At 44.5% G+C, this 63,166-nt stretch overlaps 1 protein-coding gene across 2 annotated transcripts; it reads right to left on the bottom strand.

The window, feature by feature from the left end:
• Positions 1 to 13,151: 13,151 nt before the first annotated feature.
• LOC137346103 (butyrophilin subfamily 1 member A1-like) lies at positions 13,152 to 62,031 on the bottom strand. 2 transcript variants are annotated; one of them, XM_068009399.1, is made up of 10 exons: positions 61,776 to 62,030; positions 52,446 to 52,548; positions 43,514 to 43,597; positions 39,459 to 39,806; positions 37,650 to 37,934; positions 32,837 to 32,956; positions 32,257 to 32,289; positions 28,022 to 28,048; positions 24,784 to 24,810; positions 13,152 to 15,390 (listed from the first exon to the last, which is right to left on the bottom strand). In XM_068009399.1, the coding sequence occupies exons 3-10, from the start codon at positions 43,569 to 43,571 to the stop codon at positions 14,867 to 14,869; spliced, it is 1,422 nt and encodes a 473-aa protein (XP_067865500.1). In that variant the 5' UTR covers positions 43,572 to 43,597; positions 52,446 to 52,548; positions 61,776 to 62,030; the 3' UTR covers positions 13,152 to 14,866. The 2 variants fall into 2 exon arrangements, with proteins under 2 accessions (XP_067865500.1, XP_067865501.1); XM_068009400.1 differs by lacking the exon at positions 52,446 to 52,548 and having other exon boundaries at positions 61,776 to 62,031.
• Positions 62,032 to 63,166: the final 1,135 nt, after the last annotated feature.

Genomic DNA, 63,166 nt, shown 5'->3' with positions numbered 1-63,166 from the left:
CTGCGTTCTGCCTGTTCACCAATCCTTAATCCATGCCAGTATGTTACTTTAATTTGTGCTTTAATTTTGCTAGCCAACTTCCTGTGGGGGAATTTTATCAAAAGCCTTCTGAAAATCCAAGTATAACATGTCCACTGACTCCCCTTTATCAATTATGTTGGTAACATCCTCAAAAAAACTCCAACGGGATCATCAAACATGATTTCCCATTCATAAATCCATGTTAACTATGCCAAATCAAATCATTATTGTCCGAGTGTCCATTTATCACATCCTTTAGAATAGTTTCTAGCATTTTCCCAATGACTGATGTAAGGCTAACAGGTCTGTAATTCCCTGTTTTCTCACTCCCTCCCTTCTTAAATAGTGGGGTGTCATTTGCTACCTTCCAATCTGCAGGAACTGTTCCAGAATTCTACAGATTCTTGGAAGATGATTACCAATGCATCCATTTTCTCCATAGGCACCTCTTTTAACACTCTGGGATGCAGAATATCAGGTCCTGGGGACTTATCAACCCTCAACCCCATTAATTTCTCCAATACAACCTTCTTACTAATACTAATTTCCTTCAATCCCTCATTCTCCCTAATTCCTTGGGTCTCTAATTCTGGGAGATTTCATGTATCTTCCTCAGTGAAGACAGACACAAAGTAATCATTTAACTTCTCTGCCATTTCTCTATTCCCCATTATAAATTCTCCTGACTCTGCCTGTAATGGACCCACATTTGTCTTAACCAAACATTTCCTTTTTATATACCTATAGAAGCTTTTACAGTCCGTTTTTATGTTTTTTACTAGCTTCCATTGATATTCTGTTCTCCCTTTCTTTATCAGTTTCTTTGGACTCCTTTGCTGTATTCTAAAATCCTCCCAATCCTCAGGTTTACTACTATTTCTGGTAACTTTATAGGCCTTTTAATTTAATCATATACAATCCTTAACTTCCTTTGTTATCCACAGTTGACTGCCTTTACTTTTGACATTTTTGTGCCTGGAAGCAATGTATAGTTGCTCTAAATTATGTAATATTTCTTTATAGACTATCCATTGCCTATGTATTGTCAGAGCTTTTAATGCATTTTCTCAATCCACCTCAGCCAATTTGCCCCTCATACCTTCATAATTTCCTTTGTTCAAATTTAACACCCTGGCTTCAGATTGAACTACCTTACTTTCAAACATAGTGTAAAATTCTAACATATTATGGTCACTCATCCGAAAGGTTCTTTTACAACAAGATTATTAATTAGCCCTTTCTCATTACATAATACTACATCGAAAATAGCCTGTTCTCTTGCAGTTCCTCAACATACTGCTCTAGAAAATCATCCCTAACACACTCCAGAAACTCGTCCTCCACAGCATTAGTGCTCATTAGGTTTACCAGTCTATATGTAGATTGAAGTCACCCATGATTACTGTATTATCCATACTACATGCTGCTCTAATGTCCTGATTAATACCATGCCCCACACTACCACTACTGTTTGGTGGCCTATAAACAACTCCTGCCAATGTTTGCTGCCCCTTGCTGTTTCTTAGCTCTACCCAGACAGATTCTACATTTTGTTTTTCGGATCTGAGATCCTCCCTTACTAATGTACTGATCCCATACCTTATTATCAGCACAACTCCACCTCCTTTTCCTTTTTGCCTCTCCTTCCTAAATGTCAAATAGCCTTGAATATTTCATTCCCAGTCTTGGTCACCCTGTAGCCACGTTTCCATAATGGTAATTAATCATACCTATTTACCTCTGTTTGGGCCTTTAAATCATCTACCTTGTTGCGAATGCTGCATGCATTCAGGTATAGTGCCCTTAATCTTGTCTTCTTGACATTATTCTGCATTGCACAATGTTCAGCACCATTCACAACTCCTCGGATACCGAAGCAGTCTGTGTAGAAATGCAGCAAGACCTGGACAATATCCAGGCTTGGGCTGATAAGTGGCAAGTAACATTTTTGCCACACAAGTGCCAGGCAATGACCATCTCCAACAAGAGAGAATCTAATCATCTCCCCTTGACATTCAATGGCATGGCGATCGCTGAATCCCCCACTATCAACATCCTGGGGGGTTACCATTCAGAAACTGAACTGAGTACCCATATAAATACCATGGTTACAAGAGCAGGTCAGAGGCTAGGAATCCTGTGGGGAGTAACTCATCTCCTGATTCCCCAAAGCCTGTCCACCATCTACAAGGCACAAGTCAGGAGTGTGATGGAATACTCTCCACTTGCCTGGATGGGTGCAGCTCGAACAACACTCAAGAAGCTCGACACCATCCAAGACAAAGCAGCTCGCTTGACTGGCACCCCATTCATAACATTCACTCCCTCCACCACCGACGCACAGTGGCAGCAGTGTGTACTATCTGCAATATGCACTGCAGCACGTACCAAGCTCCTTAGACAGCACCTTCCGAACCCGCTACCTCTACCACCTAGAAGGACAAGGGCAGCAAATGCATAGGAACACCACCACCTGTAAGTTCTCCTCCAAACCACACATCATCCTGACTTGGAACTATTTCGCTGTTCCTTCACTGTCACTGAGTCAAAATCCTGGAACTCCCTTCATAACAACTCACCACCACCTTCTCAAGGTCATTTAGGGATGGGCAATAAATGCTGGCCTAACTAGCGATGCCCATATCCCATGAATGAATAAAAATATTCTCAGCCTAGCTGATGCTTGTCTTTGTTTAACCTGCCTTCCAATGTCATTTGCTACTTTTCTACTTCCTGTTACCAACTTTACTTCCTTCCAATTTGAGCTACCTCTCAGGTTCCCATCCCCCTCGCAAGCTAATTTAAACCCTCCCCAACAGCACGAGCAAATCTCCCTGCGAGGATGTTAGTTCTGGTCCTGTTAAGGTGCAGCCAGTCCTGCCTCAGAACCAGTCCCAATGCCTCAGAAATCTGATGCCCTCCCTCTGACAACAATTCTCCAGCCATGTGTTCAATCCATCAATTCTCCTATTCCTCTTTAGAAGATGGCACTAGGAGTCAGATTACCGCTTTGGAAGTCCTACTTTTTAATTTCCTTCCTAACTCCCTCAAATCTGCTTACAGGGCCTCATCCCTCTTCCTAGCTATGTGGGCCATGACCTCTGGTATTTCACCCTCCCCCAGAAGGATGTCCTGCAACCACTCCCTGACATCCTTGACCCTGGCGCTGGGGAGGCAACACATCATCCCAGAGTCACGTTTACTACTGCAGAAATGCCTGTCTGATCCTTTGACTATTGAATTCCATATCACTATTGCTCTTCCACTCTTCTTCCTCCCCTCCTGTGCAGCTGACCCACTCGTGGTACCACAGACTTTGCTCTGGCTGCACTGCCCCAAGAAACTATTGCTCTCACCAGTATCCAAAATGGAAAACCAATCAGCAAGATAGACTCAGGAGACTCCTGCATTGCCTGCCTGGATCTCTTAGACTGCCTGGCAGTCACCTATTCCCTGTCTGCCTGTATGCTGCTAATCTACAATGTGACAACCTCCCTGAACATGCTATCCACATGGTCCTCTGCTTTGAGGATGCACAACAGTGATTCCAGCCAACGCTCGAGTTCCAAAACCTGGAGCTCAAGCTTCTGCAGCCCATGACACTTCCTGCAGATGTGTTCATCTCGGACACGTGGTCTCCGACTAGCGATCCAGGACTGACTCCTTGTCAGTTTGTAGCATCTTGTGATCAATGCACCTCAGAGGTTTTGGGTTTGATATTCTGGTCCAAAGACAGATTTTCATACATCATAGAAGCTTCTTATGTCGCCAGTATCAATGTACAGTTGATTTTTTTCCCTGCATGTTTCCCCATCCACCGGGATCTTAATAACATCCCTCACCACCACTTGAAGTCACACAAGCCCTTCTGGACTCACATACTTAACCTTTGACAATATGACTTCAATCCTGATGATGCCTGTAAAGTCGAATGGAGTTAACATGTCACAAACACCTCATGAAAGACTTGACACTTCAATCTTCAGCAAAGCTTATGGGTCACGCTAAACTGCATCTGCACAATCCTGGGCAGATGCAGATACTTGATACACAAGTATCTGTGACCATGTGACCAAGTTCACAGACCTGAAAGTTAATTCTGCTTCTCTCTCCACAGATGCTGCCTGACCTGCTGAGCTTCCCCAGCACTTTCTGCTTTGCTGTCACATACTTACTCAGTATCCTGTGAAGTCGTGATTCTCTTCTTCCACTCAAGTGTAACATTCCTTCTTGTAAGTGTGCCGCACCTAAGTGAATAATCTTAATTTCTCACTTTCCAGGATGTGATACTTAAATGTACCATAAAAGACAAAAACACAACAGAAATAAAACCAAAATGAAGAATATCTACATACTATGGGCTTCTAATCATGTGACCGAAATGCTGCAGACAAATATGCATTTGGAATCTGTATTCATTTCCCTGCTAACTGCTATGTGAAAATACATGAAACTTCAATTAAATGATCTTTGTGAAAAAAAGGAAAATTTGTTCATATTCCAGCTGCATTACCAACTAGAAATATTACACCAATGATTATGATCAGCTGCTGCAGAAGCAATGTGTTTGTGCAAATTTGTCAATGTGTAATAGATGAAAAACTGTGACAACAGCACAGATTTTCCTCACTAGTCCTGCACTGGTTTGCAAACACGTGCAAGATAAACCTTGCAGCCAGAAGTTAAAGCAGTTACACAGTGGAGTCACCTTTGCATTTAAAGGACCACACCAAAAACCAAGGATGGCAGAGGGGTACTCTAAGGCAGCCCCACAGTTCAGGGAAGACTCCCTGCTCACTCTCCTACAGGCTGTGTAGGGGAAGCGTGAGGTCATAGAGTCATAGAGTTATATAGCACAGAAACAGGTCAATTAGAAATGTAAGTTGCACTTAATGGTTTTACAGGGATTACAGGAACAAAGTATGTCATTTTTGAAGTATGCCACTTTAAATCTTCATCATCAGATGAAGTGAGACCAAATATGTAATCTGTGGTCCATTGTGATCGTGCCGGCCATCAAGCACCTATCTATTCTAATCCCATTTTCCAGCAATTGGCTCATAGCCTTGTATGCTATGGCATTTCAAGAGCGCATCTAGATACTTCTTAAATGTTGTGAGGGTTCCTGCCTCCATAACCCCTTTAGGCAGTATGTTCCAGATTCCAACCATCCTCTGGGTGAAAAGATATTTTCTCAAATCCCCTCTAAACCCCCTGCCCCTTACATAAAATCTATGCCCCCTGGTTATTGATGCCTCCGCTAAGGGAAAACGTTTCTTCCTATCTACCCTATCTACGCCCCTCATAATTTTGTATACCTAAATCAGGTCCCCCTTCAGCCTTCTCTGCTCTAAGGAAAACATCCCTAGACTATCCAGTCTCTCTTCATAGCTGAAATGCTTCAGCCCAGGCAACATCCTGATGAATCTCCCCTCTCCAGTGCCATCACACCCTTCCTATGGTGTGGTGTGGCCTAATTAGCATTTTATACAGCTCCATCATAACCTCCCTGCTTTTATAATCTATGCCTCAGCAAATAAAGGCAAGTATCCCATATGCTTTCCTAACCACCTTATCTACTTGTGCTGATGCCTTCAGTGATCTATGGACAAGTAAACCAAGGTCCTCTGACCCTCTGTACATCCTGTGGTCCTACCATCCATTGTATATTCCCTTACCTTGTTAATCCTCCCAAAATGCATCACCTCACACTTCTCAGGAGTAAATTCCATTTGCCACTGCTCTGCCCATCTTACCAGCCCATCTGTATCATCCTGTAATCAAAGGCTTTCCTCCTCACTATTTACGACACCACCAATTTTTGTGTCATCTGCGAACTTACTGATCATACCTCCCGTATTCACGTCTAAATCATTAATGTACGCTACAAACAGCAAGGGTCCCAGCACTGATTCCTGTGGTACACCACTGGTCACAGGCTTCCAATCACAAAAACAACACTTGACCATTACCCTCTGCCTCCTGCCACTAAGCCAATTTTGGATCCAATTTGCCAAATTGCCCTGGATCCCATGGGTTCTTACCTTCTTAACCAATCTCCCATGCGGGACCTTATCAAAAGCCTTACTGCTTTACCCTCATCTACACATCTAGTCATCTCCTCGAAAAATTCAATCAGGTTTGTTGGACATGAGCTCCCCCTGACAAAGCCATGCTGACTACCCTTGATTAATCCCTGCCTCTCCAAGTGGAGATTAATCCTGTCCCTCAGAATTTTTTCCAATAGTTTCTCTACCACTGATGTTCGACTCACTGGCCTGCAATCACTTGATTTATCCCTGTTACCCTTCTTGAATAATGGTACCACATTTGCTATCTTCCAGTTCTCTGGTACCTCTCCTGTGGCCAGAGAGGATTTGAAAATTTGTGTCAGAGGCCCTGCTATCTCCTCCCTTGCCTCACATAACAGCCTGGGATACATCTCATCTGGGCCTGAGGATTTATCCTCTTTTAAGCTCACTAAAAGCACTAATACCTCCTCCGTTTCAATGCTAATTTGTTTGCGTATATCACAATCCCCCTCCTTGATCTCTGCACCTATCTCTCCCTGACTGTTTGGAGGCCTGTAGGACACTCCCAGCCAAGAGATTGCCCCCTTTTTGTTTTTAATTTCTACCCATACGGCCTCATTTGAGAAACCTTTTAAGATATCATTCATACTTAATGCAGTAACTGATTCCTTGATCAATAGTGGGTTCTTTTACCCAACAATGGTAAGAAGAGGCCCTCCTGCCTGAACAAGGCAGCCTGGCTGGAGATGACAGAGGAGGTGAGTAGCCGTGGGACCATCCAGCATCAAAGGGTCCAATGCCAGAAGGGGATGAACGAGCACTCCCCCAGCCAGCCGGGGTCCACTAGGCCGTGTGCACACAGGGTACGAGCACCAAAGTCATCCACAGCCAAAGGGCAATCAGGTCAGCAGCCTTCCTCCAGTCAGGCTGCGAGCGCAGTGGTTGCACAGAGAAGGAACACTAACAAGCATTTACAGAGAACACACTGACACAAATGGGAATGCATGGGTTTCACAGCAATGTAAATGCATCTCTCACTAAATGTTCCTCACCAACATGTGTGTCCTTTTCTCTGTGTGAATGATGTGTGACAGCATGTTGCACCAATGTCACATCTCTTTTCACCGTTGACCCTTCAGGAGAGCCAACGTATGCAATAACCATCATTGCCCAGTCACCATTACTCATGAGCGTCTCCACGGATGCAGTGACATGGACATTGGCTCAGTCAGCTGCTGCCTTTAATGGTTTACACAGGGATGCTGCAGATGTGGACTGGTGCACAGCAGGTGAACAAGGGTGATGTGTGGCTTGCAGAGCTCATGTCGGTTCCTATGGAGCAGATAGCCATTGTCTGATAAGCCACTGGTGTGCATCCCTAGCTCACTGCTTCCCCTGCATGCGGAGCCTGGGTGCCATCTGCCCTCCCATGCGCCCTTCCTGTTGTAGGTCCTCAGTGTCCTCATAGTCCGAGAAGGAATCCTGGTGACGTCTCTGCTCATTATGCCAGGCCTGCAAGCTATTGGGTGTGTAGTTGTGGACAACAAAGAAAGGGGCTGGCCTTTTCGGCCTGTAGTATAGGGCATCACCCCATCTATCATGACTTTTTCAGCATGCCAATCACCTGCCCAATGGTGGCTCTTGTAACTCAGTGGCTGGCATTATATCTCTCCTCTGCAGCAATGGTGGGGTCTCTCACTGGTGTCGGGAGCCATATCTATAAGGGATAGCCTTTGTCTCCAAGAAGCCACCCCTCTATCTGAGCCAGTTTAGTGAACAGCGATGGCAGCTGGGACTGACACAGGGTCCATGTGTCATGGCAGCTGCCTGAGAAGCAGACACAGATTTGCATGAAGCATCTTCGGTGATTGAGGATAACTTTACTGGTAATGTCTACAGATGGTAGCCTGGCAGGAGGCCTGATGGCCACCTGGTTGCAGTCTATGAACCCTAAAACCTATGGTTCTCCGGCAATGGTGCCGAAACCGATGGCACTCTGGGCCTGGCTGTGAGAGACCATCCTGAAGCGGGCATACTCACTGGCCCTCTGGTGCAGGGCATCGGTGACCTCCCTGATGCAGCGGTGCACTGCTGGCTGTGTGACCCCATAAAGGTCTCTGGTGGGCCCCTGAAATACTGCATAGGCGTCAAGCTTATGAACCACTGCCAATGTGAGGACCACAGGCATAGGATGTCCACCAATGCCCATGAGCTGTAGGTCATCGTTGTGCAGGACACAGGGACGTGTCATCACTCTCTCTACCTGCACAATCTCCTCTGACTCTGGTGTTCTGACATCCGATGTCATGTCATGTGGGGCCGGTAGATGCGCGGCGACCTGTAATGGTGAGCTGCCCTTGGGGGCTGCTGCTCACATCCGGGGGCCTCTATGTGGACTGCACCTGCCTGTAGATTTTGCCTCCAGTGCAGACGGATCCTCAGGAGAAGCGGATCACACAATGTAGGATGAGCCAAACCCATTTCCATGTGATAAATAAAATTGTATCCTTCATTTATTTGAAGGTTCCAAACAGGGCAGGGATTGGTGTTGACGGGCACATCAGGTGCGAACATGGAGGGACTGTTTACGGAGGGAGAGTACACAATACCTCCCTTCATACCTGCAGAGCTTTCCTTCCAGTAATCCCAGACCCCATCCCTCCTCACTTTAAGAATGCAGAGCTGAGATACCGGTAATCCCCTCCTCCCTTCAAGAATACAGAGCTGAGACCCCTGTAATCCCCTCCTCCCTTCCAGAATGCAGAACTGAGACCCCTGTAATCCCCTCCTCCCTTCCAGAATGCAGAGCTGAGACCCCTGTAATCCCCTCCTCCCTTCCAGAATGCAGAGCAGAGACCCCTGTAATCCGCTCCTCCCTTCCGGAATGCAGAGCTGAGACCCCTGTAATCCCCTCCTCCCTTCCAGAATGCAGAGTTGAGACCCCTGTAATCCCCTCCTCCCTTCCGGAATACAGAGCAGAGACCCCTGTAATCCCCTCCTCCCTTCCAGAATACAGAACTGAGACCCCTGTAATCCCCTCCCCCCTTCCAGAATACAGAGCAGAGAGCCCTGTAATCCCCCCTCCCTTCCAGAATGCAGAGCTGAGACCCCTGTAATCCCCCCTCCCTTCCAAAATGCAGAGCTGAGGCCCCTGTAATCCCCCCTCCCTTCCAGAATGCAGAGCTGAGACCCCTGTAATCCCCCCTCCCTTCCAGAATACAGAGCTGAGACCCCTGTAATCCCCTCCTCCCTTCCAGAATGCAGAACTGAGACCCCTGTAATCCCCCCTCCCTTCCAGAATACAGAGCTGAGACCCCTGTAATCCCCCCTCTCTTCCAGAATACAGAGCTGAGACCCCTGTAATCCCCTCCTCCTTTCCAGAATACAGAGCTGAGACCCCTGTAATCCCCTCCTCCCTTCCAGAATACAGAACTAAGACACCTGTAATCCCCTCCTTCCTTCCAGAATGCAGAGCTGAGACCCCTGTAATCGCCCCTCCCTTCCAGAATACAGAGCTGAGACCCCTGTAATCCCCCCTCCCTTCCAGAATGCAGAGCTGAGACCGCTGTAATCCCCTCCACCCTTCCGGAATGCAGAGCTGAGACCCCAGTATTCCCCTCCTCCCTTCCGGAATGCAGAGCTGAGACCCCTGTAATTCCCTCCTCCCTTCCAGAATGCAGAGCTGAGACCCCTGTAATCCCCTCCTCCCTTCCAGAATGCAGAGCAGAGACCCCTGTAATCCCCTCCTCCCTTCCAGAATGCAGAGTTGAGACCCCTGTAATCCCTTCACCCTTCCAGAATACAGAGCAGAGACCCCTGCAATCCCCTCCTCCCTTCCAGAATACAGAACTGAGACCCCTGTAATCCCCTCCTCCCTTCCAGAATACAGAGCAGAGACCCCTGTAATCCCCTCCTCCCTTCCGGAATGCAGAGCTGAGACCCCTGTAATGCCCTCCTCCCTTCCGGAATTCAGATCTGAGACCCCTGTAATCCTCTCCTCCCTTCCAGAATACAGAGCAGAGACCCCTGTAATCCCCTCCTCCCTTCCAGAATACAGAACTAAGACACCTGTAATCCCCTCCTCCCTTCCAGAATACAGAACTGAGACCCCTGTAATCCCCTCCTCCCTTCCAGAATGCAGAGCTGAGACCCCTGCAATCGCCCCTCCCTTCCAGAATGCAGAGCTGAGACCCCTGTAATGCCCTCCTCCCTTTCAGAATGCAGAGCTGAGACCCCTGTAATTCCCTCCTCCCTTCCGGAATGCAGAGCTGAGACCCCTGTAATCCCCTCCTCCCTTCCAGAATGCAGAGCTGAGACCGCTGTAATCCCCTCCTCCCTTCCGGAATACAGAGCAGAGACCCCTGTAATCCCCCCTCCCTTCCGGAATACAGAGCAGAGACCCCTGTAATCCCCTCCTCCCTTCCAGAATGCAGAGCAGAGACCCCTGTAATCCCCTCCTCCCTTCCAGAATACAGAGCTGAGACCCTTGTAATCCCTTCACCCTTCCAGAAGACAGAACTGAGACCCCTGTAATCTCCTCCTCCCTTCCAGAATACAGAGCAGAGACCCCTGTAATCCCCTCCTCCCTTCCGGAATGCAGATCTGAGACCCTTGTAATTCCCTCCTCCCTTCCGGAATGCAGAGCTGAGACCCCTGTAATTCCCTCCCCCCTTCCAGAATACAGAACTGAGACCCCCGTAATCCCCCCTCCCTTCCAGAATACAGAGCTGAGACCCCTGTAATCCCCCCTCCCTTCCAGAATACAGAGCTGAGACCCCTGTAATCCCCTCCTCCCTTCCAGAATGCAGAGCTGAGACACCGGTAATCCCCTCCTCCCTTCCGGAATACAGAGCAGAGACCCCTGTAATCCCCCCTCCCTTCCGGAATACAGAGCAGAGACCCCTGTAATCCTCCCTCCCTTCCAGAATACAGAGCAGAGACCCCTGTAATCCCCCCTCCCTTCCGGAATACAGAGCAGAGACCCCTGTAATCCCCCCTCCCTTCCAGAATGCAGAGCTGAGACCCCTGTAATCCCTCCTCCCTTCCAGAATGCAGAGCTGTGACCCCTGTAATTCCCTCCTCCCTCCAGAATGCAGAGCTAAAACCCCTGTAATCCCCTCCTCCCTTCCAGAATGCAGATCTGAGACCCCTGTGTATCTGGACTTACCTTCACTGTCCAAACTGGTTTTCTGTTTGTGAACAGGACAGCAAGTGATGACCGCCCGTTTTGTGGAAAATGCAGAAGTGTGGAGCGATAGGCGGCCGGATGCATACTCTGGAGAGGTAACGTTTTACATATTCTAATTGGAGTGCTGCTGCCGAGCAGCGGAGGAGCTGCACCGAGTACCGCACCGCCCCGCCGAGACCCACAGCGAGGGGCTCGTAAAATTCAGCCCTTTAATGTGTAAAATATCCCAAGGTCCTTCACAGAAGAGATCATCAAACAAAATTAGACACCAAATCATATAAGGAGGTACAAGGTCAGGTGAACAAAAGGATTGTCAGAGAGTTGGGTTTTAATAACAACTTGTATTTATTCATTTAGAGAGACAGCACTGAAACAGGCCCTTCGGCCCACCAAGTCTGTGCCGACCAACAACCACCCATTTATAGTAACCCTACAGTAATCCCATATTCCCTATCACCTACCTACACTAGGGGAAATTTACAACAGCCAATTTACCTATCACCTGCAAGTCTTTGGCTGTGGGAGGAAACCAGAGCACACGGCGAAAACCCATGCGGTCACAGGGAGAAATTGCAAACTCCGCACAGGCAGTAACCAGAATCGAACCCGGGTCCCTGGAGTTGTGAGGCTGCGGTGCTAACCACTGCACCAACCTTATAGCACACCTTTATCATAAAATATCCCATGGTGTTTCACAGGAGCATTATAAAACAAAGAGGACAACCAGTCACATGAGGAGATATTAGGACAGGTGAGGTAGGTTTTCGGGAGCGCCTTAAAGGAAGAAAGTGAGTTAGAGAGTCGGAGAGGTTTAGGGAGGGAATTCCAGAGCTTATGGCCGAGACAGCTGAGGTCACAGACACTAGTAGGGAGCAATTAAAATCAGGAATGCTCTAGAGGCCAGAATTAGAGGAGCTCAGATATCTCGGAGCTTTGTAGGACTGGAGGAGATTACAGAGAAAGGGAGGGGTGATGCCATGGAACGGAAGGATAATAAAGGGTTTTATTGGACAGTCTGGGAAAAGGCCGTATTAAGCAGAACTTTGGGCTAATTAGATAGAATGGTCCAAGTATATGGATTTACAACATGGGAACATAATGAGGGAAATTGCATCTCCCCTTTATAATTAAACGTTTGCTGTTCATTTCAGTCTAAAGAAATACCAAACTCATTTTATATACGTACCTTATCCTGTCCCCAAATGAATCCAAAGACATTTCACAACCAATGGATCACTTCTGAAGTGCAGTCACTGTTGTTGTGTCGGCAAATAAAATCCCCAGTTTGCTCACAGTAAGATCCGACAAACAGCAAATGAGGTGAATGACCAGTTAATATGGGTTTGTTTGGGAGCAGGTGCTTGGTTGGTTGAGGGATAAATATTGGTCAGGACAGCAGGAGATCACCCTGCTTGATCTCGAATAGTGCCTTGGGATCTTTTACATCCTCCTGAACCACCAGAACAGGAAGACGGGAAATAATTCCAACATCTGATCAGAGTGGCATCATCTTTTAGCAATATACCACTTGTAGAGAACTACACTGAAATGTCAACCTAGGCTATGTGATTAAATTATCAAGTGGGGCTTCCACTATTTCCATATGATTCTGATGTAAGACATGACAGAAAGCGTAATTTCAATGTATATTTTTCTGTAATTCTGTCTCACTTGCATTTTACATACTCCACAGCACTTTTAAAAAAGTTACTTGCCTTTTCTTCATGTGCATCATTGCTCAATGCATTGGAAAATACAATGCATAATTTAAACATTAAACTGAGGTTTTAATATATTTTAAAATACAATCCTGATTCACAATGTTGAACTGCAGCTGACCACATGTTAATAAAGATCAGTTTAACCAGGTATTTGCACTTGGATGTTACAATTCCACAGAGGGTAGCAAGCATGTTGTAAAACAGACCTTTATTTCAGGCAATAAAAAGTACATTTATAGTTTTGACACAGTCAGTAATAAAGAACTGTAAAAAAAAAATCCAACACAGGAAGAGTAAAAAGAAAATTATAAAAAGAGTTAAACAATTTCATTTGGCACTAAGCTGTCAATATTATTCAGAGATTAAAGGGACAATCTTTAGAAATATAAAATCGCTCTCTGGTGTAGTTGTACAGGTTTTTCCTCAATGATAGTCAGCATATTAGTGCAACAACAAGAAAGGAGCTTTATTCCAACTCCTGCAGTACTACAAATCTGCTATTAACTGATCTCAGTGTTGGGAGTGTGTGGGTCACCCCTTCCCCTCCCCCTCCCTCCCAGAACAGCAACAGGGATCCCCTTGTCCTCGCTTTCCAGCCCACCAACCTCCACATCCAAAGGGTCATCCTCCTCCATTTCCACCACCTCCAAACACATCTTCCCTTCCCCTCCCATCAGTATTTTGAAGGGTTTGTTCCCTCCGTGACACCCTGGTCCACCCCTGCATCACCCCTGACACCTCGTCCCCTTCCCACAGTACCTTCCCGTGCAATTGCAGGAGGTGTAATATCTGCCCTTTTACCTCCTCTCTCCTCACCATCCAAGGCCCCAAACACTCCTTCCATGTGAAACAGCGATTTACTTCTTTCAATTTAGTATACTGTATTCGCTGCTCACAATGCAGTCACTTCTACATTGGGGAGACCAAACGCAGATTGGGTAACCGCTTTGTGGAACACCTCCACTCAGTCTGAAAGCATGACCCCGAGCTTCCAGTTGCTTGTCATTTTAACACACCCCGCCCCTTTCATTCCCACATCTCTGTGTCCTTGGCCTGCTGCAGTATTCCAGTGAACATGAACACAACCTCGAGAAGCAGAACCTGATCTTTCGATTAGGAACCCTACAGCCTTGCGGACTCAATATGAATTTAATCATTTCAGAGCATGACTGGCCTTTTTTATATTTTTTTATTATTTTATTTTTTAATCGTGTGCCTGTTTTTCATGTAGACAGAGCTGCTCATTATTCTGTCATTAACGCTCTCTTGGACTAATGCTTTGTCTTCACCACAAACATCAACATGCTCTTTGCCTTTGTCCCATGACAGTTTTATTTAATCTCTCCTGCCCTCTCACCTTTAGTTCCCTTCCCCACCAAAATGCACACCCTCCCCCCCAACTTCACTTGCTTAAAACCTAATTCTAACCTTTGCCAGTTCTGATGATAGAAGTGAAGTTTCAGGTTAGAAGGACACTTTTATAATCTGGTAGCAGACGGATGGCAAATCCAACAGTTACCAGAGCCCAAGATTCTCCTGGATTCTCAGTGGTTTATATGGGGTGAAAACCTCTACTCCTCACTGTGAAAAATTAGATCTTGAATTTGTTCCTAACTTTTAGTTTGCATGAGATACAAACATGCAGTGGGCTGACTTGTGGAAGCTGAATTTACATTATTTAAAGCTCGTACAAGCAGACTGTATTTTATTAAAGGGGTGATTCCAGCAAACTCCAACAATAATTATCACTGTAATCCAGCAGGATTTTAGCTATTTTATGCAAAGCTTATCTTAAAATGAAAGATTAAATTCAATATTTACATATTTGATAGGTTCCTTTGACTGATTGTGTTAAACTAGAAAGTATTTTGGAGAAACCTTGAGTTCAGAGACCTTTTAAAGAACTACTGTTGAACTGGGCAGATTTTCAGCCATTTGTTACAATGCTCCATACTGAAGAAGGGATAAAGTTTGTCTGTGAATTCACTCCCAGTGAAACTGTAGAGGTAACTCTTGGTGCTTGCACTATAAAATGAAACTATCCTGGACTCATAACAGAGATAAACACCAATCTTCCTGGGAATCTCATGGGCAGGGATATTGGATTTATTGGCAGAGTTTGCCTGAAATTTATCCTCATCCCTCCCAATGGTCCAAAATCCTTTCTCTGGGATCAGTTGGATATCCCCCTTCCTGACTACAGACTCTTTGGCTACTCCCAGAGTCCAGTGCTGATTCCCCACCACCTCCACCTCCCAGTAATGTCTCCCTGATGTGAATCCCTCCGATCCCAGCACAGATTCAGAGGCTGTAAACCTCTCTTCATTTTCAGGGACACTCATCACTGTCCGGGTCAATCTCACATTCTTCCGATCCTTCGATACCTCAAGCCTTGGATTTGCTGTTTCTGTATCCAGGGTTACAGTGACTGGGAGGAAAAGGGCAGAATTAGTGAGAGCTGAAGTACAGGTTCTGAGGCTCAATTAAACCAATCAACAGTAATGTTTGAAAGACCAAAAGAAGCAAGAGATATTGTAGCAAGAATCACAACTAGAAGAACAACCACTTACATCTCTTTCGCACTCCTGGCTAACACAAAGATGCCTGAAAGCACTTTACAGGGGAGGCAGTGGTGTAGTGGTATTGTCACTGGACTAGTAACCCAGAGACCCAGGGTATTGTTCTGGGACATGGGTTCAAATCCCACCACAGCAGAAGGTGGAATTTGAATTCAATTAATAAAAGATCTGGAATTAAAAAGCTAGTCTAATGATGGCCATGAAACTATTGTCAATTGTTGTAAAAGCCCATCTTGTTCACTAATGTCCTTTAGGGAAGGAAATCTGCTGTCCTTACCTGGTCTGGTCTACATGTGACTCCAGACCCACAGCAATGTGGTTGACTCTTGCATGCCCTCTGAAATGGCCTAGCAAGCCACTGTGTATATAACCGCTACAAAGTCAATAAAAAGGAATAAAACCGGACGGAACACCCGGCATCGACATAAGCACCGGAAACGACAATGGTAAACCCAGCCCTGTCGACCCTGCAAAGTCCTCCTTACTAACATCTGGGGGCTTGTGCCAAAGTTGCGAGAGCTGTCCCACAGACTAGTCAAGCAACAGCCTGACATAGTCACACTCACAGAATCATACCTGACAGACAATGTCCCAGACACTGCCATCACTATCCCCGGGTATGCTCTGTCACACTGGCAGGACAGACCCAGCAGAGGTGGTGGCACTATGGTATACAGTAGGGAGGGAGTTGCCCTGGGAGTCCTCAACATCAACTACAGACCCCATGATGTCTCATGGCATCGGGCAAAACATGGGCAAGGAAACCTCGTACTGATTAACACCTACCACCCTCCCTCAGCTGATGAGTCAGTACTCCTCCATGTCGAACACCACTTGGAGGAAGCATTGAGAGTGGCAAGGGGACAGAATGTACTCTGTGTGGGGCACTTCAATGTCCATCACCAAGAATGGCTCGGTAGTACCACTACTGACCGAGCTGGCCGAGTCCGAAAGCACATAGCTGCTAGACTGAGTCTGCGGCAGGTGGTGAGAGAACCAACAAGAGGGAAAAACATACTTGACCTCGTCCTCACCAATCTGCTTGCTGCAGATGCTTCTGTCCAAGACAGTATTGGTAGGAGTGACCTTGTGGACAGTCCTTGTGGAGACGAAGTCCCGCCTTCACATTGAGGATACCGTCCATCGTGTTGTGTGGCACTATCACAGTGCTAAATGGGATAGATTTCAAACAGATCTAGCAATGCAAAAGTGGGCATCCATGAGGCGCTGTGGGCCATCAGCAGCAGCAGAATTGTACTCAACCACAATCTGTAACCTCATGGCCCGGTATGACTCCCACTCTACCATTACCATCAAGACAGGAGACCAACCCGGGTTCAATGAAGAGTGCAGGAGGGCATGCCAGGAGCAGCACCAGGCATACCTCAAAATGTGGCCCCACAAATATGGAGCCCAGCACATCAGTGCGAAAGATAAAGCTGAAGCATTAGCAACAATCTTCAGCCAGAAGTGCAGAGTTCATGATCCATCTTGGCCTCCTCCTGAAGTCACAGATGCCAGACTTCAGCAATTCGATTCACTCCGCGTGATATCAAGAAACGACTGAAGGCACTGGATACTGCAAAGGCTATGGGCCCTGACAATATTCCAGCAATAGTACTGAAGACCTGGGCTCCAGAACTGGCTGCACCCCGAGCCAAGCTGTTCCAGTACAGCTACAACACAGGCATCTACCCAGCAATGTGGAAAATTGCCCAGGTATGTCCTGCACACAAAAAACAGGACAAGTCCAACCCGGCCAATTACTGCCCCATCAGTCTACTCTCAATCATCAGTAAAGTGATGGAAGGTGTCATCAACAGTGCCATCAAGAAGCACTTGCTTAGCAATAACCTGCTCAGTGACACTCAGTTTGGATTCCGCCAGGGCCACTCAGCTCCTGACCTCATTACAGCCTTGGTTCAAACATGGACAAAAGAGCTGAATTCAAGAGGAGAGGTGAGAGTAACTGCCCTTGACATCAAGGCAGCATTTAACTGAGTATGACATCAAAGAATGCTAGCAAAACTGAAGTCAATGGGAATCAGGGGAAAACTTTCCCCTGGTTGGAGTCATACCGAGCGCAAAGGAAGATGGCTGTGGTTGTTGGAGGTCAATCATCTCAGCTCCAGGACATCACTGAAGGAGTTACTCAGAATAGTGTCCTAGGCCCAATCATCTTCGGATGCTTCATCAATGACTCTCCTTCAATCATCAGGTCAGAAATGGGAATGTTGGCTGATGATTGCACAATGTTCAGCAACATTCGCAACTTCTCAGATCCTGAAGCAGTCCGTGTAGAAATGCAGCAAGACCTGGAAAATATCCAGGCTTGGGCTGATAAGTGGCAAGTAACATTCACGCCACACAAATGCCAAGCAATGACCATCTCCAATGAGAGAGAATCTAACCATCTCCCCTTGACATTCAGTGGCATTACCATCGCTGAATCCCCCACTATCAACATCCTAGGGGCTACCATTGACCAGAAACTGAACTGGACCAGCCATATAAATAACAAGAGCAGGTCAGAGGCTAGGAATCCTGTGGTGAGTAACTCACCTCCTGACTCCCCAAAGCCTGTCCACCATCTACAAGGCACAAGTCAGGAATGTGATGGAATACTCTCTACTTGCCTGCATGGGTGCAGCTCCAAAAACACTCAAGAAGCTCGACACCATCCAGGACAAAGCAGTCCACTTGAGTGGCACCCCATCTACAAACATTCACTCCCTCCACCACTGACGCACAGTGCACTGCAGCAATGCACCAAGGCTCCTTTGACAGCACCTTCCAAACCCGCGACCTCTACCAACTAGAAGGACAACGGCAGCTAATGCATGAGAACACTACCACCTACAAGTTTCCCTCCAAGTCACACATCATCCTGACTTGGAACTATATCACCGTTCCTTCATTGTCACTGGGCCAAAATCCTGGAACTCCCTTCCTTACAGCACTGTGGGTGAACCTACCTCACATAGTGGTTCAAGAAGGCAGCTCACCACCACTTTCTCAAGGGCAATTAGGGATGGGCAATAAATGCTGGCCCAGCCAGCGACGCCCACGTCCCATCAATGAATTAAAAAAAACAAAAGAAAATAGGGAACAACAGAGTTTCAACAGGAAGCCTTTTAGGAGGGATTTTAAAAGTCAGGAGTAAAGTGTCAGAGTGGACAGATTTAGGAGAGTGTTCCAAAGGGAAGGGTTGTGGTGGATAAAAGAGTTGCCACTACATTTTAATCTGTGAAGTGTGGAGAATGCAAGGCTCAAATGCAAATTAGGGTTTCAGCAGCGGTGATGGGGATGTAGCAATATAACAGGTCAATGTAACAGAGATTGAAAAATAATAGACAACAAAAATATCGAGTGAAAATTCATCCACCTGGAATGTGAAGCCTACCTTTCTTTCTCTACAGTTTTGCCTGATCTGCAGAGTATTTCAGCAGTTTTTTGCTTTTATTTATGGTAAAAAATGTTGATTTCACAATCCAAATTTAAACATATGAAGTACTGTTGTCCACCATCAGCAGAATTACACATCATCACCCTCTAACCTCATGGCCTGACATATCCATCATTCCACCATCAAGATCAAAGACCAACCCTGATTCAAAATCCAATCCAAGCAGTTATCACTCCTTCAGTCTACTCTCAATCATCAGTAAAGTGATGGAAGGTGTTGTCTACAGTGTAATCAAATGGCACTAACTCATCAATGACCTGCTCATCAATGCACAGTTTGGATTCTGCCAGGACCACTCGGTTCCAGACCTCATTACAGCTTTGATCCAACACCACAAAAGAGCTGAATGACATCAAGGCAGCATTTGACAGAGTGTGGCATCAAGCAGTCTTAGTAAAATTCAATGTCAGGAGAAAACTCCACTGGCTAGAGTCATACTGAGCAGAAAGGAAGATGGTAGTGGTTGTTGGAGGCCAGTCATCACTGCAGGATTCCTCAGGGCAATTTCCTATTTCTAACTATCTTCAACTGCTTGATCAATGACCATCCTCCATCTTAAGGTCAGAAGTGGGGATTTTCACTGATGATTGCACAGTGTTCAGTCCATTCGCAAGTGCTGAGGTAATAACGCAGGCCCACATACAGCAAGACCTGGAGAACATTCAGGCTTGGGCTGCTAAGTGGCAAGTAACGTTCGTACCACACAATTACCTGGAAATGACAATCTCCAAGAAGAAAGAAACTAACTGAATCCCCCACGGTCAAAATCCAGGGCATCACCCATTGGCCAGAAAATTAACTGGACGAGCTACATAAATACTGTGGGTACAAGAATAGGTCACAGGTTGGGAATTTTGAGAGAGTAACCTATCTCCTGACTCTCCATCTTCAAGGCATAAGATAGGAATGTGATGGAATACTCTCCACTTGCCTGGATAAGCTCCAACAACACTCAAGAAGCTCGACACCATCCAGGACAAAACAGCCCAGTTGATCGGCACCCCATCCACCACCTTAAAAATTTACTCCTCCCACCACCAGCACACCATGGCAGCAGTGTGTACCATCTACAAGATGCATTGCAGCATCTCACCAAGGCAGATGGAATTTAGTACAGAGAAATGGGAGGTCATGCATTTTTACAGAAGGGATAGGGAAGAGGCGGTACAAACTAAATGGCACAGTTCTGAAGTGTGTACAGGGACAGAGGGACCAGGGGATTCATGTGCACAGAAGTTGGCAGGACATATTGAGAGAGTAGTTCGGAAGGCATATAGGAGTTTGGGGTTCATAAATTGAGACATTAAGTACAAAAGCAGGGAACTAATAGTGAACCTATGTAAAGCTCTGCTGAGGAAACAGATGATGTGGAATCTCTATGGGTGGAGCTAAGAAAGACCAAGGGGCAAAAAACGTTCAGTTGTATATAGACCCCCAAACAGCAGTGGTAATGTGCAGGATGGCATTAAACAGGAAATTAGAGATGTATACACTAAGGGTGCAACTGTAATTATGGGTGACTTTCATCTACATATAGATTGGGCAAACCAAATTAACAATAATACTGTAGAACAGGAATTCCTGGAGTGCGTATGTGATGGTTTTTAGGACCAATAAGTTGAGAAACCAACTAGAGAACAGGCCATCCTAGACTGGGTATTGTGTAATGAGAAAGGATTAGTTAACAATCTTGTTGTGCGGGGTCCCTTGGGGAAGAGCGACCATAACATGATAGAATTCTTCATTGAGATGGAGAGTGAGAGAGTTGATTCCGAGACTAGGGTCCTGAATCTAAATAAAGGAAACAATGAAGGTAGGAGGCGCAAGTTGGCTATGATAAATTGGGAAACGTTACTTAAAGGGTTGACAGTGAATAAGCAATAGCTAGTGTTTAAAGAGCGCATGGATGAATTAAAACAATTGTTTATTGCTGTCTGGCGCAAAAATAAAACAGGAAGGGTGGCTCAACCTTGGGTTACAAAAAAAAATAGGGATAGTATTAGATCCAAGGAGGAGAAATATAAAATGGCCAGAACAAGCAGCAAACCTGAGGATTGGGAGCAGTTTAGAATTCAGCAAAGGAGTACAAAGGGATTGTTAAGAAGGGGAAAATAGAGTATGAGAGTAAGCTTGCAGAGAACATAAAAACTGACTAAAAGCTTCGATGGGGTATGTGAAGAGAAAAAGATTAGTGAAGACAAATGTGGGTCCCAGAAATGGGGGTATTTAGAATGGGGAACAAAGAAATGGCAGACAAATTAAATATACTTGGGTTCGGTCTTCACAAAGGAGGACACAAATTACCTCCCAGAAACGTTGGGGAACATAGGCTCTAATGAGAAGGAGGAACTGTATGAAATCAGTATTAGTAGGAAAATGGTGTTAGGGAAACTGATGGGATTGAAGGCCGCTAAATTCCCAGGGCCTGATAATCTACATCCTAGAGTACTTAACGAAGTGGCCCTCGAAATAGTAGATGCATTGTTGGTCATTTTTCAAAAATCTATAGACTCTGGAACAGTTCCAATGGATTGGAGGGTAGCGAATGTAACCCCACTATTTAAAAAAGGTAGAGAGAAAACAGGAAATTATAGGTTGGTTAGCCTGACATCAGTAGTGAGGAAAATGATAGAGTCCATTAGAAAAGATATAATAACAGAGTACTTGGAAAACAATGACAGGACCAGACAAAGTCAACATAGATTTACGAAAGGGAAATCATGCTTGACAAATCTACTAGAATTTTTTTGAGGATGTAACTAGTAGAATAGATAAGGGAGAACCAGTGGATGTGGTGTATTTGGACTTTCAGAAGTCTTTCAATAAGGTCCCACATAAGAGATTAGCATGCAAAATTAAAGCAATGGGATTGGGAGTAAGGTACTGACATGGATAGAGAACTGGTTGGCAGACAGGAAACAGAGTGGCAGGCAGTGACGAGTGGGGTACCACAGGGATCAGTGCTAAGACCCCAGCTATTCACAAGTTTGCAAACGACATAAAGCTGGGTGGGAATGTGAGCTGTGAGGAGGATGCAGAGAAGCTCCAGTGTGATTTGGACAGGTTGAGTGAGTAGGCAAATACATGGCAGATGCAGTATAATGTAGATAAATGTGAGCTTATCTACTTTGGTAGCAAAAACAGAAAGGCAGATTATCTGAATGGCGATAGATTGGGAAAGGGGAAGGTGCAGCGAGACCTGGGTGTCCTTGTGCACCAGTCGCTGAAAGTAAGGATGCAAGTGCAGCAAGCAGTTAAGAAGGCAAATGGTATGTTGGCCTTCATAGCGAGAGGTTTCGAGTACAGGAGCAAGGATGTCTCGCTGCAATTATACAAGGCCTTGGTGAAACCACATCTGGAGTATCGTGTGCAGTTTTGGTCTCCTTATCTGACGAAGGATGTTCTTGCTATGGAGGGAGTGCAGCGAAGGTTCACCAGACAGATTCCTGGGATGGCAGGACTGACGTATGAAGAGTGATTGGGTCGATTAGGCTCGTATTCGCTGGAGTTTAGAAGAATGAGAGGGGATCTCATAGAAACCTACAAAATTCTAACAGGACTTGACAGGGTAGATACAGGAAGGATGTTTCTGACGGCGGGGGAGTCCGGGACCAGAGGTCACAGTCTAAGGATAAGGGGTAAGCCATTTTGGACTGAGATGAGGAGACATTTCTTCACCCAGAGAGTGGTGACCCTGTGGAATTCTCTACCACGGAAAGCAGTTGAGGCCAAATCATTAAATATATTCAAGAAAGAGTTAGATATAGTTCTTAGGGCTAATGGGATCAAGGGATATGGGGATATACCGTTCTCTCTACACCTCCATCCCCCACCAGGACGGTTTGAGGGCTCTCCGCTTCTTCCTTGAACAGAGGCCCAACCAGGCCCCATCCACCACCACCCTCCTCTGCCTGGCTGAACTTGTTCTCACATTGAACAACTTCTCCTTCACCTCCACTCACTTCCTTCAAGTAAAAGGTGTTGCTATGGGCACCCACATGGGTCCTAGTTATGCCTGTCTTTTTGTGGGATATGTCGAGCATTCTTTGTTCCAGTCCTACTCAGGCCCCCTCCCCCAACTCTTTTTCCGGTACATTGATGACTGTATCGGTGCCGTTTCCTGCTCCCACCCCGAACTGGAAAACTTCATAAACTTTGCTTCCAATTTCCACCCTTCTCTCACCTTTACATGGTCCATCTCTGACATTTCCCTTCCTCGACTTCTCTGTCTCCATCTCTGGAGATAGGTTGTCTACTAATATCCATTATAAGCCCACCGACTCCCACAGCTACCTCGACTACACTTCTTCACACCCTGCCTCCTGTAAGGACTCCATTCCATTCTCCCAGTTTCTCCATCTCCGACGCATCTGCTCTGATGATGCGACCTTCCACGACAGCGCTTCTGATATGTCTTCCTTTTTCCTCAACCAAGAATTCCCCTCCCCCCCCCGCCCCCCCCCCACTGTTGTTGACAGGGCCCTCAACCGTGTCCGGCCCGTTTCCCGCACCTCTACCCTCACCCTCCCTCCCAGAACCGTGACAGGGTTCCCCTTCTCCTCACTTTCCACCCCATCAGCCTCCATATCCAAAGGATCATCCTCTGCCATTTCTGCCACATCCAGCGTGATTCCACTACCAAATGCATCTCCCTCTCCCTTCCCCTATCAGCATTCCGAAGGGATCGTTCCCTCCGCGACACTCTGGTCCATTCCTCCATTACCCCCACCACCTCGTCCCCCACCCATGGCACCTTCCCCTGCAATCGCAGGAGGTGTAATACCTGTCCATTTAGCTCCTCTCTCCTCACTATCCCAGGCCCCAAACACTCCTTTCAGGTGAAGCAGCGATTTTATTCGTACTTCTTTCAATGTAGTATACTGTATTCGCTACTCACAATGTGGTCTCCTCTACATTGGGGAGACCAAATGCAGACTGGGCGACCGCTTTGCGGAACACCTCCGCTCAGATCGCAAGCGGGACCCTGAGCTTCCGGTTGCTTGCCATTTCAACACTCCTCCCTGCTCACATCTCTGTCCTGGGCTTGCTGCAGTGTTCCAGTGAACATCAACGCAAGCTCGAGGAACAGCATCTCATTTACCGATTAGGCACACTACAGCCTGCCGGACTGAACATTGAGTTCAATAATTTCAGAGCGTGACAGGCCCCCCCATTTTACTTTTATTTTTAGTTATTTTTTCTTTTTTCTTTTTTTTTGTATGTTTATTTTATTTCATCTTAGTTTGTTCAGTTTGCTTACCCACTGTTTTTTTCATGTTTGTACTTGCTGCTGTTCAATCTTCAGTCCGTTAACACCCTATCTGTACTAATGCTTTGTCTTTCAAAACATCATGAACATATTGTTTGCCTTTGTTCCACAACCTTCTGGTCAGCTATTCTGTGGCCTTGTCCAATCTACGCCTTCTCCTTTGTTATCTCTTGCCCCACCCCCTCTTGACTTGCTTATAACCTTTGACATTTCTAATATTTGCCAGTTCCGAAGAAGGGTCACTGCCCCGAAACATTAACTCTGCTTCTCTCTCCACAGATGCTGCCAGACCTGCTGAGTGTTTCCAGCATTTCTTGTTTTTATTACTGAGTTTGGATGATCTGCTATGATTGTCTGAATGGCGGAGCAGGCTCGAAGGGCCAAATTACCTACTCCTGCTCCTATTTTTCTATGTTTCTATGTGCTATAGTGATTATGATCAAGGAATAAGATCAGTTTCAATCAAATTTACATGAAGTGTTCATTACAATAACTTGAGGATCTTACCTTGACACTCAGAAATCTTCTTCCAATCTGAAAACAGAAGTAATAAACTAATAAAACTGGAGAAATCAGCACGCAAATAATTCCAGAGAAAAATGTCACTTGCATTTTTAACTGCTAACTGTAAATTGGACGACATAAACCCCAAAATTACTGGGACCCTGGTACTGGAAAGCTGCCATTGTCTGTGTGGACAAGGGAGGAACTTGGATTATAATCTCATTAAACCAGATCGCTGCCCCTTTTCAAGGCCGTTCCAAAATCTCATGGTAATTGGGGCAGATGCTTTTTGTGTCTGACTCCTGTGTGGGGACACAAAAAGAGATGAGACATGTGGACTGACATCATCAGCCAGAGATCCTGGCAGTTTCTCCCAACATTATATACCAGTGCAAACCAGCCTGACAGGACTTGGTCCCAGGGGAAGTGGGTCAGTGTGGTTTTAAATTTCTGTCACTAAACAATAGTCCATGAATTTCAGTGCCTGTGGTAATAAGTTCCAGCTGGTGAGATTTGATTTGGGCAGCCTCAGCAGAATTGAGAGAAATTTGACAGGTCTTATGTTTCACATGTTTCAAACATAATGGGCTGAATTTTACAGCCCCACGATGTCGGGGGTCATAGTGGGGGAGGCTGGAAAATGCCTCTGGCAGAGGCCCAATATGGGTCTCAACTTCGGGAAGGCCCGGCCCGATGTTGCCCAGCGAAGGAGCAAAATTTGCATATGTTAATTCATTAAAATAAACGGATAGATTATTTTCCCGCTCCCACCATCTGTCCTGGTGCAATATTGGTGCCGGTAGCCGGCACTCCCGCACTTCTGGATCCCCGTCGGGGAATCAGAGGTGGAATACTGGCAGGGAGGGGGAAGCAGGTAACATTTCAGTGCTGGCGGGGGGAAGTGGGGTTAAACTAATCTGATTGGTATAGGGGATGGTGGGAATGGGGTAAAGTTTAAAGTTTATGAACTTGGGGGGGGGGGGAAGGTCAGGAGCACAAGGTTTTGGGTGGGGGTGGAAGAGGGCAAGTAATGACTTTTATGGTTATGGGGAGGTGGTTGGGAGAGGGATCACTTTATTTAAATTTTTAAAGTCAGTATTTCTTTAAATATTGTAATTGCAATGTAGGGCTCGAAGCCCTTTCAAACTGGCGTCAGTGCCTGTGTAAAGGCTGTAATGCATTTTGGAAGGTCTAATGCAGGTGGGAGGTATACAGTAAATGGCAGAACCCTTAGGAGTATTGACAGGCAGAGAGATCTGGGCGTACAGGTCCACAGGTCACTGAAAGTGGCAATGCAGGTGCATAAGGTAGTCAAGAAGGCATACGGCATGCTTGCCTTCATCGGTCGGGGCACAGAGTATAAAAATTGGCAAGTCATGCTACAGTTGCACAGAACTTTAGTTAGGCCACACTTAGAATATTGCATGCAATTCTGGTCGCCACACTTCCAGAAGGACATGGAGGCTTTGGAGAGGGTACAGAGGAGGTTTACCAGGATGTTGCCTGGTCTGGAGGGCATTAGCTATGAGGAGAGGTTGGAAAAACTCGGATTGTTTTCACTGGAACGACGGAGGTGGAGGGGCGACATGATAGAGATTTACAAAGTTATGAGCGGCATGGACAGAGTGGATAGTCAGAAGCTTTTTCCCAGGGTGGAAGAGTCAGTTACGAGGGGACATAGGTTTAAGGTGCAAGGGGCAAAGTTCAGAGGGGATGTGCAAGGCAAGTTTTTTTTACACAGAGGGTGGTGAGTGCCTGGAACTTGCTGCCAGGGGAGGTGGTGGAAGCAGATAAGATAGCGACGTTTAAGAGACATCTTGACAAATATATGAATAGGAAGGGAATAGAGGGATATGGGCCCCGGAAGTGCAGAAGGTGTTAGTTTCGGCAGGCATCAAGATCGGCGCAGGCTTGGAGGGCCGAATGGTCTGTTCCTGTGCTGTACTGTTCTTTGTTCTTTGACACCATTGCCGTGGACAGACTGCCCGCACCCTCCATATCATCTGGTGGGGGGGTGGGGAGGGGCGGTGTCGGTCGCCCCGGCCATTTAAATCAGCTGCTGCGTTTAATATTGCGGTGGCTCCACAAAGTAGGGCCTGCGTGTACAGGCTGCCATTGTAAAATCCAGGCCAATGATTCCAATCATACTGACATGTGTACAATCACACACATACAAAATACAGGTTATAGAAAAGAGCTAAACTGATTACACTAATTGTGAATGTCTTCATTGCAAAACCTTTAATATCGTCAGAATATAATCTGTGAGAAGGAAACATAGAATGTGAGAGCACAGAAAGAGGCCATTCGGCCTATCTTGCCTGCGTTGGCTCTTTGAAAGAGCTATCCCATGTCCCATAGCCCCCACTCTTTCCCTATAGCCTTTCAAATTTTCCAATTACAAGTATACTGAAGTAGACAATGTTAATATTGAATCTGCTTCCACTACCCTTTCAGGCAATACAAACCAGATCATAACTCACGGTGTTAAAAAAAGTCTCCTCTCCCCTCTTGTTCTTTTGCTAATTACCTTCACTCTGTTTCCTTTGGTTACCGACCCTCCTGCTGCTGGAAACAGTTTCTCCTGATTTACTCGATCAAAGCTCATGGTAATTTTGAACATCTCCATTAAATCTCCCCTTAACCTTCTCTGCATATTTACCCATTAAACTTGTCACAGAAAGATATGTCTTGTCATCATCAGTGCAAGTACTCTTTAACAGTGTGATAATTGTTAATGACTACAATCACCCTTTTACCAGTGAAAATTAACTATTACAAGTATGGAGTATCATTCCTTCAGGTTTTTCGGGAGATTATATTTTATTTTATTTTCTCGCAGTTAATTCAATCTTTCTTCCCCTCTCTTTTCTGTACAATTTCACCCTCTTTAATTTACCCTCCTTCTCAGTCTTTCCTGAGTTTATTTTCCAATCCTACAATCTCATTGGTTAAGGAGATTGACTGTTTGTCCAATAGTTCACTCAGGTCCCAGATACCGTTTTCTTCGCTTTGCCGTTTTCATCTGGCACCTTCTGTAACTTTGTGAGCAAAAGATCTTTGTGTTGAAGGGTGCAGGGGAATTCTAACAATGCCCTGCTACAGTAAATTCTGACCCTCAAATTCCCATCAGATTAAATGTATTGTTACTGCAGCAGATACATTAGTGAATACAACTGATGCTGCAACTTACCTGGTGCATTAATATATAACAACAGTTTAGGAAAAGAGAATGTCATACCTGAATCAATCAGAGATTTCCACTGGTCTAAAAAAATAAATAAAAAGTTATAAATACACTTCATTAATCTGATAGTCATAAACATTAAAATATTGTCATGCTCTCTATATTTGAAATGGTTTGAACATTGAAATGTTAGCTTTGTAGGTATTTGCCTTGGTCCAGTGGTAGAATTCTCACCTCTGAGTCAGAAGGTCGTGGGTCCCACTCCAAAGACTTGAGCACATAACCCAGGCTGACACTCCCATTCCAGTCCACAGCAAGTGCTGCACTGTCGGAGGTGCCGTCTTTCGGATGGGATGATAAACAGAGGCCCTATCTGCTCTTCTCGGCATTATTTTGAATAAGAGCAGGACTGTTGTCCTGGACAATATTTATCATTCAACCAACAGCACAATGACATTTAACTGTTTATTAATCTCATTGCTGTTGGTGGGATCTTGCTGTGCACAAACTGACTGCTGCATTTCCCACATTACAATAGTGACTACACTTCAGAAACACCTTGTTTGTAAAGTGCTTTGAGACATCATGAAGTCATGAAAGGTGCTTGATAAATAAAAGTTTGTGCATTAGTAACCCTCATTTTCAAACAGTTGAAAATAAATCACTGTTATTGCGTACTTTCAAGCTATTATAAAACCCATCATCGAGATGGTTTACTTTTCCAATTTTATCCCTGTGTTTCTCCACTGTGTATGCTGGATGTCGCTGGGCAGCCCTGTAGTGTTTTACTCATGTGGTCACACTTCGTATATGAGCTGAGACAATCAGCATTTGCTGGTGATTCAATCACAGAGAACATCAGGGTTCACTGGATAACACTCACAGCAGGAACCCTGGTTTGTTTTCCCTTCCCGAATGCAAGTTCAGCTGATTCAGCACAGATTAGGGATCTAACACAGATCATGGGCTCTAAATGGCTCACGACCATATTGGACAATGTCTTTACACACGGACCTATCAAGGACAATTTGTTGTCACTAATATGATATTCCCATCGTAAATTGACAAGATTAGTTGGTGTGAGAAATGGAGTTGCCACACCAGTGCATCATCTTTTGAGAGTGACAGTGATGATGTGTTATTGGGAAAGTGTGGAAAGAGTTTTCATCAGCACAATCTAATCGACCTGACCTTAGTGTCCTTCAAGCAGAGGATGGTCAACTTGCTCCAGTCCTTGTACCTCTCATCTTAATTACAATCAATCAATCACCCCAAACTATTTATAAAATTTACAAAAGTTCACCAGTTTATTTCTTTAAGTGTTTACATTGATGAAAATGTGAGGAGAGTAAATAACGTGTCTGAATCTGTTTATATTATTGGAACATGAAATGTCTGCAGAATTCTGAATGCTGATTTAAATACGATAATTATTGTCACAATCTGTAATTTTCTGCAGTTCGGTTTTCAATATTTTTCATATACGTAAAGTAAGAACTGGAACTGTCAGTAATTTATCTGTTCATCCTACACTTTTTATCCAACTATTTAATATTGTTGATTTGATACCATTCTGTATTTTCACTTCACTGATTCCTATCCCTATTGATGTGGTATATTCCTGACCCACAGTGATAATGACGGACATCTTTTAGCTACTGGCTGCATTGAGATGTTTGTTTCAGTCATTCACAACACTTCAATACACAATTCCCACATTTCTTCAGAGTTTCCAATGGAAAAACAGCAGGAATCCAGTTGTGCTGGAGGACGGGAGGCTGATACACCGAGTGAGATCATACATAGCTGCCTCCAGATGAGCTGAAGTGAAAACCACCCAGGGGCTGGGGTACAGGCAAGAGGAGTGGCTGAACCCCTGAAGAAGTGGTTACATTTTAAATATATTGGGTTGGTACCTTGACAAGGACCAAAGGAGAAATGGTCAGAGTTTTGAGCAGTGGGGAGGGGAGGGTGGCAGCAGGACTGAAAGGAAATACTGAGTAGCTTCTTAAAAGTTACATGGAGTAAAGTAAAATGACCGGTGCTGACATCTATGATGGTGAAGACCTGGGTGAAATGCCGAGTAGGATCATCCACTTGGTACTTTTTGAATGATTGAACAAGGCTGAATTGTATGTAAATCATTCAGTCACTTGCTGGTTCCACTATGGTTAAGGATGGGTATTTTCATGGAGCCTCCTCCTCATTTATCACATGAATGCCCAGCACTACCATTCCTGTCTGAATGTTGTAGGGTGACAGAACATTGTTCTAATCTGTTAATTACGGGAAAGTTTAGTTCTGTCTATAACCTGCTGCTTTTGGTGTTTAGCATGCATGTAGCCCTATGTTGTAGCTTCATAAGAAATCGGAGCAGGAGAAGGCCATTTGGCCCCTCGAGCCTGCTCTACTGTTCAGTAAGATCATGGCTGATCTGATTATGGCCTTAACTCCACTTTCCTGCCTGTTCCCCATTACCCTTTACTCCCTTGTAGATAAAAAATCTGACGAACTCAGCCTTGAATATATTCAATGACCCAGCCTCCACAGTCCTCCAGGGTAGAGTATTCCAAAGATTAACGGCCCTCAGAGAAGAAATTCCTTCTCATCTCCCGTGAAAGAGCCCTTATGTTGAAACTGTGGCTGCTAGTTCTAGTTTCCCCCACAAGATAAAACATCCTCTCAGCATCTACCCTGTCAACCCCCTCAGAATCTTATATGTTTCAATAAGGTCATCATCATGTACAAGGACACTCAGATCACTAGGTTATTGCCTCATTACATGGGATGCCTGCTGCTGTGTCTGGTCTGCCTTCTCCAATCCCTATTAAAATAATGTTAGTCACCCAGCTTGATGGTGATGGAGGAGTGAGGATATACCACACCATAAGGTTACAGATTGTGATGGTCAACAGTCAAGCTGCTACTGACGGCCCACAGCACCTCAGTTTTAATCTGCTAGATCTTTCTTAGCCTGTCCCATATTGCACAGTGGTAGTCTCACACTACAGGATGGAGGGTGTGTAGATGAGACTTTGTCTTCCTAAGGTCTATGAGACGATTATGCTTACTAATGTTATTATAAAGGATGTGTCACAACAGGTAGGTTGGTGAGGACCAAGTTGAGTTGATTTTTTCCTCATACTGGTTCCCTCACCAGCTGACTCAGGTCCAGTCTGGCAGCTGTGTCCTTCATGATTCATCCAGCTCGGTCAGTGTTACAAATACCAAGCCATTCTCTGTGCTTCTCTCTGTGCTTCTTGTGAGAAATGTTCCAACATGGATGGGTGCTGATTTGTGAGTTGAGGGGAGTGGCAGGTAGCGATCAGCAGGAAGTTTCCTTGGCCTTGTTTGATCTAAAGTCATAAAACTTCATGACGTCCAGAGTCTATAGTCAGAACTCTCAGGGACTCACCTCAACTGTACATAACTATGTCCCACTTCAGTGGGCCCACATCTTGTCAATGGTACAAGACTTACCCAGATATGGTGATGAAGGAGTCTAGTTTGTTGACTGTCAATTCTTTTACTTGACTAGCCTATTGGACAGGTCTGCCAACTTAGGTACCAGACTGAAATGTTGGCAGGACGGGTCAACTGGCCATCTTTAGCTTCTAGCTAATTATCAAAAAAGATTTTGAGAAAACCAGTGAATAGTGCTCACAGCTTTAAGGTAATATTAATCAAAAGGCATACTATAAATAAATGGTTTGTCAAACAATTTGTTGAGTTGGGAACTCGAGTGGTACAGTGAGGTTTCCCGATCCTTTTACCAGGCTTGATGGAATGAAATTCTCTTCTCCTTGTACCGATTGTGGTTTTACATGAAATGAGCTTGTGTCAGTCAATCCAGTTTCCAATGGATGTAACTTACAGTAGTATGTTCCCATGTTCTGGACAAATTATATTATAAATTAGAATGGTCAAAGCATTAGTTGTGTGAGAAATAGAACTGGACAGCAGTTGAATATGGAAATAAGGTGCATTGTTGTAATAGTGTGTGTTCCTATTCAGATATGTGAGAGGTAAATGTTGAAATATTTCAGCTAACTAGAAGTTATCTGTCTATTTTTAAAATTTATTGGTAAGGTTTTTTGTAGTTAAACATTTATAAATATTGGAAGATTATGTAAAAGTACAGCTCATATGGTGAAATATGCACAAAATAATACTTTAAAGAGTTAGTTGAATAGCCATTTTTGGCAGTACAGCTGTGCCACCTGTACATCTAAATACCCAAACCCAACATTCTTTACCATATTCCAGACATTTCAAGGTTAAATCCTTACCAAATTGTTTGATAGACTTGTCAACTTCAAGTTCTGGAAAAATCCAATAAATATAAATTGCAGTTAATATCAAACAATGGTTTATTTAATCAGATTTGCTTTCACTTTCTAACATAAATAAATAATATTCATTTCCATCTGAGTAAAACCATTATCAGCCCTTTCTCCAGAACACCATGGATCCACTTCTATCACCTTTAGGTGTTTAAATGATAACCCGTATTATAGTTCATGTATGTGAAACTGTGTAATTGGTCTATTTCTAGGGAAGATTAAATGGGAGGTAAAGAATAAATTAAACAAAATATTTTCAAAGATATTGAAGAAAAATAAGACTCAAGATATACCCATGAAGAAAAGAATTAAAATATCATCACTTAAACATGCCTTTGGTTTCAGTTAGAACAGCAGCCTCTCCCTCTCCCCTTCCCCGAGACTAAAACTACAATGGCTGAATTATTAAAGATACAAGGGAACACAAACTTCTTCCAAATTTATCAAAAAACCTGGTTCTGTTTCCACATTTCTGTTCAATCCTGAATCTGTATTCTCCATTGTCACTGTTAGACTGAGACCGTACCTTTGAAGTATCTGTGTTGTTTCACAGTCCAAAAGATCCCAGCGGCAAGAGCTACTATTACAAGACAGAGGATCACAGATAAAAACACCAGCCAGCCTGAGATAGCTGGGAAGAAATCACCTGTAAAGTAAACATCAGTGTATTAGATTAGATTATCTTTAACATGCTTAGATGACTAGCGTGTGGCTTGGAATAGCATCAACAGTGTGGGTTCAATTCCCGTTCTGGTCTGAGGAAGGCAATGGGAAACCACCTCATCTACCCATTTCCCTAGTCATGCTCATCTCTCCTGTGTGGAGAAAAAGAGCAGAGGAGCTGCTCTTGGGCAGACCGGCTCCTCTAACATATTCCACATGAATCATTCTTTTTGTCTGCCTGATATTAGACAAGTTAAAAGTTTATGTCCCCTGAGTTATGTGACCTTGATGGCCACATCGATGATGCCCTGCACCTGGGGGAATCCAGCGATGGAGCCGAGACCCAATGCTCTCTGGGCATGCACAGGCCCATCTGTGTCAAAGTGGATGTAGTTACCCCGTCTTCCAGATAATGGCAACCATGACCTGCCTGATGCCACGATGAGCTGCCAACTGCGAGATGCTACCTCGATCCACAGAAGATCCCTGGAATGACCCAGTTGCATAGAAATTCAGGGTTGATGGTGACCTTGATGGCTGTAGGTAAGGGATTGCCATGGGAGACATGAAGCCTCAGGTCACTATGGATCAGAGCACAAAGGTCTGAGACTATCTGCTTGGTCTGGCAGTCTGTCATTTGCAGGTAGCTGACTGGGCAGTAGACCCGATGCCTTGGGTAGCGCCTTATTCCTCTTGCAGTCCCACTGTGCTCCTCTGGCCTCCTGCTGTCCACGAGGTTACATCTGCTGAAGCTCATCCTGGCTGCTCTGTCCAATGTCAGAGTAACCTGTTCCCATCTGAACTCACTCAGCTGGGGTCTGTTCATTCACCAGGCCTTCCCCTGCCAACCCCAGATGTCCAGTGATGCCAGTGGGCTCATGCCCCTCTCCAGATTCCTGCCACTCCCAACTAAGAAAAACAAGTCTCATAGCTCCAACAGTGGCTACTCTTTGGCACTTTTGAAGCAGCTGAGCTTAATTTTGTGCCTCAGCATTATTTTAATCACCTTTCCCAGAGCCCTCATGGTCCCGCACAGTGTTCACGTCTTGTACACTCTGCCGTGTTCCCCACATGGCGTTCCCTTGTTCACTCTCTTTAAAAATCGCAAACTGCTGTTAACAAGCCTGCTAATGAGCTCCATAATTAGCTCAACAAGTAATTAATTGGAGGCGTGTGGACTTTCTGTTCCCTGCCTCCCAGCGTTCCATTAAAAATGGCTTCTCATTCCAGAGGCGGTGAGTCCCAGTGCCGACCTCTGAGAATGTGAACTTGAAATTGCACTCGCCTCCTGCACCCGCTCTCAATGGGCTTTAAAAATCTATCCCTAATTCCTCAAATTCCCTCTGCATTATCTCTGTAATGTTCTTTGTTCCAGTACTGGCTCCAACATGAACCATGAGTTCAGGATACTGAGTTTACTTTTCCAGAATCTTATCCCCCTGCTTTGATTGGCTCCTTACACCAGGACCTCGGGATCACCGGACCATTTGGACTCCAGGTTGTGGTTGCAGAAAACGTTACCTATCCCTCTAATGATAGAACCACCTGTAGCCTCAAGAAAAAGGAAATCCAATATGGAGACAAAACAGATTTGATGGACAAGTGCTGGAGCGATGCAGCACCCAACTCCCCTATTTGATTGATGGCAAATGAATGTGGGTGTAAGGGTAGGGGAGGGGAGGATATTTGACACTCCAGCGCATCCTCCCCACAGCACCACTCCTGACAGCTGGTGGTAACCAGGAGCAACACTGTCTACACCACCTGAAGGAACTGATAGACACAAAAGATGGCAGCACATGTAAAGGAGCCCATGTCACGTTCTCATATAATATTATATTTCCTTTCATTGTATATCCATTCCTCAGGAGGGCCCATCTTCAAGATATGAAGTATGATGGAAAAACTTGTTACATTCATATCTTTCAAGGCCATAGCATCTCAATTTCTTTTTGTTAAACAGTTTAACTGCATGATGGACATAGAAACGTATAAATAGGAGCAGGAGTAGGCCATTCGGCCCTTCAAGCCTGCTCCACCATTCATTATGATCATGGCTGATCATCCAACTCAGTAACCTGTTCCCGCTTTCACCCCATATCCTTTGATCCCTTTAATCCCAAGAGCTATATCTAACTCCTTCTTGAAAACATACAATGTTTTGGCCTCAACTGCTTTCTGTGGTAGCTAATTCCACAGGTTCACCACTCTCTGGGTGAAGAAATTTCTCCTCATCTCAGTCCTGAAAGGTTTACCCCGTATCCTTAGACTCTGACCCCTGGTTCTGGACTCCCCCACCATAGGGAACATCTTTCCTGCATCGACCCTGTCAAGTCCTGTTCGAATTTTATAGGTTTCGATGAGATCACCCATCACTCTTCTCAACTCCAGCGAATATAATCCCAACTGACTCAATCTCTCCTCATACGTCAGTCCCGCCATCCCAGGAATCACTCTGGTAAACCTTCTCTCCACTCCCTCGAGAGCAAGAACATCATCCTTCAGATAAAGAGACCAAAACTGTACACAATATTCCAGGTTTGGCCTCACCAAGGCCCTGTATAATTGCAGCAAGACATCCCTGCTCCTGTACTCGAATCCTCTCGCTATGAAGGCTAACATGCCATTTGCCTTTTTTACCACCTGTTGCACCTGCATGCTTACCTTCAGTGACTGCTGTACAAGAACACGCAGGTTTTGCTGAGTATTCCCCTCTATGAGTTTATAGCTGTTCAAATAATAATCTGCCTTCTTTGCCACCAAAGTGGATAACCTCACATTTATCCACATTATACTGCATCTGTCTTGCATTTGCCCACTCACCATTTGTCCAAATCACCCTGAAGCCTCTCTGCATCCTCCTCAGAACTCACCTTCCCACCCAGTTTTGTGTCATCTGCAAATTTGGAGACATTACATTTAGTTCCCTCATCTAAATCATTAATATATATTGTGAATAGCGGGGGTCCCAGCACTGATCTCTGCAGTACCCCACTAGTTACTGCCTGCCATTCAGAATAAGACCAGTTATCACTACTCTATATTTCCTGTCTGCCAACCAATTCTCTATCCATCGCAATACTCTACCCCCCAATCCCATGCACTTCAATTTTACACACTAATCTCTGATGTGGGGTTGTCGAAAGCCTTCTGAAAGTCCAAATAAACCACAGTCGTGTATTGATGAAGACTGTGCACATTAGTCATTGGGCACATGCTCCTTCAACACTCAGCAGCTCAAGATTACTTTCCTGATTGTACAGGGTGGAATCACAAGGTTACATCCTGAACCTGGAGCAACACAACTTGCTCAAGAGAAGGTAGGAAAGGCACAAATCCTGTGACATGTCCCAGCAACTCTGGCAGGGCCTGTGGATCCACCTTCTTGATTAAGAGCAGGACTGTGGAAACTGCTCCAAATACAGGCAGCTCATTCCTCCACAATTCCTCCGTGTCCTCAAGATACTGGAAGGCAAGAGGAATTCCAATAGGAATGTCCATTGTATCAGTCGGAGCTGCTGCAAATCAGAGAAACCGCCTTGAATGGTAGGTGGTGGAAAAGAAAAAGATAAAAGGTAAAATATCAAAATAAATCTTCTAAATATATGCAAGAAAAGCAACCCACAAAAAAATTATTGAAACCAAGAGGAAACAGATTTGAGACAATTAGGAAGTCCCTTCTCCTGGCTGTCAGCAGGTGTGTGTGTTTATTGAGAAAAGTGAAAAGAAATGATGTTATGAAGGGGGATTAAACCACTGGGAGCTGTGGGACAGTGAAGCTCCAATGCAGATTGTACACTCCAGTGACGAGAGCCTCCCAGTCCCCCAGCATCAGGCTGCTGCTCACAGTACATTACAAGCACTTGGTCCATGGACCTGATTTTTCACCCTACACTTGCTCAGCACATGTTTATGATCAGAAGCAGAAAATTTCCCCGAGTGTTCTTAACCCTGCAGTGTAATGAAGAACACAGCATCTTAACAGAGCAAGAAAGGAATGAAGAACATTTTCAGATACAGACTGACAGAAACAAATGCAACACAAACACTAAGGAGGAGAATTTTGCAAATAAAACCCATAAAATGAGGAATAATTAAGAATAAAAAAAGGCGAAAAGTGGACTAAGCCCTTGGGAAGAAACAATCAATATTTAATCTGTTGCAAATAACCAACACCTGCTTTAAGCAGCAACATGTCGCAGTAGGTTAAGATTATAATCTCCAGAAGACGGAGGTACTCGGGAAGAACTCACAATAAAGTTAACAACATTACTTTCATTGGGGCAAAGTTCTTCAACAATATTTCTATCTTTGGCTGTAACAGTCCATCCCACTTGGATATTCCTGGCCCTGATGGGATAAACATCCAGGAACCACTGCAAATGGAACAAATGCCCAACCACTTTATGTAAATAATCCCAGTCCTGGGATTTGGACTAGTCTACATCAGGAAATCACATTTTTGAGAATGGACGAATATCCAGGAACCTGAGGGTTACCCTGTTTACACAAATATACTGAGGTAAATGAATCATCCAGTTTAACTCATCCCAAAAACCATTCCCACAATAACTCGAACATGAGAATATCTTAGTCCCAGTTTGTTTTATGACAGTGTTGAAATTGTAAGTCAATCACTATTCCCTTTAATTAACTATATTTTATCATTTACAGACCTGCTATCTGGATAGTTGCTTCTTGTTCTTTTTTCAATAGATTGTTCCGTATGAGACACTTGAACCTGTTTGTTGAATCTCTTGTTACTGCAACATTGCTCTGGACATTTACAAGACCTTTCGAGTCACGGTGGTAATTTATTTTAGACTGTGTTGTTAAGTTCTGTCCATCTCCACCAGTCCACAGCACCTGTGGCTGAGGGAACCATCCATTAGATTCACACACAAGCTGAATTCCATTTTGATGGTATCCCTCTATCTGGATCCAGTGCTCACGTCCCAAACCTACAATGATCAATAAATATAACAACTTTTATTTATAGAACATAATGAAAATAACATTTGTTGTGAACAATCTTTAACCCATGGGAATGATTAATTTACTGTTATTGAATGATATAATCAGAATATTTCAGCGCCATGAATGGGTTCATCCCAGAAGGCAGCATGCAGGAAGCAAACACTCAAGAAATGCAAAAAAGCAATTGATTCTCAACTGACTGCTCCAACTGGCTCCAGCCCTCATTTACATGAAAGAGCAGCAGTCAGGATGGTGATACCATCAGATGTCCAGCAATGTGAAAAACTTAACCAGGTCCCTCAACCTTTCCACCAATGATCCATGTTTATCAAGACCAGGATATGTGTAGTTGAAATCCCTACTGAGGAGAACACATTTTCTAGTATCAATGGTATTGAATTAGGTGAACACCTGGTAAAGAAGTGAACTCCCTCTGTGACATCACATGGGGGACACAAGTTCAACAGGTACAGCAGCATGTCATTGTGAAGAAAGTCAAGATAAAAGAAGAGACTTTTCACTATCTCTGTCATGACCAGTATCTGTAAAAATGGGGACCAAGTAGTTCGTCATCACACTACAACTTGTGATCAGGTGACTCTAGTAGACTCACTGCAGGATCCAGTTGATTTCTCTCTTCAGGCAGTGTGACTTTACTGTAGGAAGCAGACTAAGCACTTCCTTCAGGACTGAGAGGCTCTGAAAAGTGGTGTTTCCTGCTGCCATGGATATTCAACCTGGTGATGATCATGGTCCTGTCAAATGTTTAAATGTCATCAACATCACCAGTGACTGAATGGATAAAAGCATTTTGTAACCACCACTCATGTAGGTGTCTGATGAGGACCCTTTCCAACCAGTAATGTGCAAAGTTGTTTTAATAAGAGTTATCACTTTTTAAAAATTTAATGTTGGTTTACAAAGTACCTTAAAACATCTCAAAAGAAGGAACTTACTCCCTAATTATTTCATTAGTCAGCCTGGAGGGCAGACCAAACTTACACAGTGTAACAAATACTGTTTATAAAAATTAAGAACAGGTGAAACATTAATGAGCAGAATATAAAGATTAGGTAAATGGAGGATAAATCACATTCGAAGACAGCACTGAAAGCAACTAATCAAACTTACTTTCTACGTCTTCATTTTCCACACAGTCTGGGATAAAACCAGTAATGATGTCATGAATTCTTGTGTAATGGAATTACTTTAACTTAATGAAATCTCTTAAATCTAAAATTTGACTGTCATTAGTATTCCGATTTAATTAAAGAATTATAAATCAAATGCCCTGAATTTGAACATCCCTTAGTTTCTTTTTGAATACTCTTGATGACCAATCTGTGCTGGAAGCATTTTCTTTATCAAATGCACCAGTGAACAAATATTATAACAGGGAGTGAAGAATTATTTTTTTCAAAAAGACTTGGATTTTGACCAAAAGATTAGATTAAAAAACATTATTTTTTCTTAATGTTATTAGTTTGTAAATAGATGTGTTCACTAACCTCCAACTTTCAACTCAATCACAGTTTCTTCAAAATCTGTTTCATCATCAACTGAACAAATGTATTTCCCTTCATCAAACACCCTCGTATTCTTTATTCGAAGAGAAACATTTCCTTTGCTCAGTTCATCTTTAAACAGTTCAGTCCTTCCTCTGTAATCATGATCCTGAGCAGCAGTGTCATCTTCCCCGTTTCTGTACGCGTGGACTGCTGAACCAAGGTCTGATTTGAGCCATCGCACCACCATGTTACTGGCAGATAGATCTGGCACAAGCCGACATTCCAATACAGCATCTTCACCCACAATGGCTACAACAGGATGAGTTGGTCCAGTCACGGTGAATTTACCTGTGGAATTATTGTCTGATGAAATGATTTCAACTTCAGGAAATGTCTTGATTATTAAACTTAAAAATGAGTTTTGTTGTTAGAATCCCATCTTAATTAAACAATTATGAAGAAATCTGCTTAATTTGAACAGAAGACAAAATCTATTATTCTATGAAGCTGTTGGAAAAAAGACATATTTTAAAATCATGCTTTTACAAAGGACATTATGAACTCAGTTAATCAATATTTCTATTTTAATACCAAGCAGAAATTAGTAATTTGGGAGATTCTCGTTTTTTAATTCAAAGTTTCTGTGCATATCTAAGTATATGAGAGAGAAAGGAAGAAAGGATGAGAAAAAAAGTTGTATTTATATAGTTATTGATCACATCCTCAGGATGTTGTAAATAACTTTCTAACCACTGAATTACTTTTGAAGTGTACAATAGCTGGAACATGTGTAGCAGCCTATTGATAGAAAACAAGATTCCAACAACAGGAAAATGAACTAATGGCCAAGTAAACTGTTTTTGGTGATGTTAGTTGAAAGTGACGTGTTAGCCAGAAAACCAGGAAAATGCCCAGCTCTTCTTTGAATAATGCCATGAGGTCTGAGGCAGACAGGATCTCAGTTAATATCTGATCTGAAAGACAGCGTCCCTGACACTGTGTCAACCTAGCTTATATGCCCATGTACAGTTAAAGGGAAAGCACACCTATTAAATTATTCTATAATCCTTTATGTTACAGAGAGAGATATTCTGCACACTTCTATCAGTTAGTTTATTTATTTATTTAGAGATACAGCACTGAAACAGGCCCTTCGGCCCACCGAGTCTGTGCCGACCAACAACCACCCATTTATACTAACCCTACAGTAATCCCATATTCCCTATCATCTCCCTACACTGGGGGCAATTTACAACGGCCAATTTACCTACCAACCTGCAAGTCTTTGGTGGTGGGAGGAAACCGGAGCACCCGGCGAAAACCCACACAGACACAGAGAGAACTTGTAAACTTCACACAGGCAGCACCCAGAATTGAACCAGGGTCGATGCTGCTGTGAGGCTGTGGTGCTAACCACTGCGCCGCCCATGTTGTGTGTTATGTTCAGCTATTGATTAGCAGGAAAGGGAGAGAGCAGAATTCATGAGAGAGAAGAAGTCGAGGGAGAGAAAGGAACTTGGCGACTGTAGAACAGGAACATGATTAACAACAAATGTGGGCAGAAGGAGAGACTTTCAGAAGAGTGGAGCAAATATGTCAACATCAGCTCTCCAGTGGCATTGCTCAGAGTGAAAATACTGTTTTATCCCATGTAACATCAAGTATATCATCAGGGTCAGTGATTTACAGTGATTGAATAAATCAAATTGCATTTGTATTGTGGGAGCAGCGTCATTTTTTAGCTGAATTTCCATGACTATGTCTATAATTGCAGTGAAACTGTAAATCAGTAGCCTTGCTGATGATGAAGAATCCTTAAATGAACCTTACCCAATGATGACTAACAGCAATTAGACTTAAAGGGTCGGATCTTCTTCTCAGCCCAACGTCGGGTTCCATGGTGGGGGTTCATTAATTTCAGGGTCAAATATAACATCAGGGTTCTGAACAGTCTGGTTTAGTCTCAGACAGTTGCCAGGGTGAGGGATGGAGTCGGTAGCTGGGGAACAGTTTGGAGTGGGGAGTGGGAACGGAGAACAATGGCTTCAGTCTTCCAAATATTTAATTGGAGGAAATTTCTGCTCATCCATTATTGGATGTCAGATAAGCAGTCTGATAATTTACCAACAGTGAAGGAGAGCAGTTGAGAGAGGTGGTGGTGAAGTACAGCTGGGTATCATTAGCATAAATGTGAAAACTAATGCTGTGCTTTTGGATGATGTCACCAAGGGGCAGCATGTAGATGAGAAACAGGAAAAGGCCAAGGACAGATTCTTGGAGACACCAGAGGTAACGGTGCAAAAGTGGGAAGATAAGCCATTGTAAGTGATACTCTGGCTACGATTAAACAGATAAGAATGGAAGCAGGTGAGTGCAGTCCCATCCAGCTGGACAACAGTACAGAGGTGTTGGAGGAGGATGATGTGGTCAACTGTGTCAGAGGGAAAGTTTACCTTTGTTACAGTCACACAGGATGTCATTTGTGACTTGGATAAGTGCTATTTGGAATCTGTGGCAGGAGCGGAAACCTGATTGGAGGGATTCAAACATGGAGTTCCGGGAATGATGGGCATGGATTTGGGAGGTGACAACACGATCAAGAGCTTTAGAGAGGAAAGGGAGGTTGGAGATGGGATGGTAGTTTGCAAGGACAGAGGGGGCGAGAGTTGTTTTTTTGAGAGGGGTGATGACAGCAGATTTAAAGGAGAGCGAGGGACAGCACCTGAAGATAGAGAACCGGTAACAATATCAGCTAACATAGGAGGGGAAGTTGGGTGGTCATCAGTTTAGTGGGAATAGGGTCGAGGGAGCAGCAGGTGGGTCTCATGGAGAAGATGAGCTCAGAAAGGGCACGAGGGGAGACAGGAGAGAAACTAGAGAAAGATGGGAGTTCGGAGCTAAGGAAGGGGGGAATTTCAGAGAAGTCTGGGCTGGTGGGTGAGTGAAAGGGACGGAAGCAGCAGAGGCAGCTGATTGGATGGTCTCAGTCTTGGTGACAGAAAGGTCCATGAGCTCCTTGTACTTATTGTTGGAGACAGGGCGGAGGAGACAGGGGAGAGGGGTTTAAGAAGATGGTTTGCAGTAAAGAAAAGCCAGGCAGGGGCTAGCTTTACATTCCAGGATGATCCTGGAATAGTGAGCAGTTTTAGCAGACAACAGCAAGACCTGATAGTGTTTCATGTGCTCCAGTCAGATCTGTTGGTGAATGGCAAAACCAGTTGTCCACCGTTTCCATTCAAGTCTGAATCTCTTGGACTTAAGGGAGTGGAGATGAGGGCTGTGTAGGGGAAATGGCCAGGGTGAGAGAGAGTAATGGTTTTACTGGGGACTAGGGCATCAAGGATGGGAGGTGAATGTGTGTTTGAACAAATCAGTAGCTATAGAAATGTTGTGACGAATGGAGGCCAAAGGCTGAACAGGTAGGATTTTAAAAATACAGTTGTAAGTGAATTGGGAGGAGTTTTATCCAGGGATGGATACAGAGGAGGAATAGTTGGGACATGGAAGGGGGTGGGTGGAGAGTGATACAAGGAAGTGATCAGAGACCGTGATTGTTACGATGGGAGTAGCTATCTATATGAAACGTAATAAACACCCGGCAGCCCTGCTAACCTGTAATTTTAAACCCTGTCAGCTAGGTTTACCTCAATAGTAACATTTCAACACATGGTACACGAATGTTCTCATCGTCTCCCCTTCCAACTCCTCCCCTCTCCTTCCAGGTAGAGTCTGAAATCTTAAAACAGGATAGTTCCTGGAATATTACTACTTCATTGCAAGCAGATGTCAGACTCTGTGCATTTGTTACACCTGCAGAAGAATCTTAAGATGCAGTTTCTCCTGAACGGCCTTTCTAACCTCCAGTCTGAAACTGAGGAGCATTTTACCAAAACAAGTCTACTGATCAAACCACAGTTAAATTCTGAAACAGCCTATGTTTACTTCATTTGTAATCTGAAGAGAGACAGTTCCACCTTCACAGCAGATACTATGTTGTACATTGCATATTATTATCTATAAATGTAATTAAATGAATAAATGTTAATATTCCTTACCACACATGGAGCACGGAACCTCAAAGAGTAAAAGCACAATGAGGTAAATTCCTTCCATCTTTGTGAGATCTTAGCAGAACATCCCTGAATACACAGAAAATCAATTCATCCCTCATTATATTATAAATATTATGTTCTATTAACATTGTGTTGTATTAACATATCATTATTAAACAGGCTGTGTGTCACTTCTACCAATTTTCTGGTGAAATATAAAAGTCTCACATCATAGGTTTAACTACATTCTGGCCAAATACTATGAATTTATTCAATAACTCTGAAAATATTCTACTTTACAGATTAACAGAATTCAGCTTTCACATTCCTGATCTTACAGATTATTACATTTACTGTGTCACACAAGAGAAAATATGCTTTAAAAAAACAGGGCGAGTGTCCTTTTAATGGAGAAACCAAGGTGAAGGGTCACATAAAGAGATATTAGGACAACTGAGCAAAAGCTTGGTCAAAGTGATGGGATTTAAGGAAGATGAGAAAGGAGGAGAGGAGGAGAGGTGGAGAGGTTTAGGGAGGGAATTCCAGAGTGAATTTCAGTGCCAGGCAGCTGAAGTCACTACTGCCAAAGGTGGAGCTCAGAAAATTGGGAATGTGAAAGAGTGGAATCGGAGTCTGCTTTTAGCACAGGAGAAGCTCTTCAATTAAAGCTTTATTTAAGAAAGGAGACGCCGCAATTAACTCTCAGGTTGAATGATTTGATTTTAAATATAAACCCCAGCGGGTGAGGTTTTATTTAATGGCTGTCACAAGACTATGTTCCTCCTTTTTACTTCTGTCTCTCTTCCTGGTTGCTGTGTTTGACCTCTGACAGTTTAATGTCTAAAATGTTCTCTCCCTCCCGTTCCCTTATCCCGATCGGAACAGTGTCTGGAACTGGGTTCTGTGATTAGAGACTTTTAGAAAGTTTTCACTGTTTCACTGGACAATCTCCAGCAGCTCCCTGTTCAACTCCTTGTATTTGATCAGGACCTTTCACCATTAACAAAAACAGTCCAATCTCACTGGGAATAAAACCTACCACCGAAAATAAGGAATATTCCGCGCTCATCTCTTACTTTCAGACAATCTGCTGGAAGATTTTCCGCCTTTTCCCCACAGATCTGTAAGGAATCAGCCTGTTCACAACAGCTACTCCATGAAAACTTTCACTTTTCAGTGAATTAACACATTGATGATGGTTACTCGATTCCAACAAGTAGTGTTTGGCTGCTCTTGTGTGGAATCGCACAGAAGTTGCTCTTTAAATGATCATCCCCATTAATTGAGTTAATAAAGTGAAGACTGTATGAATATATTTCAAAGCTGTATCATCGTTATTCTCTGAGCTCCGATCAACTCTTGAATTCCAGCCCTTTGACTGCACTGAACCTGTCTTGGGTCAGAGCAGGAGAACCACTTATCACTCTGTACCTCAAGCACTAATCCTGGAAGAGAATTCCACAGCCTCACAGCTCCAAATGTAAACAAATTTATCTTGCTTGGTTCTACATCTCTTACATTTATCTTACATCTATCACCCATGTTCTTGATCCTTCAGCCATTGGAAATAGTCTGCAACAGACCCAGAAACTTCACTTAGTTGGAGTATTACAAAAGGCAGAAAGTTAGAATGGGTGTGACACTGAGCCACCTACCATTCTAATCAGGAATGAACCTGACTGGTTTGATTTCCTGTACTCCTGACTTGTCAGACAACTGTTCTATTTGTACTTTATTCCTGGGACATGGGATCACAGGCAAGTGAATTATTGTCCATCCCTCGTTGTCCTGGGAAGATGGCGATAGGCTGGCTTGAAACACTGGTCATGATTTGATAAAACTGAGTGGATGGTGAGACCAGTCATTCTCAAACCTTTCTGGCTGAAGGATCCCTTTTCAAATGAATTAGCAACCCCCCACACCACACTCACCTAAATGATAATACTCATAATATGAAAGTGCTGCATGTAAAGCCCGTTTTAATAATGATTTTAAGAAAACAGGAATTTACTTAGAGATCAGTGCAGGGTTTGTCTACCCTTTGCATGAGCAGAGAGATCAGGAGCACTGAAAGGAGCAAGAGCACTGAAGGGGCAGGAACCCAGAGACTGCAGAACATAGAGAGCAGGGAGAGAGCAGGACCAGTGGGAAAGCACAGCAGAGAGAGAGAGAGAGAGAGAGCAAGTGCATAGAGGGAAATTAAGAGCCTGAAGCAAGCAGGAGCACGGAAAAAGGAGCACATGGAGAGCAGGAGTACCAGGGGAGCAGCGCTCGGAGACAGCACCAGAGGAGCAGGCAGAGAGTAGGAGCCTGAGTGGAACAGAGCACGCCTCAGACCCCCGTTCATTTACTTTCTCTTGACCATGGCGCCCTGAGCAGTCGCCCACATCATCTACTTGTAAGGCTGGACTTGCATCACAGACCACCTGGAAGGTCTCTGCGGCCCTCCCACTCCGCAGACCCCAGCTTGAGAACCACTGAACCAGACCACTTCAGAGGGTAGTTAGGAGTGAACCACACTGGTGTGAGATTAGAGTCATATCTGGGCCATAACCAATAAGGATGAAAGTTTTTACCCAAAAAAGATAGGATTAAACCAGTTGGGTTTTGAGTGCTCGAAAAGACTTGCATTTATATAACGCTTTCATGACCACTGGATGTCCCAAAGCACTTTATACCCACTAAGGTACTTTTGAAGTCACTGTTGTAATGCAGGAAATGCGACAGCCAATTTGGACACAGCAAGCTTCCACAAGCAGCTGGTGCAATAATAACCAGATGATCTGTTTTGGTGATATTAGTTGACTCGGACACAAGGATAACTCTCCTGCCCTTCTTTGCTATAGCATCTTTTACATCCACCTGAGAGGGTAGACAGGGCCTCAATGTAACGTCTCACCCAAAAGACAGCACCTCCAATAGGAGATGCTCCCCCCCAACTCCAGGCTCCTGCTCTCTCCACCTCCAACAGTGCAGTATTCCCTTAGTACTGACCCTCTGACAGTGCGGCCCTCCCTCAGTACTGACCCTCCGACAGTGCAGCACTCCCTCAGTACTGACCCTCCGACAGTGCAGCACTCCCTCAGTACGGACCCTTCGACAGTGCAACACTCCCTCAGTACGGACCCTCCGACAGTGCAGCACTCCCTCAGTACTGCACTGGAGTGTCAGCCTTGATTTTTGTGCTCAATTCTCTGGAATGGGACTTGAACCCAAAACATTGTAACTCTGAGGTGAGAGTGTTACTAACTGAGCCACAGCCTTAGTGAATATTAACAATAAATCACAATTGCACAACACTCACTGCTGCACCCACCTTGTAAACATTCTCTCTGGGTCCTCAAGATTGAGGAGGAAACTGAAAGGAGGGAAGAGAGGAGTACCTCCTTCCCATGGCAATCTTCTTGCTGCATTCTGTTCAAACAAAGTATTTGGCTTCTGGCTTCTTTCAAGGTTTCTTTTGATGACATTGTGCCTTTTTGCATTGTATGTTTTTGTTGCATGCAGAAAATTCACAGAACATATTCATGAATTGTTCATTCAAGGAATCTTCTTCTGGTGCGAGTCCAATTTCCTCCCTTCTTCCACATCACTAGATTTCTCACAGGAAAAAGCAGGAGTGATATTGCACTTTGGGATTTTGGCCCAAGAATAAGCAGATCCGGGTGTTACACCGATTCCATCCAATCATTGTGCAGGTCCCGCCAGTCACCATCTGATTCCACCGTGATATCTTCACCCATTACCCAGCTTTCTCCTTCACTAGAGATGGTTTCACCACCATGACAATCGCCCAGACTGAGGCACTCAGATTCTGATTTTATACTCTAGGTATTAGTGGGTCCCTAGATTTGATCTCTCAGCACAAGTGATGCCTGGATTTAGTCTCTCTCTCTCTCTCTCTCTCTCTTTAGCACTCTCACCTCTGAATCAGAGGTTGTGGGTTCAAACCCTACTCCAGGACTTAGGCACAACAATCTTGACTGACATCCGGTGCAGTACTGAAGCAGTGCTATAATGTCAGAGGTGCCATCTTTCAGATATGACATTAAACTGAGGCCCCTAGCTGCACTCTCAGGTGGGTATAAAAGTTCTGATGACACTATTCGGAACAGGAGTGCCCAATTTTTTTACGTGGGGGGCCACATTACAATATTTGTCGTACATAAGGGGCCAGTGAGACAATTTTGGTAAGATTAAAGTATCAAAAATTTAGATTAATCAAAACAACAATAAATGTGCATTTTTGTGAAGAACCTTTAAATATGATTAATCTATTGACCTATTTTCTCATCACTATGTGAGCACCTGGTAGTTTTTTTGCTTGCACAAGTAGTCAATATTGGTCCGCGCACTTGTTGTAGCAATGTGGAGTATCCCGGATAGATGTCCATCTGTCAGGAATGATCTTGATCACTGTCGCTCTCTCCCTCCTCTCTCTCTCTCCCCCCCCCCCCACCCATGTTCCCCCATCTCTCTGTCCACCTCCCCTCTCGGTGTGTCCCCCACCTTTCTCTCTGTCCTCCGCCTCTTTCTCTGTGTCGCCCTTCTCTCTTTCTGACAGTTGTGGAGAGTGGGAATGCTCAGCAGAGCAGCTTTGTGGCAGGTCAGATTTTTTTCTAAATTGCAATGTCAGTTTCAGAGCTGACATATGCTGGGAGAGGGAACTGCGGTTTCGGAACTCAGGGCAGATTTGGGGTTTTCGGATGGGTTTTAAGAAAGTCTTAGCCTGCCGGAAAACCCACAGAATCACATAATCGTTACAGTGCAGAAGGAGGTTATTCGGCTCATCATGTCCGCATTGGCTCTCTGAAAGAGAAATTCCCTCAGTTCCATTCCCCTGCATTCTTCCCTTAACACTGCACATTCTTCCTTTTCATATAACTGTCTAATTCCCTTTTGAATGCTTCAATTGAACCTGCCTCCACCACCTTCTCAGGCAGCGCATTCCAGACCTTAACCACTCGCTGTGTGAAGAAGTTTTTCCTCATGTCACTTTTGCTTCTCTTAAATACTTTAAATCTGTGTCCTCTCGTTCTCGATCCTTTCACGAGTGGGAACAGTTTGTTTCTATCTACTCTGTCCAGACCCCTCATGATTTTGAATACCTCCATCAAATCACCTCTCAGCCTTCTCTTCTCCAAGGAAAACCTCGCCAATCTATCTTCATAACTGAAATTCCTCATCCCTGGAACTATTCTTCTGTACTCTCCTCCAATTCCCTCACTTCTTTCTCAAGTGCAGTGCCCAGAATTGGATACAATACTCCAGCTGAGGCCGAGCTGGTGTCTTATAGAAATTCAACATAACTTCCTTGCTCTTGTACTCTATGCCTCTATTAATAAAGCCCAGGATACTGTATGCTTTATTAACTGCTCTCTCAACTTGTCCTGCCACCTTTTAATGACCTTTGCACATATACACCTAGATCTCTCTGCTCTTGCACCCCCTTTAGAATTGTGCCCTTTATTCTATATTGTCTCTCCATGTTCTTCCTACCAAAATGAATCACTTCACATTTTTCCGCATTGAACTTCATCTGCCACCTGTCTGCCCATTCCACCAACTTGTCACTGTCCTTTTGAAGTTCTACACTATCCTCCTCATAGTTCACAATGTTTCCACGTTTCGTACCATCTGGAAACTTTGAAATTGTGCCCCGGACACCAAGGACTAGGTCATTAATATATATTAGGAAAAGCAAGGGTACCAACACTGATCCCTGGGGATCCACTATAAACCTTCCTCCAGCTCGAAAAACATCCATTAACCACTATTCTTTGTTTCCTGTCACTCAGCCATTTTCGTATCCATGTTGTTACTGTCCGTTTTATTCAATGAGCTCACAAGTCTGTTGTGTGGCACTGGATCAAACGCCTTTTGAAAGTCCACGTACACCACATCAACAGCATTGCCCTCATCAACCCTCTCTGTTACCTCCTCAAAAAACTCCAGCAAGTTAGTTATACATGATTATCCCTTCAGAAATCTATGCTGGTTTTCCTTAATTAACTCACAATTGTCCATGTGACTACTGAACCCTGCATCTATCCGAAGGTCGGAAACTGCTGTCCATCATGTCCGCACTGGCTCTCTGAAAAAGCAACTCCCTCAGTTCCATTCCCCTGCCTTCTACCAGTAAGCCTGCACATTCTTCCTTTTCATATAACTGTCTAATGCCCTTCTGAATGCGTCAATTGAAATTGCCTCCACCACGTTCTCAGACAGTGCATTCCAGAGCTTAACCACTTGCTGCGTGAAAAAGTATTTCCTCATGTCACATTTACTTCTCTTAGCAAATACTTCAAATCTTTCCCGTCATAGTGTGTATAGTTGCTCTATACATGGCCACATATGACAACAACATCTCCTTCCAATCTTTACCCTCAGTCTAAGCAATCCTTATCTATTTCTCTAAGGACTGGTTTTGTCTTTCCACTTCCCCATTTGCCTGTGGCCTTTTAGGTGTTGCTCTGTGATGGTGAATACCTGTGACTTGCACATAATCTGCAAAGGTCTGTGAAATGAACTGTGGCCCATTGTCTGAATACAAAGTGACTGATAGACCATGCCTTACAAATATTTAGTCAATGCAAACACTGTCTTCTCTGCCATTTAGACTTCATTACCACATACTCATAATAATAGCTGTCATAATCAAATCACCACTAGTATGGACTCTGCTAACGGAAGTGGGCCTAAGAAGTCAACAGTTACATCCTCCCATGGTCCAGTCGGTAACAGTATGCTGCGTACTGATGTGGTAGATTGGGTCTACTGACATGTTGACATCCATGACATGTTTTGACAAACTGCTCCCAATCTTTCTCCACCCCTGGCCACCATACTTTTGTTCATAAATTTTGCTTAGTGCCAACCACTCCCAAGTGACACTCATGAGCTGGCATCACCAGTCTAGGTTTAAGCTTTTGTGGCACCAAAAGTCTGTTACCTCTGAGAATACACTTCCCAACTGTGTACAGTTCATCTTGTTTAACAATGTATGGTCTGAATGGGCAATTCTCCCAATTTCCAGCTTGGTGCCTGATGTCATTCAATTCTGGATCTTTGTCTGACTCTCTTTCAATCTCTCTAGTTATCATTGTTCTGGGTGTAGCATGAACTGCCACAAACCACATTCCCAGATCCCTCTGTTCCTGCAGACTCTTTAGAACTGTGACATCAAGTCTATACTGCCTCTCCCTATTCCTTCTGCTAAAATGCATCACCTCACAGTTGTCAGTATTAAATTCCATCTGCCACCTGTCTGCCCATTCTGCTAGTCTATCTATGTCCTGTTGCAGGTGGTTCAGAACATCCTCACTGTTTGCCGCACCTCCAAGTCTGGTGTCGTCAGCGAATTATGAGATTCTACTCTGTATTCCAAAATCCAAGTCATTTATAACTAGCAAATAAAAAAAGCAGTGGTCTCAGCACTGACCCTTGGGGAACACCACTATCATACAGGACTCATGGTTATGATTACAGAAATGCCTATCTGTCCCCCTGACTATGGGATCACCTATAACAACTGCATTTATGCACTTTGCTGTTCCCTCCTCTACAGTTCCATACCCATTGCTGCCCTGGACTGGACTGCACTCCTTCAGCATTTCCAGCAGTCTCCAAAGCTGAGTACCTGGGTTTGAGAGTGGTACACACCCCGAAGACTCCTGTATCTCCTGCCTCTTCCTGCTCTTTTGAATAACCACCCACATACTACCCTGAACTCCTACTGCCTGTAGGATAACCACCTTCTGGAACGTACAAACCAGGAAACTCTCTTGCTCCCTAATGCCCCACAGCATTCCAACTGCTCCTCAAGCTTGGAAACCCTGAGCACAAACTGAAGCAGCTGGAGACACTTCCTAAAAATTATTTCCCAGGACGCACAGAGTGTCCTGAAGTTCCCACGTGGCGCTGGACTACAGCAGTTAAAGTAGATGGCTCACCAACACCTTCCAAGAGCAATTCAGGATGGGCAATAAATGCTAATCTTGCCAGCAATGCCCAAATCCCATGTACTGAATAAAGTCTGTAACTGAAATGCTGACTATGGGACAAGGCATCTGATCAGCACTGGCACATACAAGTGATAATAAAAGTAGAAATAAGAACAAGAAATGCTGGAACCACTCAGCAGGTCTGGCAGCATCTGTGAAAAGAGAAGCAGAGTTAACGTTTCGGGTCAGTGACTCTTCACTGACCCGAAACGTTAACTCTGCTTCTCTTTTCACAGATACTGCCAGACCTGCTGAGTGGCTCCAGCATTTCTTGTTTTTATTTCAGATTTCCAGCATCCGCAGTATTTTGCTTTTATAATTAAAGTAGAAGCTGGTATAAGGAAATGCTGCTCTATTTGTCACTTTAATTCTGTTTTGGAGAAAGCCGACTTCTGCCCAGTAATTGGATGTTGCAACCCATTTAACAGAAAATCTCACTTCCTTGTGGACTCGATCCAATCTAAAACCGCGCAACCCAGTGACAGGGAATTAGAGAACATTAGAGAGAGGAACAGGCAATCTCAGCACATTACAGAGAGGAACAGGGAATCTCAGCACATTACAGAGAGGAACAGGCAATCTCAGCACATTACTGAGAGGAACAGGGAATCCCAGGACATTACTGAGAGGAAGTCGCTGCTGTGAACATATAAATCCCAGTATTCGTTCAGGAAGGGCAGAGGAGACAACGATTCCCATCTCATGTCCCTGCAGAAACCCCCCGCCTTTTCCCATTATCGTGAACGGGGCGGCCGCCTGCTTCCCGGGTCAGGTAAAGATCTGAAGCTTCTCCTCCCGGAGCCGCCCTGAAGGGCGGGACAGGACATCGGGTTTCACACTCACTCCCCGGTGATAAATCCCAAAGTGAACCCTTTGACCCAGTGATCCTCACTCAACTCCCGGTGCGGTGAAATATTCCTGAAGCCACTGACCTGTTTAACACTTTGAGCAGCCGCTTTCCATCTGCAGGGACCCTCCTCACCCAGAACTTCCCGTCGGCAACTTGTCCCCACTCAGCTTCGGTGAGTTTGTAACCTGGACACAGTAAACACTTGGTAATAAACTGGATCAGAGTGAGTCTCTCTCTTTAATGTGAACTCAGAACAGGAAGGAAAACAGCAGCCACTCGGGGGAGAAACCAGAGAAATGTTAAGTCTCTACAAAATGGAGATTAAAAAGGCGGAACCGAGAAAGTGAAACTGTGTAAAAGACTGGTCAGGAAATGGGTGTCATTGCATTTCATTGGGTATCTACACCTCCAAATCAGCTTTTCTGCATGAAACTGTAAGGAGAAAAAGAAAAACGGAACAAAATTGGCTCCTTTATAGAAAAGCACGAATAAAGAATTGAAGCAAAAACAAAGGAAACTGCTGAACTTAAATAATATTATTTGCTCTATCCATCAGACCCTCTGAGCCCTGTAATTTTTTTTACATTCGTTTATGGGAAATGGGCGTCACTGGCTGGGCCAGTATTTATTACCCATCCCAAATTGCCCTTGATAAGGTGGTGGTGAGCTGCCTTCTTGAACGGCTGCAGTCCTTGGAGTGTAGGTACACCCACAGTGCTGTTAGGAAGGGAGTTCCAGGATTTTGACCCAGCGACAGTGAAGGAACGGCAATATAGTTCCAAGTCAGGATGGTGTGTGGCTTGGAGGAGGGCACATCACAATTTGTGTCTTACATAGGGTAGGGTGGGGTGGGGTGGGGGCAGTCAGACAATTTTATAAAGAAAAAGACATTAAAATGTATTTTGATATTAATCAAAACACCAACACAAGTGCATTTGTCATCGAGTCGTACAGCATAGAAACAGGCCCTTCGGCCCACCGCGTCCATGCCGACCATAATGTCTATCTATACTAATCCCACCTGCCTGCATTAATTCCATATCCCTCTATGCCTTGCTCATTCAAGTACCTGTCCAGATGCCTCTTAAATGTCACTACTGTTCCTGCCTCCACCACCTCCTCAGGCAGCTCATTCCAGATACCCACTATTCTTTGTGTGAAAAATTTACTCCTTTGATCCCCTTTAAACCTCCTCCCTCTCACCTTAAATCTATGCCCTCTAGTTTTAGTCACCCCTAACATGGGAAACAGACTCTGGCTATCTACCCTACCTATGCCTCTCATTTTATATACCTTTATCATGTCCCCTCTCAGCCTCCTTCGCTCCAGGGAAAACAGACCCAGCCTATCCAATCTCTCTTTATAACTCAAGCCCTCCAAAGCAGGCAACATCCTTGTGAATCTTTTCTGCACCCGCTCTAGCTTAATCACATCTTTCCTGTAGTGCAGTAACCAGAACTGCACCCAGTACTTCAAATGCGGCCTAACCAACGTTATGTACAACTGTAACATGACGTCCCAACTCTTGCACTCAATGCCTCGGTCGATGAAAGTAAGCATGCCATACGCCTTCTTCACCACCCTGTCTACCTGTGTTGCCACTTTTAGGGAACTATGTACTTGCACCCCAGGGCCCTGCCATTCACTGTATATGTCCTGCCCTGGTTTATCTTCCCAAAATGCATCACTCACTTCACACTTGTCTGCGTTAAATTCCATTTGCCACTCCCTTGCCCACTTTCCCAGTTGATCTATATCCTGTTGTAACCTTAGACAACCTTCTTCACTGTCCACTATACCACCAATTTTGGTGTCATCTGCAAACTTACTAATCATGCCCCTTACATTCACATCCAAGTCATTAATATATATGACAAACAACAGAGGGCCCAGCACCGATCCCTGCGGCACACCACTGGTCTCCGGCCTCCAATCTGAAAAACAACCCTCCACTACCACCCTCTGCCTCCTATCACCAAGCCAATTTTGTATCCAGTTTGCTAGCTCACCCTGGATCCCATGTGTTCCAACCTTCTGGACCAGCCGACCATGCAGGACCTTGTCAAAGGTCTTGCTAAAGTCCATGTAGACAACGTCCATCGACCTGCCCTCGTCAATCCTCTTGGTCACCTCCTCGAAAAACTCAATCAAATTCATGAGACATGATTTCCCACGCACAAAGCCATGCTGACTATCCCTAATCAGCCCATGGCTTTCCAGATGCATACAAATCCTGTCTCTCAGAATCCCTTCCAATAATTTTCCCACCACTGATATAAGGCTCACCGGCCTGTAGTTCCCTGGCCTATCCCTGCTGCCCTTCTTAAATAAAGGCACAACATTAGCTATCCTCCTGTCTTCCGGTACCTCACCCGTGGCTAACGATGATACAAAAATCTCTGCCAGGGCCCCAGCAATCTCCTCCCTTGCTTCCCATAGTGAGATAGATTTTTATTTTGTTTGCACAAGTCGTCAATGTTTGCCTGCACACTTATTGTCGTGATGCTGAGTATTCTGGATAGATGTTATTCAGTCAGGAGTAATCCCAGGTCAGGCCCCGGGGATTTAACCACCTTAATGTGCTTCAAACCTCCAACACCTCCTCATTTGTAATGTTGATATGCTCCAGGATATCGATGTTCCCTTCCTTGAGCTCACCAGCTTCCATGACCTTCTCCACGGTAAATACGGACGAGAAATATTCATTTAAGACCTCGCCCATTTCCCGTGACTCCACACATAGATTGCCACACTGATCCTTAAGGGGACCTACTCTCTCCCTCGCTACCCTTTTACTCTTAATATACTTATAGAATCTTTTAGGATTTTCCTTTATCTGATCGGCCAGGGAAATCTCATCGCCCCTTTTCGCCCTCCTAATTTCCTTCTTAAGTGTAGTCCTACATCCCCTATACTCCTCGAGGGACTCGCTCGATCCCAGCTGCCTATACCTGACATATGCTTCCTTCTTTGTCCTGACCAGACCCTCAATATCCCCAGTCAACCAAGGTTCCCTAAACTTACCAGCCTTGCCCTTCCATCTAACAGGAATATGCCGGCCCTGAACTCTTCCTATCTCACATTTAAAAGCCTCCCACTTGCCAGACATCCCTTTACCTGTAAACAGCCTTTCCCATTCAACTTTTGAGAGTTCCTGTCTGATGCCATCGAAATTAGCCTTCCCCCAATTTAGAACTTCAACCTGAGGACCAGTCCTATCCTTTTCCATAACTATCTTGAAGCTAATAGAGTTATGGTCACTGGTCCCAAAGTGCTCCCCCACTGACACATCAACCAGCTGCCCATCCTCATTTCCTAAGAGGAGGTCGAGTGTAGCCCCTTCCCTAGTAGGGCCATCCACGTACTGCTTCAGAAATCTATCCTGGACACACTTAAATTCTTCCCCATCTGATCCCTTAGCACTAAGGCAGTCCCAGTCAATATTAGGGAAGTTAAAATCACCTTCTATTACAACCCTATAAATCCTACACCTATCTGTGATTTTCCTGCATATATACTCCTCCACTTCCCTCTAACTATTGGGAGGCCTATAGCATAATCCCATCAAGGTGATCACCCTTTTCTTATTTCCAAATTCTACCCATATGGCCTCGCTGGACATTCCCCCCAGGATATCCTCTCTAAGTACTGCTGTGATGTCCTCCCTAATCAATAGTGCAACTCCCCCTCCTCTCTTACTTCCACCTCTGTCACCCCGGAGCACTAAGCTGCCAGTCCTGCCCATCCCTCAACCAAGTTTCCGTAATAGCTATAATATCACAATCCCATGTACCGATCCATGCTCGGAGTTCATCAGCCTTACCTGTAAGGCTTCTTGCATTAAAGTAAATGCAGTTTAGCCTCCCAGACCTTCCACGCTCCCTGTCCTGCCCCTGCCCGGCCTGCCTACTGGACTTGCTTGCTTTAACCTCTACATTTGCCTCAACTATCTCATCTGAGAGACTACTACTTTGGGTCCCACCCCCCTGCAAGACTAGTTTAAACCCTTCAGAGTAGCGCTAGAAAACCTCCCCGCAAGGATATTGGTCCCCCTCCAGTTTAGATGCAACCTGTCTTTCTTGTACCAGAAGAGATCCCAATGATCCAAGTAGCTGAAGCCCTCCCGCCTACACCAGCTCTTCAGCCACGCATTCATTTGCCTAATCCTGCTATTCCTACCCTCACTAGCACATGGCACAGGGAGTAATCCTGAGATTACAACCCTAGAGGTCCTGCTTTTTAACCTTCTACCTAATTCCCTATATTCACTTTGCAGGACCTCATCTCTCTTCCTGCCTATGTCATTAGTACCAATATGGACCTCTGGCTGGTCACCCTCCCCTTTCAGAATGTCCTGCAGCCACTCCGAGACATCCTTGACCCTAGCACCAGGGAGGCAACATACCACCCTGGAGTCTCGTTTGTGGCCACAGAAATGCCTATCTGCACCCCTTACGATAGAATCCCCTATCACTATAGCTCTTCCAACCCTGCTGTGCAGCAGAGCCCTCCGTGGTGCCATGACCTTGGCTGTTGCTGCTTTCTCTGCTTCTTCTGTGTGAAGAAGCTTTTGATGAGAAGACTAAATTATTGTCTTATTTTCTGGTCACTGTGTTTGACATGTATTTAGTGAGATACATGGCATTTTTTTGCTTGCGCTAGTAGTCAATGTTTGCCTGCACACTTATTGTCGTCATGCTGAGTATTCTGGATAGATGTTATTCAGTCAGCAGTAATCGTGATCACTCTTTCCCTCCTTTTCTGCCCCCCTCTTTCTCTCTCTCTGCCCCATGCCCCACCCCCCTCCTCTCTCTTTTTCTCTTTCTCTCTCCAACCTAATTAGGTGGGGGGGCCACATTACAATATTTGTCGTACATAGCAGGCCAGTGAGACAAATTTGGTAAGATTAAAGCATCAAAAATTTAATTTATCAAAAGAACAAATGTGCATTTTTGTGAAGAACCTTTAAATGAGAAGTCCGAACTTCTCCAATCTATCTTCGTAGCTGAAATTCCTCATCCCTCGAACCATTCTCACTAATCTCTTCTGTACACTCTTCAATACCCTCACGTCTTTCATCAAGTGCAGCATCCAAAATTGGACACAATAATCCAGCTGAGGCCGAACCGGTGTCTTGTAAAGTTCAACATAACTTCCTTGCTCTTGTACTCTATGCCCCTATTAATAAAACCCAGGATACTGGATGCTTTATGAACCGCGCTCTCAACCTGTCCTGCCACCTTTAATGGCTTATGCGCATTACACCTTGGTCCCTCTGCTCCTGCACCCCCTTTAGACTTGACCTTTATCTTATATTGTCTCTCCATGTTCTTCCTACTAAAATGAATCACTTCACATTTCTCTGCATTGAACTTCATCTGCCACCTGTCTGCCCATTCCACCAACTTGTCTATGTCCTTTTGAAGTTCTACCCTATTCTCCTCACAGTTCACAATGCTTCCACATTTCATACCATCTGCAAACTTTGAAATTGTGCCCTGTACACCAAGGACTAGGTCATTAATATATATCAGGAAAAGCAAGGGTTCCAACACTGACCCGTGGGGAACTCCACTACAAACCTTCCTCCAGCCCAAAAAACATCCACTAATCACTACTCTTTGTTTCCTGTCACTCAGCCATTTTCGTATCCATGTTGCTACCATCCCCTTTATTCCGTGAGCTACAGGTTTGCTCACAAGTCTGTTGTGTGGCATTGTATCAAATGCCTTTTGAAAGTCCATGTACACCACATCAACAGCATTGCCCTCATCAACCCTCTCTGTTACTGCCTCAAAAAACTCCAGCAAGTTAGTTAAACATGATTATTCCTTAAGAAATCAATGCTGGCTTTCCTTAATTAACTCACATTTGTCCATGTGACTACAGAACCCTGAATCTATCTGAAGTTCGGTAACCGCTGTTTCCACTCCCAGCACACTAGCCCATCATGTCCGCACTGGCTCTCTGAAAGAGTGATTCTCTCAGTTCAATTCCCCGCTTTCTGCCTGTAATCTTGCACATTCTTCCTTTTCATATAATTGTCTAATTCCCTTTTCAATGCATCAATTGAACCTGCCTCCACCACATTCTCAGACAGTGCATTCCAGACCTTAACCACTCGCTGCTTGAAAAAGATTTTCCTCATGTCACTTTTGCTTCTCTTAGCAAATACTTCAAATCTTTCTCATCATAGTGTGTATAGTTGCTCTATATATGGCCACATATGACAACATCTCCTTCCAGTCTTTACCCTCAGCCTGAGCAATCCTCATCCATTCCTCTAAGGACTGGAGAGAGAAGCAGAGTTAATGTTTCAGGTCAGTGACCTTTCTTCAGAACTGGTAGATATAAGAAATGTAAAAGATTTTAAGCAAGTAAAGCAGGGGTGGGTCAAGAGATAACAAAAGAGAAATTATTGATAGGACAAGGTCACAGAATAGCTGACCAGAAGGTCATGGAGCAAAGGCAAACAATATGTTAATGGTGTGCTGAAAGACAAAGCATTAGTACAGATAGGGTGTTAATGGACTGAAAACTGAACAGCCACAAGCACAAACATGAAAAAAAAAACAGTGGGTCGGCATAGTAGAAACAAACTGAACAAACTAAACTAAAACACAAAAAAAAAATTAAGATAAAAGTGAAATGGGGGGACCTGTCATGCTCTGAAATTATTAAATCAATGTTCAGTCCGGCAGGCTGTAGCTGTGCTAATGCTTTGTCTTTCAGCACACCATTAACATATTGTTTGCCTTTGCTCCATGACCTTCTGGTCAGCTATTCTGTGACCATGTCCTATCAATACCTTCCCTTTTGTTACCTTTTGACCCACCCCACTTTACTTGCCTAAAATCTTTTACATTTCTTATATCTGCCAGTTCTGAAGGGTCACTAACCTGAAACGTTAACCCTGCTTCTCTCTCCAGTCCTCAGAAGAATGGATGAGGATTGCTCAGGCTGAGGGTAAAGACTGGAAGGAGATGTTGTCATATGTGGCCATGTATAGAGCAACTATACACACTATGATGGGAAAGATTTGAGGTATTTGCTAAGAGAAGCAAAAGTGACATGAGGAAAATCTTTTTCAAGCAGCGAGTGGTTAAGGTCTGGAATGCACTGTCTGAGAATGTGGTGGAGGCACGTTCAATTGATGCATTGAAAAGGGAATTAGACAATTATATGAAAAGGAAGAATGTGCAGGGTTACAGGCAGAAGGCGGGGAATTGAACTGATGCTGCCAGACCGTCTGAGTTTTTCCAGCACTTCCCGTTTTTATTTCAGGTTTCCAGCATCCGCAGTATTTTGCTTTTATCTCGAAGGATTGGTTTTGTCTTTCCACTTCTCCATTTGCCTGTAGCCATTTCGGTGTTATTCTGTGATGGTGAATACCTGTGACTTGCATGTAATCTGCAAAAGGTCTGTGAAATGAATTGAGGCCCATTGTCTGAATACAAAATGACTGATAGACCATGCCTTGCAAATATTTCAGTCAATGCAAACACTGTTTTCTCTACCGTTGTAGATTTCATTACCACATATTCATAATATTAGCTGTAATAATCAAATCACCACTATTCAGACTCTACCAATGGAAGATGTCAACAGCTACATCCTCCTTGTCTAGTCGGTAACAGTGTGTTGTGTACTGATTCTAGTGGATTGGGTCCGACATCCATGACATGTTTTGACAAACTGCTCCCGATCTTTCTCCATCCCTGACCACCATACTATGTTCGTAAATTTTGCTTAGTGCCAACCACTCCTAAGTAACACTCATGAGCTGGCATCACCAGTCTAGGTTTAAGCTTTTGTGGCACCAAAAGTCTGTTACCTCTGAGAATACACTTCCCAACTGTGCACAGGTCATCTCATTTGACAATGTATGGTCTGAATGGGAAATTCTCCCAATTTCCAGCTTGGATTCCATTCAATTCTGGATCTTTGTCTGACTCTCTTTCAATCTCTCTAGTTATCATTGTTCTGGGTGTAGCATGAACTGCCACAAACCACATTCCCAGATCCCTCTGTTCCTGCAGACTCTTTAGAACTGTGACATCAAGTCTATACTGCCTCTCCCTATTCCTTCTGCTAAAATGCATCACCTCACAGTTGTCAGTATTAAATTCCATCTGCCACCTGTCTGCCCATTCTGCTAGTCTATCTATGTCCTGTTGCAGGTGGTTCAGAACATCCTCACTGTTTGCCGCACCTCCAAGTCTGGTGTCATCAGCGAATTATGAGATTCTACTCTGTATTCCAAAATCCAAGTCATTTATAACTAGCAAATAAAAAAAGCAGTGGTCTCAGCACTGACCCTTGGGGAACACCACTAGCATACAGGACTCATGGTTATGATTACAGAAATGCCTATCTGTCCCCCTGACTATGGGATCACCTATAACAACTGCATTTATGCACTTTGCTGTTCCCTCCTCTACAGTTCCATACCCATTGCTGCCCTGGACTGGACTGCACTCCTTCAAGGTGTTGTCATTTCCAGCAGTCTCCAAAGCTGAGTACCTGGGTTTGAGAGTGGTACACACCCCGAAGACTCCTGTACCTCTTGCCTGTTCTGGATAGCACCCACCTCCTACTGCCTGTGGGATAACCACCTTCTGGAACGTACAATCCAGGAAACTCTCTTGCTCCCTGATGCCCCACAGCATTCCAACTGCCCCTCAAGCTTGAAAATCCTGAGCTCAAGCTAAAGCAGCTGGAGACACTTCTTACATGTGATTTCCCAGGACGTACAAAGTGTCCTGAAATTCCCACATGGCGCTGGACAACAGCAGTTAAAGTAGATGGCTCACCAACACCTTCCAAGAGCAATTCGGGATGGGAAATAAATGCTAATCTTGTCAACAACACCCAAATCCCATGTACCAAATAAAGTCTGGAAATGAAATGCTGACTATGGGACAAGGCATCTGCTCAGCACTGACACATACAAGTGATAATAAAAGTAAAAGCTGGTAGAAGGAAATTCTGCTCTATTTGTCACTTTAATTCTGTATTGTAGAAAGCCGACATCTGCCCAGTAATTGGATGTTGCAACCCATTTAACAGAAAATCTCACTTCCTACTGGACTTGATCCAATCTAAAGCCGCACAGCCCAGTGAAGAAGAATTCCAGCACATTACAGTGAGTAACAGGCAATTCCACAAGGCCAAAGGAGACAACCATTCCCATCTCAGTCCCTGCAGAAACCCCGCCCGCCTTTTCCTGAACGGGGCGGCCCCTTGGGTCAGGTAAAGATCTGAAGCTTCTCCTCCCGGAGCCGCCCTGAAGGGCAGGACAGGACACCGGGTTTCACACTCACTCACCGGTGATAAATCCCAAAGTGAACTGTTTGACCCAGTGATTCTCACTCAACTCCCGGTGCGGTAAAATATTCCTGAAGCCACTGACCTGTTTAACACTTTGAGCAGCCGCTTTCCATCTGCAGGGTCCCTCCTCACCCAGAACTTCCTGTCGGCAACTTGTCCCCACTCAGCTTCGGTGAGTTTGTAACTTGGACACAGTAAACACTTGGTAATAAACTGGATCAGAGTGAGTCTCTCTCTTTAATGTGAACTCAGAGCAGGAAGGAAAACAGCAGCCACTCGGGGGAGAAACCAGCGAAATGTTAAGTCTGTACAAAATGGAGATTAAAAAGGCGGAACCGAGAAAGTGAAACTGTGTAAAAGACTGGTCAGTAAATGGGTGTCATTGGGTATCTAAACCTCCAAATCAGCTTTTCTGCATGAAACTATTAAGAGAAAAAGAAAAACGGAACAAAATTGTCTCTTTTATTGAAAAGCACGAATAAAGAATTGAAGCAAAAACAAAGGAAACTGCTTAACTTAAATCATATTATTAGCTTTATCCATCAGACCCTCTGATCCCTGTAATTTTTTTTCCTTAGTTTATGGGAAATGGGCGTCACTGGCTGGGCCAGTATTTATTACCCATCTCTAATTGCCCTTGAGAAGGTGGTGGTGAGCTGCCTTCTTGAACGATTGCAGTCCTTGGAGTGTAGGTACACCCACAGTGCTGTCAGGAAGGGAGTTCCAGGATTTTGACCCAGCGACAATGAAGGAACGGCAATATAGTTCCAAATCAGAATGCTGTGTGGCTTGGAGGAGGGCACATCACAATTTGTGTCATACAATATTTGGGGAGGAGGCAGTCAGACAATTTTGTAAAGATAAAGGCATTAAAATGTATTTTGATATTAATGAAAACACCAACACAAGTGCATTTGTGTGAAGAAGTTTTTGATGAGAAGACTAAACTTATTTTCTGGTCACTGTTTGACATGTATTTAGTGAGATACCTGGCATTTTTTTGTTTGCACAAGTAGTCAATGTTTGCCTGCACATTTCTTGTCGTGATGCAGAGTATTCTGGACAGATGTTATTCTGTCAGGAGTGATCTTGATCACTCTCTTTCCGCCCTCCCTTTTTCTCTCTGCACTCCCCCCCCCCCCCCCCCCCAACCGCCATTGTTCCTCTTTCCCTCTGTCTCTCTCTCTCTTCCCCCACCCTCTTTTCTGCTATCCCTTTCTCTTTCCCCCTTTCTCTCTCTGTCCCCCTCTCTCTCCCCCCTTCTCTCCCTCTCTCTCTCCCCCCTTCTCTCCCTCTCTCTCTCCCACCTTCTCTCCCTCTCTCTCCTCTTTTGCCCCTTCTCAACCTCCCTCTGTCACCTTTCCCTCTGACCCCCCTCTCTCTCTGATACAGTCTCTCTCTCTCTCCCTGTTTGCCCACTTACCTGTCTCCCCCCCCCCGCCGCCTCCCCTCCCCGCCTCTCTGCCCCCTTCT

The sequence above is a fragment of the Heterodontus francisci genome, chromosome 29 (assembly GCF_036365525.1).
Source record: "Heterodontus francisci isolate sHetFra1 chromosome 29, sHetFra1.hap1, whole genome shotgun sequence".
NCBI classification, from domain to species: Eukaryota; Metazoa; Chordata; class Chondrichthyes; order Heterodontiformes; family Heterodontidae; genus Heterodontus; species Heterodontus francisci.
This window is presented reverse-complemented; position numbering and strand designations above follow the sequence as displayed.

Coding starts and splice junctions, on each gene's coding strand:
- LOC137346103 (XM_068009400.1), bottom strand. CDS start 43,571: ATGGAAGGAATTTACCTCATTGTGCTTTTACTCTTTGAGGTTCCGTGC. Junction 39,807..43,513: donor GGTTCCGTGCTCCATGTGTG/GTAAGGAATATT, acceptor ATAATTCCACAG/GTAAATTCACCGTGACTGGA. Junction 24,811..28,021: donor GAAATCTCTGATTGATTCAG/GTATGACATTCT, acceptor TTCTGTTTTCAG/ATTGGAAGAAGATTTCTGAG.